A 72,089-nucleotide genomic window follows, 5' to 3' on the forward strand; every position below is an offset into this window, starting at 1 on the left:
GGAGACCAGGTTAAGTACCTGGCTCCTGCCTTTGGATCAGCGCGGTGTGCTGGCTGCAGCGTGCTAGCCGCGGCGGCCATTGGAGGGTGAACCAATGGCAAAAGGAAGACCTTTCTCTCTGTCTCTCTCTCTCACTGTCCACTCTGCCTGTTTAAAAAAAAAAAAAAAAAATTCTATACTTTTTTTTTTTTTATTTGATTGCATTGCATTGTTCTGAGGCTTCATAAGGTTACTGTACAACAGATTTTTTTTTACATCTTATCAGATCTAGGGACCTGCTTGGGGCCTCACAGTTCCCACACACCCCTGCTCTATATTCAGTCACATATTGGAGAGTCACAAGCAGAACATGGTTCCCTCGCATTTTCAAATTTCCCTGTTGGACCTCCATCACTGGAGTTTCAAAGGAAGACAGGGACAAAACAGAAGGAGGGAAGGTCCCTCTCAGACTCAAAAAGCTGACGTGAACAATCTGCCTGCATCCTCCAAGAATGCTCTACTGTCTCTGATGGCACTCGCTGAGGCAAATGAGCTTGTAAAGTGACCCACTGACTGCACGAGCACTGCCCAACACTCATTGAGAAATGTTCTTTGGGACACTCAGAATCTTGAAAAACATCCACTAACATCACTTTCGAAGGTTCAACTGACTCTGCTAATGCAACCCAAGTGCCCTTCAGCATCTTTAGGACTTTTGGGTTTTGCAATGGCATTGTGTTTAATTGACTACCCTGCTTGCCAAGCCAATTTGTCAGAAACTCAACTGAGCTACAGAGAGAGCTAAGCTGCCAGGTTTTGGAGCATCCAATTAAAGCAACAAGCCAACACACAAGTAACAATCACTTACTGCAATGACATAAGCAAGAGGCTACAATCACGAAAGCAAGAACACTAGCAGTTCCGTTTTCCGCCATGGAAGAGTGTACCTGATTTGAGTTAGGTGCACCAGCACAGATCATAAGGTAATTTCTCTGCCAAGAGAGCCCTGAATAAAAGGCTTCAATCATTTGTTGCGTCTGGGGACAAAAGGAGAAGGCTAGAAATGGAAAAATAGTTGGTAGTGAATCAGAACGGGGTAAATGTCTTCAGCTTTCTCCCCTGCCAACCATCATGATGCCTTTGCTAATCTATTTGGAGAAGACTTGGCTGAAAGCCTCAGATGAAGAGTCCTAAGAATGAAGGCACCTGGACTAGGAGTACAAAAATGTGTCCAAGTGGGGTTATCTTGGACTGCAACTACCCTCAAATTCTGTAACACACTGGCTTTACTTTCAAGCGTCATGTGGGACAGGCATCTTCCCTTGTAAGGTCTAATCTTGGAATCGCATCTGGTCATTCCTGAAAAACCCCGTGTCTGTTGTTCTGCCAGGAGGCAGACACTTCTAATGGTGGAGGCAATGTTTGAACACAGGTAACCTGACTTCAGGCTGGGGTGCTAACCATGACATTAGGAAACTCCATGTAACCCTCTGTAACTGACTGAAAAGTACTTTCAGACTTTCTCTTGATTTTGTTATTTAAGCTGTGGATAGGAATGCTTCTCTTCATATTTAAACCCTTTTGGCTTCATTGGGTCATTGGGTTAATAAATAATGTCTTTCAGTATTTGGGGATGATTTTAAAGTATAATTTTTCTTCCTCATATCCTTTTCCTTCTAAGATTTCAGTTACTCCCAAGTTAAATCTTCTATAGTGTTCCCCAGAACTATGACACTCTCTTAATTATTTTTCCACATTTTTTCTGTCTCTTATTTGGGTTGGATAATGTTTATTGATCTATTTTTGAGTTCACTGAAATTTCTCATTAAATTCCTTTTTGTCACTTAATCTATCCAGGATTTTTTTAACTTGAAATGTTGGTTTTGCAGTTCTCTAATTTATATTTGATTTTAATCTATATTTTCTCTTTCCTGTATATGTTCTATCTTTTTATTAGAGTAAATTCTTTTACCTTATTTATCATTATTATAATAGCTGCCATGGAGTCCTTGATTTATAATTCTGATATCATGGTTATCATACGATGTGTGTGTGTGTGTGTGTATGTGTGTATTTTCAGCAGATGTTTGGCTTAGTGGTTAACAGTCCACTTGGAACACCATTTCCCATATGGCGATGCATGGCCTCAACTCAGCTTCTGATTCCTGATTCCAGCTTCGTGATAACTAACTATAGGAAGTATGAGTTGATAGCTCAGTACTCTGTCACCCACAGGCAAGACTTGAATTGAGTTCCTGAGCCCTGGCAGCATTTGGAAAGTGAGCCAGTAGAAAGAAGCTATCTGTTTTTCTATCTGTCCCTCTTTGTCTCTCATATTAAGTAGCTAATTTATGATTAACAATAAAAATGTATAGTCATGCAGATTAAAGATTCTACTCTATTTCTCTGATAACAATACGTATGTTTGTTTTACTAGGCAACTAATTGTATTAGACTCAAACTGAAAACTCTCTCTTACCTCCAGTGACTTGTAATAAAGTCTCAGTTCAGACTGAACTAATTGGATCCATAATTGAGGGCTATCTGTGCATGACACTGAATACATTGTTTAGATGCCAACTTTAGACCTGCTAGGCTTTATACATAGATTTTGTGATTAACTTTCTTGACTATTTGCATCAGTGAATGTCTTATCCAAGAACCCTGATTGATTTCACCCTATGATACTGGAAACCAGAATCCAGAAAGTCTCTGAGTTTAATAGCAGAGGCACAGAAGTCAGAAAAAAACAAAACAATTCAGGTTGTTTTCCCATGCTTCATTTCCTATCTAAAATCTGCTGCATGCTTTTCTCACTTTCCAGAACACTCTGAAAGTTTCTTTTATTTCAGTTGGCTTCTATATTTATATATTCAATAATTAACTTGGTTATCTGTAACAGAGTTAATTTGTTAATAATTTACTCTTCCATAAAGGAAATTATCCTCCAGACTTAAATTTCAGAAAGATTACATTTTCTGGTACATAGAAATGGACTGAAGTAGGGTTATAGTAATTGCTCAGCTAAAGGTGGGATAGCTTACACCTGATTACTGGTTGTGGAAGGGTTAAAGTATGTGGGATTTTGGATTTTTTTTTTTATTATTTTTTAAGGAACACAAATTTCATAAGTACAATTTTAGGGATATAGTTATTCTTCCCAACATACCTGTCCTCTGCCCCCCACACTTCCATCCCTCTCCCTCCTCCCTCTCCCCTTCTCAGTTCTGTTCTCCATTAAGATTCATTTTCAATTAACTTCGTACACAGAAGACCAACAATATACTAACTAAAGATTTTAACAATTTGCGCACGTGCGCGCACACACACACATACACACGAAACTCTTCAAGAACTAGATTTACAGTTAACTCTCATAATACAATTCATCAAGGACAGAGGCCCAGCATGGGAAGTTAAAGCACAGTGACTCCTGTTGTTAATTTAACAATTAACACTCTTACGTACGACGTCAGTGATTACCCAAGGCTCTTGACATGAGCTGCCTAGTTTATGGAAGCCTTTTGAGTCTACGAAATCTGTCAGTATTTAGACAAGACCATAAGCAAAGTGGAAGTTCTCTCCTCCCTTTAGAGAAAAGTATATCCTTCTCTGATGTTCACTTCCTTCTGCTGTGGTCTCACTCACAGAGATCCTTCATGCAGAACATTTTTGCCACAGTGTCTTGGCTTTCCATGCCTGAAATGCTCTCACAGGCTTTTCAGGCAGATCAGGAAGCCTTAAGGGCTGATTCTGAGGTTAGAGTATTACTTAAAAATATTGTTATTCTATGAGTCTGCTGTGTGGACTGCTTGCCATGTTGGATCATTTCTGCTTTTTAATTCTATTATTATTACTAGACACTTGATCCTATCTATATGTTCACTTTAACACTTAATATGATCACTTTAATAATTAAGGTGGCATTTTTACCACCAAGCTTAATGGGATTTGGAGTCCCATGACAAGTTTGTAAGCTATACCCTTAGAAGTAAGTCTGTAGGAATCCATACAGAACTATATGATCTTGATCTTGATCTCTTATATATTCTAGGTATTAATCCTTTATCATTTCAACAGCTTGCAAATAATTTCTCCCATTCTGTCAGTTGCCTCTTCACTTTTCTGAGCGTTTTCTTCTCAAATTGATATAACCTCATGTGTTAATTTTGGCTTTGACTGTCTGTGCTTCTGGGTTTTTTCCCAAGAACTCTTTGCCAGTGCCAATGTCTTGCAGGGATTACCCAATATTCTCTAATAATTTGGTGGTATTGGGTAGTAGATTTTGATATTTAATCCATGTTGAGTGGATTTTTGTGTAAGCTGTAAGGTAAAAGTCTTGCTTCATGCTTCTGCACATGGAAATCCAATTTTCCCAGTACCACTTTGTTGAAGAGACTGTCATTGCAAAAGGGATTGGTTCTTGCTCCTTGGTCAAATATAAGTTGGTTGTAGATGTTTGGATGGATTTCTGGCATTTCTTTTCTGTGCATTGGTCTATCTATCAGTTTTTGAACCAGTATCAGCCTGTTTTGACTATAATTGCCTTGTATTATGTCTTAAAATCTGGTTTAGTGATTCCTCCAGCTTTGTATTTGTTGTATAAGATTGCTTTAGCTATTTGAGGGAGGTCTCCTATGCCTCCATCATATGAACTTCAAGATCATTTTTTTCAGATCTGAGAAGAATGTCTTTGGTATTGTGATTGGTATCTCACTGAATCTATAAACTGCTTTTGGATAATGAACATTTTGATGATAGTGATTCTTCCAATCCATGAAAATGTAAGATTTTTCCATTTTTTTGTGTCTTCTTCTATTCCTTTCTTTAATGTTTTGTAATTCTCATCATGAATATATTTCTAAGATAAAACTGCAAACAACTTGATTTTTTATGTAAAGTAATAGTAATTACGTTTTTTAGAAAAAATAGTACCTATTTTAAAGGCAGAGTAGCTGAGAGGAAGAGACAAAATAAGAAAGAGAGAGAGATTTCCCATCTGCTGGTTCACTAACCAAATGGCCACAATAGCCAGGCTTGGTCCAGGCCAACGATAACAGTCTCCCACAAATGATATTAGGGGCACAAGCACTTCAGCCATCATCTGCTACCTTCTTAGGTCCATTTTCTGGAAGTTGGATTGGAATCAGGGCAGATGGGACTTGAACTGGTGCTCCAACATGGGATGCCAGTGTCACAAGTGGTGGCTTAACCTACTGTACTTCAATGCCAGCTCCAGAATTATTTTTTTTAACTTGAGAAAATTAATGTATGGATTGTTTATTATAAGGAAATCAAGGAGATGTAAATTAGGAGAAGAGACACATTTTGAATATGGAGAGTTAAATTTGTGAATCTATTTAACACTCAAGGGATTATTCAGGTATGTAGTTTATCCAACATGATAGAATTAGACATATAAGTTTTGGAGTGATCATGTATTGATAGCATTTAAAACCATTGATTCCAATGATATCACCTAGTAAAGAGATCACATAAAGACAAGGAAGGCCTTAAGCAAGTTCTAAAATATAACCACATTTATAAATTAGAGGTAAATATAATTCAACTCAGATGGAGCTGCTAGTGAGGTAGAAAGAAATTAGGGATTATGCTATTGCAAAAAGCCAGTGAACATCATGTTTCACATGGAGGAAATAGTTGAGCTGATATTTGCTAATAAGTGTTCAATATGTAGGCATAGAATTTTTTAAAATTTTTTAAAGATTTATTTATTGATTTATTTGAAAGTCAGAGAGAGGCGAGGCAGAGAGAGAGAGAGAGAGGTCTTCCATACGATGCTTCACTCCCCAGTTGGCTGCAATGGCCAGAGCTGTGCTGATACAAAGCCAGGAGCTGGGAGCTTCTTCTGAGTCTCCCACATGGGTGCAGGGGCCCAAGGAGTTGGACCATCTTCTATTGCTTTCCCAGGCCATAGCAGAGAGCTGGATCGGAAGTGGAGTGGCTGGGTCATGAATCGATGCGCATATGGATTGCTGGCGCTTCAGGCCAGGGTAAGACACTGCACCACAGTGCCAGCCCCCAGTAGGCATAGAATTAATCATTGGATTGTATAATGTTAGCTGGTGACTTTGACAAGATGTATGTATTATAGATTCCATTTTTTGAAAGGTAGAGTTTACAGAGAGAGAGACAGACAGACAGAGAAATTGAGATCTTCCATCTGCTGGCTAACTCATCAAATGGACACAATAGCTGGAGCTGGGCCGGTACAAAGCTAGGAGCTAGAAGCTTCCTCCAGGTCCTCCACGTGGGTGGCAAGGTTCCAAGGTTTCATCTATCTTCTGCTGCTTTCCAAGTTACAATAGCAGGGATCCGTATTGGAAGTGAAGCAGCTATGACTTGAACCAGCGCCAAAGTAGGAGCTTCACCCATTAGGCCACTCCTCCATCCCTAACAAAAATATTTTAAAAATAAAATGAATGTGGGACCAGCACTGTGCACAGCAGGCTAAAGCACTGCCTTCAATGCCTGCATCCCATATGAGCACAAGTTTGACTTTTGAGGGCTCCATTTCCAGTCCAGCTCCCTGTTAATGTGCCTGGAAAAGCAGAAGACGGACAAAGTGCTTGAGTCCTTGCCACCCATATTGGACAGCTGAATGAGGGTCCTTGCTTCAGTATGATCTAGCCATAGTGGTTGTAGCCATTTGAGGAGTGAACCAGTGGGTGGAAGATCTTTCTCTCCACCCCCCATAACTCTTTTAAATTAATAAATGCATTGTAAAAATAATAATAATAATAAAGTGGATGAGGAAATCAGATAACAGAATAAAGACATTTCCCCTTTTGAGCACTTTCCTTTAATCAAGCTAACTTTCTCTGTTTTCTAAATATTTTCCCTATTTTTACATCTCTAATTCTCTTTGGCCTACTGTCTCAACACATAGGACTCTCCTTGTATTTTGAAGCTTTTACAAAATAAGGGTTCAATTGAATTTCATTCACATCCTCTGTGAAACTGAACACATTCTTTCCCACTGAATCCCGTTCTGAGATTGTTCCTGCATACTTTGGGTAAACTGTACTTGCATACTGAGAATCATGGCTGTTTCATTTTCCACGTGAATTCCAGCCCCAACTAGTACCAGATATGCTGCAATTTGGTAAATTGAAAAGAAAATACCATTTAATGAAAAGAAAATCCACAGAGGACCTGAGTTGGATTGGGATTTATGTTAATTCTACAGTTTTTGTTAACTTAAGCTTTATGTGTATGTGGAAGATTTTCTTATTATAAGCAAATTTGCTCAGAAATGATAAAACTGAAATCTAATTCCTGAAGATAGCTAAAAGATACTGCCCCCAATTACTACATATGTCTGTAAAGAGGGAAGATATTCAGACTTCTTTCAATTTTTTTAGGTTTTTCCTCCATGGCTTATCTCTTTTGTCATTAGGAAAAGACAAATAAAAAAGCAAAGCAATGGATAACTTTATCAAATTTCTTCAGTTCCTTACAATATGTAAAACAAAACTTCTGTATAATTTCTATTCATATGAATTCTGATACTAAATTTCATTTTCCTTTGAGCCAGACATATACTTTGAGCCAGTTAATTCAAAATTACACAAAGATTATGAAATGCAGAGATCATATTTTTTAATACACAAGTCTTCCCTTACTATTGGTAAAAATAAATAAATGAATAAATAAATAAATGCTGTTGAGAAACACTGCCTTCTATTTATAGACAAATGCACTAAAATTAAGACTGAATACCCATTTAAATTGAATATCTCTTAATTGAAATTAAACATGATGGGCCATGTTAGTCATGGACAAGAACAAATAATATTCTAAACACATTTTACTTCAATATGTAGTTCCACCACAATCCTAGGATTGGGCATAGAGGAATTTAGGATCTCATCTAATTTGCTGCTGTGTATTCTGTATCACCATAGCCAGAATCAACATTGCCTTCACTTACACTGAAGATTTTTGAAACTATATAGGGTGTCCTCCAATATCTGTAAAAATAACTTATACTTACATCTGATAAAAGTAAATCATTAACTAATCACAGAAGAGCTAAACTCAAATGGAAGTAGTAGATCTGATGTTAAGATAGTATATTCTTCCCCACATTTGTTTGTTTTCTCTGCACATTCTTATGCTTCTTAAATGGGATGAGCTACCTGGCAAGTATATCACATGCAAGCACATTTGTCTGTAATTCTTGTCTGACAGAGCTAAGCTACTGAACATGCATATGCTTTAAGGACCCAGGCATCATAGAGCCTAGATTCAAAGCTTTGGCTCTACCACTTATTCAATGGACAATTTGGGGAATATGAATACCTTTTCCTCACCATTAAAAACAGAAATCTAATACTGATGATATCTGCAACATAGGGTTACATTGAGGTTAAAATATTTATAGTTATATTTAAAATGCATTGAAGATTGTTTCAAGGCAGTAAACGACTTGGCCAATTGGTTAAGTCTAGAAAAGGAGAAGAAAGACAAGAAGATGAGTGATAAGGAGATCTGATTTGGGTTGGAGGTATATGACTGAAGTGGGATCACACAGAGTATAGGTTTTTGTATTCAATATTATTGCTCAGTAGAAAGCATCTACCATGAGAAAGTCATGGACTTCCAAATAGAGAAAATCAGTCAGTTTACAAAGCCAAAGTTTGCTATTGACCATCTCCAAACTGGCCAGACAGGATGTGAATATTGTAGCCTCAGTGGCAGAGATGAGGCTCTGGATTGTGCTACAGTGAGATCTACTTTGCAATTCTATAGTATTTATTATTGACTGTGATTGCCTAACTGGCCAGGGCAACAATCAATATTGGGTATCTGACAAAGTTTTATTTTGTGAGAACCCAAAAGGCTATTTAATAATAAGCTGTGCTCAGCTCCTTTCATGTTGAAATGGCAATGATTTGTTCTCATGGATGTTGACGTTCTGGGAGTTGATTTACCTGTTCTCTCAGCAGATCATCATTATAACCACTATCTGGGTAGTTTATGGATTCCCTGATTCACCCAAATGAAATCCTACCCAATAGCTCATTCAATCGGGGAGCCCAATTTACAGCAATAGCTATGCATGAGGGGACTCAAAATTGTGAAATTCACTGGCTATGTTGTATGCAGTGCCATCTTAAAACCGCCAGCCTGATAGAACCCTGCAATGGCCTAATGTAAATGCGACAGTAGTGCCATCAGGAGCAATGCTCTAAAAAAGTGCATTTCCATCTCCATGGTGCATTACATCTGCAGAACCAGAAACCACTGTTTTGTGCAGTGACCTAGCAGGAATAGTACATGGAATGGGGACCACGTAGTGAAAACAATAGCAGTCCCAGTGACCATGATTCTCAGTGAAGTATTAGGGGATCTCCTGCTCCCCTTGACTGAAACTCAAGGGTTAGAAGTCGTACTAAGACACTGTGGCAAAAAAATGATCTACATGAAGGATCTCTGTGAGTGAGATCCCAGTGGAAAGAAGGGACCATCAAAGAAGGATGTTCTTTTCCATGAAGGAAGGAGAGAACTTCCACTTTGTTTATGGTCTTGTCCAAATACTGACAGAGTCTGGGGACTCAAAAGGCTTCCATAGCCTTGGCAGCTCATGACAAGAGCCTCGGATGATCACTGACATGATAAATAAGAATGTCAATTGTTAAATTAACAAGAGGAATCACTGTGCACTTACTCCCCATGTATAACCTCTGTCCTTAATGAGTTGTACTATAAGAATTAACTACAAAACTTCTTCTCAAAAACAGTACTTTATACTTTCTGTGTCTGTGTGGGTGCAAACTGTTGAAATCTTTACTTAGTATAGAGTTGGTCTTCTGTATATAAAGATAATTAAAAATGAATCTTAATGAAGAATAGGATGGGAGGAGCAGGAGGTGGAATGGGAGTGGGAGTGGGAGGGCAGGTATGGGGGGAAGAACTGCTATATTCCTAAAGCTGTACCTATGAAATTTGTATTCATTAAATAAAAGCTTTCTGAAAAAAAGAAGTCCTACTTGCTTAAAGTATATCACTCTTGCCAAAGGATACATTAAGAATTTCATCCAACTACAAGCTATCTTTTTATTTTTAGTACTATTTTATTTTCATGTTAATGTGATTTAATATCAAGAGAACAGATTCAATGTAGTTAACAGATACAATTCTAAGAATATTATGATGTTCTTGGCTGGCGCTGCGGCTCAACAGGCTAATCCTCTGCCTAGCGGCACCAGCACACCGGGTTCTAGCCCCAGTCGGGGTGCCGGATTCTGTCCCGGTTGCCCCTCTTCCAGGCCAGCTCTCTGCTGTGGCCCGGGAGTGCAGTGGAGGGTGGCCCAAGTGCTTGGGCCCTGCACCCCATGGGAGACCAGGATAAGCACCTGGCTCCTGCCATCGGATCAGCACGGTGCGCCGGCCGCAGCGCCCTGGCTGCAGCGGCCATTGGAGGGTGAACCAAGGGCAAAGGAAGACCTTTCTCTCTGTCTCTCTCTCTCACTGTCCACTCTGCCTGTCAAAAAAAAAAAAAAAAGAAGAATATTATGATGTTCTATTCTTCCCTGCATCTCCCTTTCCTTTTTATTTTTGGGGTAACATTTTTTAAAAATTTGCATTATAGTCAAAGGCTTTGTGCTCCATTAAATAAAGTGTTCAGCAAGTAAAAAGTAAAAAGATGATGGTTCAGTGGGGATATAGGTAAAAGCTATAAGCAATAATCAAATGAAAAGATAACCATTTCACCTACATATGGTATATTTTAAATAATCATATATCATTAAAACTATAGTATTATATCATTCTTCACCATGGGTTTGACAAAGATATACAACAACATTTGAAAAAACTACATTTGCAGCAATTCTTATATACATAAGCATTTCTTATTTGTTTTTGTCTTTGAGGTTTTTTTTCCTTTTAAAATTTTACCTCCACATAACAGGGAGAACATGCAGTATCTGCCTTTCCTTTCTGATTCACTTCACTCAATGTGATGTCCTCCAATTACATCCATTTTGCTGCAAATGGCAGAATTTCATTTTTTATAGCTGAATAATGCTCCATTATACATATATACCATATTTTCTTTAGCCATTCATCTTATTATGGGCACCTTGGCTGATTTCAAATTTTATTTATTGTGTCCAGTGCCACTAATCAACAAGGTCGCACAGGAATCTCTTTGATACAATGTGTTCATATCTTTTGGTTATAAACCCAGTAATAAGATTTCTGAGTCATATGGCAGGATTATTTTTATTTTTTAAGACTGCTTTTCCCCACGTAGGATTTCTGTCCTTAATGTGTTCTACTATGAAACTTAAAAATAACTCCTCATGTATGATCTCTGTCCTTAATGTGCTGTACATTGTGATTTAATGCTATAACTAATACTCAAACAGTATTTTTCACTTTGTGTTTCTATGTGGGTGCAAACTGTTGAAATCTTTACTTAATATATACCAAACTGATCTTCTGTATATAAAGAGAATCGAAAATGAATCTTGATGTGAATGGAAGGGGAGAGGGAGTGGGAAAGGGGAGGGTTGTGGGTGGGAGGGACGTTATTGGGGGGGGGGGAAGCCATTGTAATCCATAAGCTGTACTTCGGAAATTTATATTCATTAAATAAAAGTTTAAAAAAAGCAGAGAAAACAAGAAAACTAAAAAAAAAAAAAACTATATAACAAACAAAAAAAAAAAGAAAAAGAAAAAAAGTACTTAATACTTTACCCTTTTAGTATTTTTTATGTTCTACTTAAAACTATTGGTTGAACTCTGTAATTAACACACAATTACTCTTAGGTGCTTAATTAATGTTGTAACTAGTACTCAAATAGTATTTTACACTTTGTGTTTCTGTGTGGGTGCAAACTGTTGAAATCTTTACTTAATATATGCTAAATTTATCTTCTGCATATAAAGATAATTGAAAATTAATCTTGATGTGAATGGAAGGGGAGAGAGAGTGGGAGAGGGGAGTGTTGTGGGTGGGAGAGAAGTTATGGGGGGGAGCTATTGTAATCCATAAGCTGTACTTTGGAAATTTATGTTCATTACATAAAATAAAATATAAAAAGAACACCGTATACTGCTTTTCATAGTGGCTTTATTAATTTACATTCTTACCAAAATTGTATAAAAGTTCCCCTTTCTCCAAATTCTTACCAGCATATATTACACTCTGTCTTTTGAACAATAGCCATTTGAAAAGGTTTGAGGTGATATCTCATTTCAGTTTTGATTTGTTTTTCTCAGTAGCTTATGATGTTGAGCATTTTTTTACATCTATTTGTTGGACATTTGTATTGTTCTTCTTTTTTTTTAAAACTTTTATTTAATGAATATAAATTTCCAAAGTACGACTTATGGATTACAATGGCTTCCCCCACATACCGTCCTTCCCACCCACTACCCTCCCCTTTCCCACTCCCTCTCCCCTTCCATTCACATCAAGATTCATTTTCGATTATCTTAATATACAGAAGATCAGCTTAGTATACATTAAGTATGGATTTCAACAGTTTACTCCCACACAGAAACATAAAGTGAAAAATAACAGATGATTTTTTTTAAATGATGATGAAATCAGAGCAGACCTATTGTCATGTTTAATCCCAGTGAGAGTCAAGTTGGGAATTGATAATTTCTTTCTTTTTTTTTTTTTTTTTTACAGAGGATCAGTTTAGTATGCATTAAGTAAGGATTTCAACAGTTTGCACCCCCATAGAAACACAAAGTGAAATATATTGTTTGAGTACTCGTTATAGCATTAAATTTCAATGCACAGCACATTAAGGATAGAGATCCTACATGAGGAGTAAGTGCACAGTGACTCCTGTTGTTGACTTTACCAATTGACACTCCTGTCTATGGCATCAGTAATCTCCCTATGCTCCAGTCATGAGTTTCCAAGGCTATGGAAGCCCTCTGAGTTCTCCGACTCTTATCTTGTTTAGACAAGGTCATAGTCAAAGTGGAGGTTCTCTCCTCCCTTCAGAGAAAGGTACCTCCTTCTTCGATGACCTGTTCTTTCCACTGGGATCTCACTCACAGAGATCTTTTGCCAGAGTGTCTTGGCTTTCCATGCCTGAAATACTCTCATGGGCTTTTCAGCCAGATCGGAATGCCTTTAGGGCTGATTCTGAGGCCAGAGTGCTATTTAGGACATCTGCCATTCTATGAGTCTGCTGAGTATCTCACTTTCCATGTTGGATCACTCTCCCCTTTATTTACTCCATCGCTGAGCGTTAGCAGGTACTAGACTTGTCTATGTGCTCCCTTTGACTCCCAGTCCCTCCACCATGACCAACTGTGAACTGAAATTGATCACCTGGAACAGTGAGATGGCATTGGTACATGCCACCTCGATGGGATTGAATTGGAATCCCCTGGTATGCTTCCAACTCCACCACTTGGGGCCAGTCAGCCTGAGCATGTCCCAAATTATACATCTCTTCCCTCTCCCATTCCCACTCCCATGTTCAACAGGGATCACATTTCAGTTAATTTTCAACACTTAAGAATAACTGCGCATCAATTACAAAACTAAACCAGTCATATTAATTAGAACAGACAAAAAAAAACTACTAAAAGGGATAATGTATTAAGTTGTTCATTAACAGTCAGGGCTATGCTGATCAAGCCACCGTTTCCCATAGTGTCCACCTCACTCCAACAGGTTTCCCTCTTGGTGTTCAGTCAGTCGTCACCGATCAGGGAGAACATATGGTATTTGTCCCTTTGGGACTGGCTTATTTCACTCAGCATGATGTGTTCCAGATTCCTCCATTTTGTTTCAAATGACTGGATTTCGTTGTTTCTTACTGCAGTATAGTATTCTAAAGAGTACATATCCCATAATTTCTTTATCCAGTCTATCGTTGATGGGCATTTAGGTTGGTTCCAGGTCTTAGCTATTGTGAATTGAGCTGCAATAAACATTAGGGTGCAGACCGCTTTTTTGTTTGCCAATTTAAATTCCTTTGGGTAAATTCCAAGGAGTGGGATGGCTGGGTCGAACGGTAGGGTTATCTTCAATTTTATGAGGAATCTCCAGACTGACTTCCATAGTGGCTTGACCAGTTTGCATTCCCACCAACAGTGGGTTAGTGTCCCTTTTTCCCCACATCCTCGCCAGCATCTGTTGTTGGTAGATTTCTGCATGTGAGCCATTCTAACCGGGGTGAGGTGAAACCTCATTGTGGTTTTGATTTGCATTTCCCTGATTGCTAATGACCTTGAACATTTTTTCATGTGCCTGTTGGCCATTTGGATTTCCTCTTTTGAAAAATGTCTATTGAGGTCCTTGGCCCATCTCTTAAGTGGGTTGTTGGTTTTGTTTTTGTGGAGTTTCTTGATCTCTTTGTAGATTCTGGTTATTAACCCTTTATCTGTTGCATAGTTTGCAAATATTTTTTCCCATTCTATCGGTTGTCTCTTCACTCTCCTGACTGTTTCTTTTGCAGTACAGAAACTTCTCAATTTGATGCAATCCCAATAGTTGATTTTGGCTTTGACTGCCTGTGCCTCCCGGGTCTTTTCCAGAAATTCTTTGCCTGTGCCAATATCTTGAAGGGTTTCTCCCATGTTCTCTAGTAACTTGATGGTGTCAGGTCGTAGATTTAGGTCTTTAATCCATGTTGAGTGGATTTTTGTGTAAGGTGTAAGGTAGGGGTCTTGCTTCATGATTCTGCACGTGGAAATCCAATTTTCCCAGCACCATTTATTGAATAGACTGTCCTTGCTCCAGGAATTAGTTTTAGATCCTTGATCAAATACAAGTTGGCTGTAGATGTTTGGGTTGATTTCTGGTGTTTCAATTCTGTTCCATTGGTCTACCCATCTGTTTCTGTACCAGTACCATGCTGTTTTGATCACAACTGCCCTGTAGTATGTCCTGAAATCTGGTATTGTGATGCCTCCGGCTTTGTTTTTGTTGTACAAGATTGCTTTAGCTATTCGAGGTCTCTTGTGCCTCCATATAACTTTCAGCACTATTTTTTCCAGATCTGAGAAGAAGGTCTTCGGTATCTTGATTGGTATTGCATTGAATCTATAAATTGCTTTTGGGAGAATGGACATTTTGATGATATTGATTCTTCCAATCCATGAGCATGGAAGATTTTTCCATTTCTTGGTATCCTCTTCTATTTCTTTCTTTAAGGTTTTGTAATTTTCATCGTAGAGATCTTTAACGTCCTTGGTTAAGTTTATTCCAAGGTATTTGATTGTTTTTGTAGCTATTGTGAATGGGATTGATCTTAGAAGTTCTTCCTCAGCCATGGCATTGTCTGTGTATACAAAGGCTGTTGATTTTTGTGCATTGATTTTATACCCTGCTACTTTGCCAAAGTCTTCTATGAGTTCCAATAGTCTCTTAGTAGTGTTCTTTGGGTCCCCTAAATACAGAATCATGTCATCTGCAAAGAGGGATAGTTTGAGTTCTTCCTTCCCAATTTGTATCCCTTTAATTTCTTTTTCTTGCCTAATAGCTCTGGCTAGAACCTCCAGAACTATATTGAATCGCAGTGGTGAGAGTGGGCATCCCTGTCTGGTCCCAGATCTCAGTGGAAATGCTTCCAACTTTTCCACCTTCAATAGGATGTTGGCTGTGGGTTTTTCATAGATTGCTTTGATTGTATTGAGGAATGTTCCTTCCAAACCCAGTTTGCTTAGAGTTTTCATCATGAACAGGTGTTGTATTTTATCAAATGCTTTCTCGGCATCTATTGAGATAATCATATGGTTTTTCTTCTGCAGTCTGTTAATGTGGTGTATCACATTGATTGTCTTGTGCACATTAAACCATCCCTGCATACCAGGGATAAATCCCACTTGGTCTGGGTGGATGATCTTTCTGATGTGTTGTTGCATTCTATTGGCGAGAATTTTATTGAGGATTTTTGCATCTATGTTCATCAGGGATATTGGTCTATAATTCTCTTTCAATGCTGCATCTTTCTCTGGCTTAGGAATTAAGGTGATGCTGGCTTCATAGAAAGAATTTGGGAGGATTCCTTCTTCTTCAATTGTTCTGAATAGTTTGAGAAGAATTAGAGTCAGTTCTTCTTTAAATGTCTGTTAGAATTCAGCAGTGAATCCATCTGGTCCTGGGCTTTTCTTTGTTGGGAGGGCCTTTATTACTGTTTCAATTTCTGTCTCAGTTATGGGTCTGTTTAGGTTTTCGATGTCTTCCTGGTTCAATTTAGGAAGGTTGCATGTGTCCAGGAATCTATCCATTTCTGATAGGTTTCCCTGTTTGCTGGCATACAAGTCCTTGTAGTAATTTCTGATGATTCTTTTTATTTCTGTGGTGTCTGTTGTTACATTTCCTTTTTCATCTCTGATTTTATTGATTTGGGTCTTTTCTCTTCTTTTTTTAGTTAGTTGGGCCAATGGGGTGTCAATTTTGTTTATTTTTTCAAAAAACCAGCTCTTCGTTTGGCTGATTTTTTGTCATGTTTTTCTTGATTCAATCCTGTTGATTTCTTCTCTGATTTTAGTTATTTCTCTTCTCCTACTAGATTTGGGTCTGGTTTGCTGTAGGTTTTCTAGATCCTTGAGGTGAATTGAAAGCTCATCTATTTGGTGTCTTTCCAATTTCTTGATGTAGGCACCTATTGATATAAACTTTCCTCTTAACACTGCTTTTGCTGCAACCCATAAGTTTTGGTATGTTGTGCTGTTATCCTCATTTACTTCCAGAAAGTTTTTGATTTCTCTTTTGATTTCTTCTATGACCCATTGTTCATTCAGGAGCATGTTGTTCAATCTCCATGTGTTTGCATATGCTCTAGGGATTCCTGAGTTGCTAATTTCCAACTTCATTCCTTTATGGTCTGAGAAGCTGCATGGTATGATTCTAATTCTTTTGAATTTGCTGAGACTTGCTTTATGGCCTAGTATGTGGTCAATCCTAGAGAAGGTTCCATGTACTGCTGAGAAGAATGTAAAATCTTTAGCTGTAGGATTGAAAATTCTGTATATATCTGTTAGATCCATTTGGGCTATAGTGTCATTTAAATCTACTGTATCCTTGTTGATCTTCTGACCGGATGATCTGTCTATTTCTGAGAGTGGGGTATTGAAGTCCCCCAGTACTACTGTATTGGGGTCTAAGTCTCCCTTTAAGTCCGTTAATAAATCTTTTAGATAAACTGGTGCCCTGTAGTTAGGTGCATATACATTGATAATTGTTATATCTTCCTGTTGAATCGATCCCTTAATCATGATATAGTGTCCCTCTTTGTCTCTCTTAACAGTTTTTGTGGTAAAGTTTATGGTGTCTGATATTAAGATGGCTACGCCCGCTCTTTTTTCATTTCTGTTGGCATGGTATATCTTTTTCCAGCCTTTCACTTTCAGTCTGTATGGATCTTTGTTGGAAAGATGTGTTTCTTGTAAGCAGCAAATAGATGGGTTTTGTTCCTTAACCCAATCAGCCAATCGGTGTCTTTTAACTGGACAGTTCAGGCCATTCACGTTCAATGTGACTAATGATAAGTGGTAACTTTGCCCTGCCATTTGCCAAAGATAAGTTCTAATATATGCTTTGAATTCCCTGTGATCTTTTGCTGTGAGGTTTCCTTCCTTGGTTTCCTTCCTTTACCTTCTTTCATATTGATGACCGTGTTTCTGTGTTTCTGTGTGTAACACATCTTTAAGCATCTTTTGAAGGGCTGGACGAATGGCAACAAATTCTTTTAATTTCTGTTTGCAATGAAAAGTCTTTATTTCACCTTCATTCACAAATGATAGCTTTGCAGGATATAATATTCTGGGCTGGCAGTTTTTCTCTCTTAGTACCTGGGCTATATCTCGCCATTCCCTCCCAGCTTTTAGAGTTTCTGATGAGAAGTCAGCTGTGAGTCTGATTGGAGATCCTCTGAGAGTAATCTGACGTTTCTCTCTTGCACATTTTAGGATCTTTTCTTTATGTTTCACTGTGGAGAGTTTAATTACAACGTGTCGTGGTGAGGATTCCTTTGGTCGTGTTTATTAGGGGTTCTGTGAGCTTCCTGTACTAGGATTTCTCTGTCCTTCTCCAAACCTGGGAAATTTTCTGCTAATATCTCACTAAAAAGGCCTTCTAATCCTTTCTCCCTCTCCATGCCTTCAGGAACTCCTAGAACCCGAATGTTGTGTTTTTTAATAGTATCCTGAAGATTCCCGACAATATGTTTTAGATTTCTAATTTCCTCTTCTTTTCTTTGGTCTGACTGTGTCCTTTCCTGTTCTCTGTCTTCTAAGTCCGATATATTCTCTTCTGCTTCACCCATTCTGTTTGTAAGGCTCTCTATTGTGTTTTTCATTTGATCTATTGAATTCTTCACTTCAGTCACTATCCCAGTTTCCTGTTGTACTAGTTGTTTCGTTTCATTTTGATTCCTCCTTAATATTTCATTTTCACGAGAGAGATTTTCTATCTTGTCCATTAAGGATTTGTGTAGTTCAAGAATTTGTTTTTGAGAACTTCTTAATGTTCTTATCAATTTTTTGAGATCTGCTTCTTGCATTTCTTCTATGTCATCATATTATGAAGATGTATTGTTCTTCTTTTAAGAACTCTCTGCTGAGGTCCTTTCCCCAATTTTTAACTGGAATTGTTGACTTTTGTTTCTGTTGCTGAATTTTTTGAGCTGCTGATATAATCCTTTGACAGATAAGTAGCTTGCAAATTTATGTTTCTGTCTTTGATAGGATCTCATTTGTTTAGTTTTGCTTTTGTTTCCTATGCTTTGGGGGTTTTATATAAGAAACTATCACCTACACCAAAATCTTAAAGTATTTCCTCTTCATTTTCTTTCAGCAAATTCGTAGTCTCAGGTCTTAAATTCTGGTCTTTAAGTGATCTAGAGTTGATTTTTGTATATGGTCATATGTTTGTATCTAATGTCACTCTTTATCATTTTTGCCAGCATCCTTTATGGAAGACAGTATTCTTTCTCCATTGTATGGTGTGGGAATGTTCATCAAAAATCAGTTGGCAGTATGTATGTATATGTATTAATTCCAGGTTCTCTGTTCGATCCATTGATCTGTTAGTTGTTTTTTTCATGCTAATACCATACTGTTTGTTTCTCTCATTTTCACAATTTTCTATATTTATATAAGATGAACAAATTTCATGTATACAGAATTAGGAGCATAGTGATACTTCCCAACTTGCCTTCCCTCCCAGCCCATGCTCCCACACTACCTAATCCTTTCTTATTATTTCTTTAAGTTTTATAATGATGCACATTCCATTTGTTTCAAAACCATTGGTTGATGAATATCTGGGTTAATTCCATACTTTAGCTATTATGAATTGAGCTGCAATAAACATAGGGGTATAGAAAACTCTTTCATAAGCTGATTTCATTTCTTTTGGATAAATCGTCAGTAGTAAGATGGCTGGGTCTTACAATAGATCAATTCTTCAGCTTTCTGAGGAATCTCCATACTGTCTTCCACAATGGCTGTATAATTTGCATTCTCACCAAAAGTGCGATAGGGAACCTATTTCACCACATCCTTGCCAGCATTTATTGTTTTTTTTTTTTTTTTATTACTATAGAGGGCAATTCTAATTGAGGTGAGGTGAAACCTCATTGTGGATTTTATATGCATTAACCTGATCATTAATGATCTTGAATTTTTTTTTTTTTTACTTTTTTAAAAAGATTTATTTATTCATTTGAAAGACAGAGTTACACAGAGAGAGAAAGAGGGGCAAAGAGAGATCTTCCATCTGCTGATTCATTCCCCAACTGGCCACAATGGCTGAAGCTGTGCTGATCCTCTGTTGATCCGAAGCCAGAAGCCAGGAGCCTCTTCTGGGTCTCCCACATGGGTGTAGGGTCCCAAGGATTTGGGCATCTTTAATTGCTTTCCTAGGCCACAGCAAAGAGTTGGATCAGAAGTGGAGCAACCGGGACTCAAACTTGTGTCCATATGGGACGCCAGCACTGCAGGCGGTGGCTTTACCCTATGTGCCACAGCACCGACCCCCAAATCCTCTTTCTTTTTTTTTTTTTTAAACTTAAATACCATGTAAAAAAATACACTATGGGGCCAACACTGTGGCTCAGTGGTTAAAGCCCCAGTCTGCAGTGCAGGCATCCCATATGGAAACCGGTTGAAGTCTCAGCTGCTCCAATTCTTTTTTTTTTTTAACTTTTATTTAATGAATATAAATTTCCAAAGTACGACTTATGGATTACAATGGCTTCCCCCACATACCGTCCTTCCCACCCACTACCCTCCCCTTTCCCACTCCCTCTCCCCTTCCATTCACATCAAGATTCATTTTCGATTATCTTAATATACAGATCAGCTTAGTATACATTAAGTAAGGAGTTCAACAGTTTGCTCCCACACAGAAACATAAAGTGAAAAATAATAGATGATTTTTTTAATTGATGATGAAATCAGAGCAGACCTATTGTCATGTTTAATCCCAGTGAGAGTCAAGTTGGGAGTTGATAATTTCTTTTCTTTTTTTTTTTTTTTTTTTTTTTTTTTTTTTTACAGAGGATCAGTTTAGTATACATTAAGTAAAGATTTCAACAGTTTGCACCCCCATAGAAACACAAAGTGAAATATATTGTTTGAGTACTCGTTATAGCATTAAATCTCAATGCACAGCACATTAAGGACAGAGATCCTACATGAGGAGTAAGTGCACAGTGACTCCTGTTGTTGACTTTACCAATTGACACTCCTGTCTATGGCATCAGTAATCTCCCTATGCTCCAGTCATGAGTTTCCAAGGCTATGGAAGCCCTCTGAGTTCTCCGATTCTTATCTTGTTTAGACAAGGTCATAGTCAAAGTGGAGGTTCTCTCCTCCCTTCAGAGAAAGGTACCTCCTTCTTTGAAGACCTGTTCTTTCCACTGGGATCTCACTCACAGAGATCTTTTGCCAGAGTGTCTTGGCTTTCCATGCCTGAAATACTCTCATGGGCTTTTCAGCCAGATTGGAATGCCTTTAGGGCTGATTCTGAGGCCAGAGTGCTACTTAGGACATCTGCCATTCTATGAGTCTGCTGAGTATCTCACTTCCCATGTTGGATCACTCTCCCCTTTATTTATTCTATCGGTTAGTGTTAGCAGGTACTAGACTTGTTTATGTGCTCCCTTTGACTCTTAGTCCTTGATCTTGAAAATTTTTTCAAGTGTCTGTTGGCCTTTTGAATTTCTTCTTTTGAAAAATGCCTGTTCAAGTCCTTTGCCCATTTCTTAAATGGATTGTTTGTTTTGTTGTTTAATTCTTGAGCTCTTAATAGATTCTGGGCATTAATCCTTATCAAATGCATAGTTTGCAAATATTTTCTCCCATTCTGTCTGTTGTATCTTCATATTGTTAGGTGTTTCCTTTGCATTACAGAAGCTTCTTTGCTTGATATAGTCTCATTTGTCTCTTTTTACTTTGATTGCCTATGCTTCTGGCATCTTTTCCAAGAAGTCTTCCCATGCCAATGTCTTGCAGAGTTTCCCCAATGTTCTCCATTAGCAATTTGACAGTATCAGGTCAGATATTTAGATCCTTGATCATTTTTTTTTTTTTGACAGGTAGAGTTACAGAGAGAGAGAGAGAGAAAGGTCTTCTCTCCATTGATTCACCCCCTAAATGGCTGCTATGGCCCGCGCTGCGCTGATCTGAAGCCAGGAGCCAGGTGTTTCTTCCCAATCTCCCATGCGGGTGCAGGGGTCCAAAAACCTGGGCCATCCTCCACTGCTCTCCCAGGCCACAGCAGAGAGCTGGACTGGAAGTGGAGCAACTGGGACTAGAACCCGGAGCCCATATCGGATGCCGGCACTGCAGGTGGAGGATTATCCTAATGAGCCATGGCACTGCCCCCAATCCTTGATCCATTTTAAGTTGCTTTTTTAATAAGTTGTAAGGTAGGGGCCTTGTTTCATACTTTTGCATGCTGATATCCAATTTTCCCAGCACCATATGTTGAAGACACTGTCCTTTCTCCACGGACTGATTTTAATTCTTTTGCCAAAGATTATTTAGTTGTAGATGCATGGATTGATTTCTGGGGATTCTATTCTTTCCACTGGTGTACATGTCTATTATTGTACCCATTTCTGTTTTTTTTTTGGTTATAACTGCCATGTAGTATGTCTTGAATTCTGGTATTGTGATGCCTCCAGCTTGGTTTTGTTGTCCACAATTGCTTTAGCTAATTTGGATCTCAGGTTTCCATATAACTTTTGACATTTTTTTCTAGATCTGGGAAGAATGCAGTTGGTGTTTTGATTGGGATTGCACTGAATCTGTAAATTACTTTCAGTAGTACAGATATTTTGATTATATGAATTCTTTTCATCCAAGTACTTGAAAGATTTTTTCCTTATGTGTGTGTGTGTGTGTGTGCGTGTGTCTTCCTCTATTTCTTTAATGCTTTGTAATTGTCATCATTGAGATCTTTTACCTCTTTGGTTAAATTTATTGCAAGGTTTTTAATTTTTTTGTAACTATTATAAATGAAATTGATCTTAGAAGTCCTTTCTCAGCCTGTATATACAAAGGCTATTGATTTAGTGTGTTTATTTTTATATACTGCAACCTTACAAAAATCTCTTATGAGTTCAAATAGCCTCCCTGTGGATTCTTTTGGTTCCCATATATAGAATCAGGTCATCTGCATACATGGATAATTTCACTTCCTCCTTTACAATTTGTATCTATTTGATTTTGTTATTCTGCCTAATGGCTCCAGCTAAAACTTTCAGGACTCTATTGAATAGTAATGATGAAACAGTGAATTCTTGTGTGGTTCCAGATCTTAGTGGAAATGCTTTTAAATTTCCCCATTCAATATGATGCAACTGTTTTTATGTCATATATTGCCTGATTGTGTTGAGAAATGTTTCTTCTATACCCAATTAGCTTAAAGTTTCATAATGAAAGGATGTTGTATTTTATCAAATACTTTCTCTGTATCTATTGAGATAATCTATGGTTTTTATTCTTCTGTTTGTGACTGGGATGCATCATACTTGTTGATTTGGAAATGTGAAACCATCCCTGCATAACAGGGATAAATCCAATTTGGTTGGGGTGAAAGATGCTTATGATATGTTGTTGGATTCAATTAGGTAGTATTTTGTTGAGGATTTTTGCATTTATATTCATTAGTTTTATTGATCTATAGTTCTCTTTCTCTGTTTTACCTTTTTCTGGTTTTGGAATTAAGTGATGCTGGTCCCATAGAAGAAGTTTGGGAAGATTCTCTCATTTTCAATTGTTTTGAATAGTTGAGAAAATTTGGAATTTTTATTCTTTAAAAGTCTACCTGAATTCAGCAGTGAGACCATCTAGTCCTAGGCCTTTCTATGTTGGGAAGGTCTTTATTTATGATCCAATCTCTGTCATGATTTTTGGTCTGTTTAAGTTTTCAATGACTTTGTGTCTCAACTTTGGTAGATTGCATGTGTCCAGGAATTTATTTTCCATTTCTCCTAGATTTTCCAAATTGTTGGCATACAACTGTTTATACTTATTCCTGATGATTGTTTTTAGTTCTGTGCTAAATTTCTGTGTTAATTTCCTTTTTCACCTCTGATTTTATTTTTTTAAGATTTATTTATTTGAAAATTAGAGTTACACAAAGAGAGAAGGAAAGGCAGAGAGAGAGAGAGAGAGAGCGGTCTTCCATTCACTGGTTCACTTTCCAATTGGCTACAATGGCCAGAGCCATGCCAATCTGAAGCCAGGATCCTGGAGCTTTTTATGGGTCTACCACGTGGGTGCAGAGGCCCAAGGACTTGGACCATCTTTTACTGCTTTTCCAGAAAACAACAGAGAGCTGAATCAGGATGGAGCAGTCAGGACTTGAACCAGTGCCCATATGTGATGCTGGCACTGCAGGCAGTGGCTTTACCTACTATGCCACAGTGGCAGCACCAGAACACTCCTTTTCTTTTTTTAATTTTTTTTTTTATTTTTTGTGTAAATGAGTTTATTGATGAAGACGCAAGGTCAAGCTCCCCCTACCCTTCCCTAAGAACAGACCCCAACAGGAACAGAAGAATCACAGGCATTCACAGAACTACACTTCCCCGTCCCCACCCCATCGCTCTCCAGAGTCCCATAGTTCACAACACAGGCACATGGATCAGGCTTGGGTGAGGACAGACACTCAGGGAATCTCTGACCAGCAAGAGTTCTGTGTGTGTGTGTGCTTCCCTTGCCCTTTGTATGACACTAGCTGATGTTACAAGGACACACTGAGGCAGAGGGGATGGGCACACAGAGGGCAACCTTGGCCAAACCTGGAGACCAACGGGAAGCTGTGGAGAGCCCCTTTCAAGTGAAGTAGACGCCTTCCCTCCCTCTGCCCAGGGCGTGCTGGGAGGCAGCCTCCTCAGAAGTGAAGAGCTCAAGGACAGGCTCAGGTCAGCGGAGAACAGCGGCTGTTCCTCACCACTGGGGAGCCGGGAGAAGCCGTTTCCGGGGTTGAGGGGCACGTCCTGGTACAGAACTGTATTCAGTCTGCTTACCCTGGCACTCACTCTTCCTGTGGGAGCTATGTTTGCTCTGAGCTGAGAACACTGTATCTGTCGTAGGAATCTTCTTTACTACTTGTGCCCAGCTGACTCCAGGAATGAGTCTCAGTAAGGCGACTTCATCAACCTGCTTTTCCACCCTGTGCATCGCCAGCCCACACCTCCACACACAGCCCTGTGCCACTTCTTACTCCCCATGTGCCTGAGCTGTGGTGAACGAGGGACACGCTTCCTGGGCCCGGGCCCCAGCAAAGTAACTCTTAGAATTCTCAAGGTTAAGAAATAGCTTTGAGGGAGCTGCTCCCCTGTGGGGAGCAATTCGGACTAGACTAAGTTACTGGAATTAAGACTTATTCTATGCATCTGCTCTCCCACAATATGGCGCTGGGAGAGGAGAAAACAGCTTCTACGCAGCTGCCTCCAGTTCAGCCAATAAACTGTAGGACTTGCTCCTGATTGGAGAGCAGCATACTTGGCGTGTGGGTAGCCGAGTTAGGATTGGCGGAGGAGGACTATAAAGGAGGAGAGAGACGGCATGCACCAGGAACATCTAAGGGGAACACCTGTGCAGCCCCCAAGAGAGCCGGCCGGCAGTGTGCCGCTCCCCCGTGGAAGTGGGGAATGTGGCAGGGGGAGCCGCCCTTCCACGGAGGTGGAAGGACCAGCAGCCAACCCGGGAAGGACCAGCAGCAAACCCGGGGAGGGCCGAGCAGACGAAAGAACAGCGCAGGGTCCTGTGTCGTTCCTCCACGAAGAGGGGGAGCGACACTCCCCCAAGCTGCAACTGCCATGAAGTGACCGGATGGGCCAGGCGTGACTCTCTGTTCTTGCTTTCCACAATTCCTCCAAGAACAGCATGAGGCCTCCGGGCCTGGTGGGCCTCTGGTGTGCGCAGGGGCAGCTAAGGGCAGTCTTGGTCACGGGCCCTAATGGCTGGGTACAGGGCAATGCAGCAGGAACCTCACAGGGAGAAGAGTGAGAACGCAGCAGGTTGGTATTTGGGCACGTGCCACTAAGCACAGAACACTCCTTTTCTTAAAACTGGTTTTCAAGAAGTGAATGGTTTTTTTTGGTTAGTTGACTCAATCAATTTTGTTGATTTTTTTTTTTTTAAATCAGCTCTTTATTTCAGTGATCTTTGGATTGTTTTTTTGGTTTCAATCTTTTTTATTTCTTCTCTAATGTTAATTCTTTCTTTCCTCAATAATTTTGGGTTTGGTTTGTGTTTTTCTTGGTCATTGAGATACATTTATATGGCTGCGGCTCACTAGGCTAATCCTCAGCCTGCGGCGCCGGCACTCCTGGTTCTATTCCCAGTTGGGGTGTTGGATTCTGTCCCGGTTGCTCCTCTTCCTGTCCAGCTCTCTGCTATAGCCCGGGAGTGCAGTGGAGGATGGCCCAAGTGCTTGGGCCCTGCACCCCATGGGAGACCAGGAGAAGCACCTGGCTCCTGGCTTCAGATCAGCGCGGTGCGCCGGCCTCAGCGGCCATTGGAGGGTGAACCAACGGTAAAGGAAGACCTTTCTCTCTATCTCTCTCTCTCACTGTCCACTCTGCCTGTCCAAAAAAAAAAAGGAGATACATTTATAGCTGTTTTATTTGATGCCTTTCAAATTTCTTGATGAAGGCACTAATTGTTATAAAACCTTCTTAACACTGCTATTGCTGAATCCATAGGTTTTAATATCCTATATTGTCATCTCATTCTTTTCCAGGAATTTTTTTATATTCTTATTCATTTCTACTAGGAATCACTTTTTATTTGGGAGAGCAATGATCAGTCTTCCTGTGTTTGCATGTTTTCTAGAGATTCTTAGGTTGTTAATTTCCAGCTTCATTCCCTTGTCATCAGAAAAGATGCATGATAGGAGTTCAGTTTTTGGTCTATCCTCGAGAATGTTCCATGCACTGATGAAAAGAAGGTGTATTTTGCAACAGTGAAATGAAATATTCTGTAGGTATCAGTTAGGTCTATTTGGTCCATAGTATAGATTAGCCCTGTTGTTTCTTTGTTGATTTTCTGTCCAGTTGATCTCTCCATTGATAAAAGTAGGTTGTTGAAGTCCCCAGTTGCTATTAAATTGGAGTTTATGTCTCCCTTTAGATCCATTAACATTTGACTTAAATAGCCATGTGCCAAGGCACTGGGTTCATGTACATTTATTGTAGTCACAATTTCCTGTTGAATTGAGCTATTAATCATTACATAATGACCTTCTTTGTCTCTTTTAATTGTCTTTTTCTATAAAGTCAATTATACCTGATATTAGGAGGGCTACATTTGATCTTTTTGTTAATGTTATTATGGAGTATCTTTTTCCTTACTTTAACTTTCAGTCTGCATTTATCTTTGTTGTTGAAGTGTATTTCTTAAAGGCAGCGAACAGTTGGGTCATGTTTTTCAATATATTCAGCCAGTCTGTATTTTTAAATTGGAGAATTTAGGTCATATCCATTTAAAGTTACTATTGATAAGTAGTGACTTGGCCCTGCTATTTTTCCATAAATATTCCTATTGTTTTCTTTGGATTTCCTTTGTACTTTTACTGGGTGATTTTCTGCTTTATTATTCTTTCATAATGATTATGATCTTTCTGTGTTTCTGTGTGTAGCACATCCTTAATCATTATTTGTAAGGCTGAGTGAGTGGTGAAAAATTGTGTTACTTTCTGTTTGTTGTAGAAGGTTTTTATTTCATCTTCATTCATAAATGAGAGCTTTGCAGGGTACAGTATTTTGGCTTAGTTTTTTTTTTTTTTTTCTTTTAAGACTTGGGCTATGTCTTTCCATTCTCTCCTAGCCTGTATGTTTTCTTGTGAGAAATCACTTGTCAGTCTAATTGGAGATCCATTGAAGGTAGTCTGGCATTTCTCTAGTGCACATTTTAGTATCTTTTCTTAATGTTTTACAGTTGAAAGTTTGACTAGAATGTGTCATGGTGAAGATTTTTTTCTAGTGATGTGTGTTAGGATTTATTTGTGCTTCTTGTACTTGGATGTCCCTTTGTTTTTCCAAATTTGGTAAGTTTTCATTATTATTTCACTGTATAGGCCTTCTAATCCATTCTCTCTTTCTAAACCTTCAGGAACTCCTAAGACCTGTATGTTAGGTCATTTGATGGCATCCCATAAATCTCAGACACTGTTTTCAATTTTTTTCTAATTTATTCTCCTTCTTCTCCTCCTTCAGTATGATCCAGCTCTGGTTGTTGCAGACTTTTGGGGGAATAAACCAGTAGATTAAAAATCTTCAATCAAATCTCTCTGTGTCACCATCTATCTCTCTAATGTTCTGCCTTTCAAATAGATACATCTTTAAAAGCAAACCTTTGAGGTACACCCTAGGCTCCTTCACGATCCTCAGAGTTCAGAATTTTGTATTTTGATTCATTTAACTTACAATTTTATTGCATGTGTATGTATCCTAAATAGCATGCTTTTATTCACAAATCAATTTTCTAGACATGAAAGCAAATGTTATATCCTCATCTGAAACAGTGTCTTTGATATGTTAATTAAATTATGTTATGATTTCTCCTCAATAATATTGTTTTTGGTATTTTATTCATATACTTTGTAGTGAGCATTAGATGAAAAAATATATTTCCGTGTTACTCTAACTGTAAATACTGGTTTGTTCAAATGTATTTATTTATTATTTCAATATTGCTGCTATTAACATTATTTGACTATCTCATTGTTATTTACATCATTTGAATATCTCAGTTATTTACATCATTTGAATATCTCATTGTTCTCACTGTGAGTTCCATGTAATCTAATTTTTCACCATGTTGTCATATTTTTTCTTTAAATACATGAAGTAGATATATAAATTATTATTAATATATAGTTTTATATATATAAATAATAATCAATGATGGGTAATTATAAATCTTTTGGTATCTATTTATTATTTCTATTACTGGATGATCTGTTGTTGATTCCTTGATGTGCTACTGTATCCTATTTTAAATTATTTTTTAATTGAAGAATATCCTATATAGAGTAACATGCACACTTTAATTGTAACTTTGATATATATTTACAAACTTAAAGACCTGAGTAGCACCACACATATCTACATATAAAACCTTAATAGATGGGGCTGGCACTGTGGCACAGCGGTTTAAAGCCCCAGCCTGCAATGCCGGCATCCCATAGGGGCGCCAGTTTGAGTCCTGGCTGCTCCACTTCCAATCCAGCTTCTTGTTATGCCTGGGAAAGCAGTAGAAGATGGCCCAAGTCTTTGGGCCCCTACACCCATGTGGCAGACCTGGAAGAAGCTCCTGGCTCATGGCTTCGGATCAGCTCAGCTCTGTCCGTTGCAGTCACTTGGGGAGTGAACCAGCAGAATGGAAGACCTCTCTCACTCTCTGGCTCTACTTCTCTCTGTAACTCTGTCTTTCAAACAAATAAAATAATTTAAAAAAAAAAAAACCTTAATAGAGGGGCTTGCATTGTGGTGTAGCAGGTAAAGCTGCCCGCTGCAATGCCTGCATCCCATATGGGCACTGGTTTGAGTTCCAGCTGCTCCTTTTCCAATCCAGCTCTCTGCTATGGCCCTGAAAGCAGTGGAAGATGGCCCAAGTGCTAGGGCCCCTCACCCATGTAGGAGACCCGAAGAATCTCCTGGCTCCTGGCATTGGTTTGGCCCAGCTTTGGCTGCTGCAGCCATCTGGGGAGAAAACTAGAGGATCGAAGGTATATCTCTTCCTCTCTCTCTTTAACTTCCTTTCAAATAAGTAAGTGAAAATCTTAAAAACAAAAAAATAGCAAAACTGTCTTGGTTCTCCATCAAAGCTTATCAGCATTTTGAGTCCTATCAACATACACCAATTTTACATACAATAGTTTTATTTATTTTTGAATTCTTAAATGGAAAAATGCATAATATACTTAATGGAAAAGTGGAATTAAATGGTAAGTTTATTTTGGTGCAAAATTTTTCAGTCTAGCCATGGCTTTTCCATACACATTTCTGTGAACACTTTAAAGACCTTCTCTGTTAGTATCATCAATATTAAAGCCTCACTACTATAATTAATTGTATTTAATATAAAAAGAATTTTGTAAATATATAAAATTATTCTTTCTGGATGCTTTCTTTAAGAATGGTCATAACAAATATCTTGTCTGTCATATAGATTAAAATCATCTATGGCAATTATTTCTTTTTTTTATGGCAAGTATTTCTTTGAGATGATACCAATAAAAGCAAAAGGAGAATCAATCACAACATATCTGTAAGCTATATTTTAGCCCTATTTTGAAAAGAGAGTGTAATGTTTTGTGGGAGGAACAGCTTATACAAAAGATCTAAATACCTTCACCATCATTTGGCGAACCATCCCGGTAATAAGTGTTATATTTAAACAGAAATACATGAACCTATGATGAGATCAAACTCTCTGCATCCACATGATGACGTAATATGGTTTTGAATCAGAAACTTTGGGAATTTACTTTAATAGCTATGTTTTAAATATTAACTTACATTTCAGATTGATTACAGTAATATAAATCATTGTTAGTATAGAAATTATAAAAAGATGATCTTAAATTTTTTGACAAATTCAAAAGAAAACTTAAGAAACATCAATATAAAACATTTTTTTGTTTTTTTTTTTACTTTAATAACTATTGTTTTTTTTTTACACTTTTATTTAATGAATATAAATTTCCAAAGTACGACTTATGGATTACAATGGCTTCCCCCACATACCGTCCCTCCCACCCACAACCCTCCCCTTTCCCACTCCCTCTCCCCTTCCATTCACATCAAGATTCATTTTCAATTATCTTAATATACAGAAGATCAGCTTAGTATACATTAAGTAAGGATTTCAACAGTTTGCTCCCACACAGAAACATAAAGTGAAAAATAATAGATGACTTTTTTTTTTAATTGATGATGCAATCAGAGCAGACCTATTGTCATGTTTAATCCCAGTGAGAGTCAAGTTGGGAATTGATAATTTCTTTTTTTCTTTTTTTTTTTTTTTACAGAGGATCAGTTTAGTATGCATTAAGTAAGGATTTCAACAGTTTGCACCCCCATAGAAACACAAAGTGAATTATATTGTTTGAGTACTCGTTATAGCATTAAATCTCAATGCACTGCACATTAAGGACAGAGATCCTACATGAGGAGTAAGTGCACAGTGACTCCTGTTGTTGACTTTACCAATTGACACTCCTGTCTACGGCATCAGTAATCTCCCTATGCTCCAGTCATGAGTTTCCAAGGCTATGGAAGCCCTCTGAGTTCTCCGACTCTTATCTTGTTTAGACAAGGTCATAGTCAAAGTGGAGGTTCTCTCCTCCCTTCAGAGAAAGGTACCTCCTTCTTTGAAGGCCTGTTCTTTCCACTGGGATCTCACTCACAGAGATCTTTTGCCAGAGTGTCTTGGCTTTCCATGCCTGAAATACTCTCATGGGCTTATCAGCCACATCCGAATGCCTTTAGGGCTGATTCTGAGGCCAGAGTGCTATTTAGGACATCTGTCATTCTATGAGTCTGCTGTGTATCTCGCTTCCCATGTTGGATCACTCTCCCCTTTATTTATTCCATCGGTTAGTGTTAGCAGATACTAGACTTGTTTATGTGCTCCCTTTGACTCTTAGTCCTTTCATTATGATCAATTGTGAACTGAAATTGATCACTTGGAATAGTGAGATGGCATTGGTACATGCCACCTTGATGGGATTGAATTGGAATCCCCTGGTATGTTTCTAACTCTACCATTTGGGGCAAGTCAGCTTGAGCATGTCCCAAATTGTACATCTCTTCCCACTCTTATTCCCACTCTTATGTTTAACAGGGATCACATTTCAGTTAATTTTCAACACTTAAGAATAACTGTATTAACTACAGAATTCACTTCAGGAGGTTTCCTTTTTTTGGTGTTCAGTCAGTTGTCACCGATCAGGGAGAACATATGGTATTTGTCCCTTTCGGACTGGCTTACTTCACTCAGCATGATGTGTTCCAGATTCCTCCATTTTGTTGCAAATGACTGGATTTCGTTGTTTCTTACTGCGGTATAGTATTCTAAAGAGTACATATCCCATAATTTCTTTATCCAGTCTACCGTTGATGGGCATTTAGGTTGGTTCCAGGTCTTAGCTATTGTGAATTGAGCTGCAATAAACATTAGGGTGCAGACCTCTGTTTTGTTTGCCAATTTAAGTTCCTTTGGGTAAATTCCAAGGAGTGGGATGGCTGGGTCGAACGGTAGGGTTATATTCAGGTTTCTGAGAAATCTCCAGACTGACTTCCATAGTGGCTTGACCAGTTTGCATTCCCACCAACAGTGGGTTAGTGTCCCTTTTTCCCCACATCCTCGCCAGCATCTGTTGTTGGTAGATTTGTGTATGTGAGCCATTCTAACTGGGGTGAGGTGAAACCTCATTGTGGTTTTGATTTGCATTTCCCTGATTGCTAATGACCTTGAACATTTTTTCATGTGCCTGTTGGCCATTTGGGTTTCCTCTTTTGAAAAGTGTCTATTGAGGTCCTTGGCCCATCTCTTAAGTGGGTTGTTTGTTTTGTTTTTGTGGAGTTTCTTGATCTCTTTGTAGATTCTGGTTATTAACCCTTTATCTGTTGCATAGTTTGCAAATATTTTTTCCCACTCTGTCGGTTGTCTCTTCACTCTCCTGACTGTTTCTTTTGCAGTACAGAAACTTCTCAATTTGATGCAATCCCAATAGTTGATTTTGGCTTTGACTGCCTGTGCCTCCCGGGTCTTTTCCAGAAATTCTTTGCCTGTGCCAATATCTTGAAGGGTTTCTCCAATGTTTTCTAGTAACTTGATGGTGTCAGGTCGTAGATTTAGGTCTTTAATCCATGTTGAGTGGATTTTTGTGTAAGGTGTAAGGTAGGGGTCTTGCTTCATGCTTCTGCACATGGAAATCCAATTTTCCCAGCACCATTTATTGAATAGACTGTCCTTGCTCCAGGAATTAATTTTAGATCCTTTATCAAATATAAGTTGGCTATAGATGTTTGGGTTGATTTATGGTGTTTCAATTCTGTTCCATTGGTCTATCCATCTGTTTCTGTACCAGTACCATGCTGTTTTGATTACAACTGCCCTGTAGTATGTCCTGAAATCTGGTATTGTGATGCCTCCGGCTTTGTTTTTGTTGTACAAGATTGCTTTAGCTATTCGAGGTCTCTTGTGCCTCCATATAAATTTCAGCACCGTTTTTTCCAGATCTGCGAAGAATGTCTTTGGTATCTTGATTGGGATTGCATTGAATCTATAAATTGCTTTTGGGAGAATGGACATTTTGATTATATTGATTCTTCCAATCCATGAGCATGGAAGATTTTTCCATTTCTTGGTATCCTCTTCTATTTCTTTCTTTAGGGTTTTGTAATTTTCATCGTAGAGATCTTTAACGTCCTTGGTTAAGTTTATTCCAAGGTATTTGATTGTTTTTGTAGCTATTGTGAATGGGATTGATCTTAGAAGTTCTTCCTCAGCCATGGCATTGTCTGTGTATACAAAGGCTGTTGATTTTTGTGCATTGATTTTATACCCTGCTATTTTGCCAAACTCTTCTATGAGTTCCAATAGTCTCTTAGTAGAGTTCTTTGTGTCCCCTAAATAAAGAATCATGTCATCTGCAAAGAGGGATAGTTTGAGTTCTTCCTTCCCAATTTGTATCCCTTTAATTTCTTTTTCTTGCCTAATAGCTCTGGCTAGAACCTCCAGAACTATATTGAATAGCAGTGGTGAGAGTGGGCATCCCTGTCTGGTACCAGATCTCAGTGGAAATGCTTCCAACTTTTCACCATTCAATAGGATGTTGGCTGTGGGTTTTTCATAGATTGCTTTGATTGTATTGAGGAATGTTCCTTCCAAACCCAGTTTGCTTAGAGTTTTCATCATGAACAGGTGTTGTATTTTATCAAATGCTTTCTCGGCATCTATTGAGATAATCATATGGTTTTTCTTCTGCAGTCTGTTAATGTGGTGTATCCCATTGATTGTTTTGCGCACATTAAACCATCCCTGCATACCAGGGATAAATCCCACTTGGTCTGGGTGGATGATCTTTCTGCTGTGTTGTTGCATTCTATTGGCGAGAATTTTATTGAGGATTTTTGCATCTATGTTCATCAGGGATATTGGTCTGCAATTCTTTTTCAGTACTGCATCTTTTTCCGGCTTAGGAATTAAGGTGATGCTGGCTTCATAGAAAGAATTTGGGAGGATTCCCTCTTCTTCGATTGTTCTGAATAGTTTGAGAAGAATTGGAGTCAGTTCTTCTTTAAATGTCTGGTAGAATTCAGCAGTGAATCCATCTGGTCCTGGGCTTTTCTTTGTTGGGAGGGCCTTTATTACTGTTTCAATTTCTGTCTCAGTTATGGGTCTGTTTAGGTTTTCGATGTCTTCCTGGTTCAATTTAGGTAGGTTGCATGTGTCCAGGAATCTATCCATTTCTGATAGGTTTCCCTGTTTGCTGGCATACAAGTCCTTGTAGTAATTTCTGATGATTCTTTTTATTTCTGTGGTGTCTGTTGTTATGTTTCCTTTTTCATCTCTGATTTTATTGATTTGGGTCTTTTCTTTTTTTAGTTAGTTGGGCCAATGGGGTGTCAATTTTGTTTATTTTTTCAAAAAACCAGCTCCTCGTTTGGCTGATTTTTTGTAATGTTTTTCTTGATTCAATCCTGTTGATTTCTTCTCAGATTTTAATTATTTCTCTTCTCCTACTAGATTTGGGTCTGGTTTGCTGTAGGTTTTCTAGATCCTTGAGGTGAATTGAAAGCTCATCTATTTGGTGCCTTTCCAATTTCTTGATGTAGGCACCTATTGATATAAACTTTCCTCTTAACACTGCTTTTGCTGTGTCCCATAAGTTTTGGTATGTTGTGCTGTTATCCTCATTTACTTCCAGAAAGTTTTTGATTTCTCTTTTGATTTCTTCTATGACCCATTGTTCATTCAGGAGCATGTTGTTCAATCTCCATGTGTTTGCATATGCTCTAGGGATTCCTGAGTTGCTAATTTCCAACTTCATTCCTTTATGGTCTGAGAAGCTGCATGGTATGATTCTAATTCTTTTGAATTTGCTGAGACTTGCTTTATGGCCTAGTATGTGGTCAATCCTAGAGAAGGTTCCATGTACTGCTGAGAAGAATGTAAAATCTTTAGCTGTAGGATTGAAAGTTCTGTATATATCTGTTAGATCCATTTGGGCTATAGTGTCATTTAAATCTACTGTATCCTTATTGATTTTCTGTCCTGTTGATCTGTCTATTTCTGAGAGTGGAGTATTGAAGTCCCCCAATACTATTGTATTGGGGTCTAAGTCTCCCTTTAAGTCCGTTAATAAATCTTTTAGATAAACTGGTGCCCTGTAGTTAGGTGCATATACATTGATAATTGTTATATCTTCCTGTTGAATTGATCCCTTAATCATGATATAGTGTCCCTCTTTGTCTCTCTTAACAGTTTTTGTGGTAAAGTTTATGTTGTCCTGTCGCTCCCCGTCTTCATGGAGGAGCGACACTGGACCCTGCCTAGGCTTCATATCCGAGTCACGGCACCATTATGTCGCTCCCCCTCTTCATGGAGGAACGACACTAAACCCTGCGCTGTTCTTTCATCTGCTCGGCCCTCCCCGGGTTTGTTGCTGGTTCTTCCCGGGTTGGCTACTGTCCCTTCCACCTCCGTGGAAGGGCGGTTCCCCCTGCCACATTCCCCACTTCCACGGGGGAGCGGCACACCGCCGGCCGGCTCTCTCGGGGGCTGCACAGGTGTTCCTTCAGCTAGATGTTCCCCTTAGATGTTCCTGGTGCATGCCGTCTCTTTCCTCCTTTATAGTCCTCCTCCGCCAATCCTAACTCGGCTGCCCACACGCCGAGTACGCTGCTCTCCTCCAATCAGGAGCAGGATCAGCTCCTGGAGGTCATCACTCAAGTTGGCAAGAGGCAGCTGCGTAGAAGCTGTTTTCTCCTCTCCCAGCGCCATATTGTGGGAGAGCAGATGCATAGAATAAGTCTTAATTCCAGTAACTCAGTCCAGTCCGGGTTGCTCCCCACATTGTCCGATATTAAGATGGCTACGCCCGCTCTTTTTTCATTTCTGTTGGCATGGTATATCTTTTTCCAGCCTTTCACTTTCAGTCTGTATGGATCTTTGTTGGAAAGATGTGTTTCTTGTAAGCAGCAAATAGATGGGTTTTAGTTCCTTAACCCAATCAGCCAATCGGTGTCTTTTAACTGGACAGTTCAGGCCATTCACGTTCAATGTGACTAATGATAAGTGGTAACTTTGCCTTGCCATTTGCCAAAGATAAGTTCTAATATATGCTTTGAATTCCCTGTGATCGTTTGCAGTGAGGTTTCCTTCCTTTACCTTCTTTCATATTGATGACCGTGTTTCTGCGTTTCTGTGTGTAACACATCTGTAAGCATCTTTTGCAGGGCTGGACGAATGGCAACAAATTCTTTCAATTTCTGTTTGCTATGGAAAGTTTTTATTTCACCTTCATTCACAAATTAGAGCTTTGCAGGATATAATATTCTGGGCTGGCAGTTTTTCTCTCTTAGTACCTAGGCTATATCTCGCCATTCCCTTCTAGCTTGTAGGGTTTCTGATGAGAAGTCAGCTGTGAGTCTGATTGGAGATCCTCTGAGAGTAATCTGACGTTTCTCTCTTGCACATCTTAGGATCTTTTCTTTGTGTTTCACTGTGGAGAGTTTAATTACAACGTGTCGTGGTGAGGATCTCTTTTGGTCGTGTTTATTGGGGGTTCTGTGAGCTTCCTGTACTAGATTTCTCTGTCCTTCTCCAAACCTGGGAAATTTTCTGCTAATATCTCACTAAAAAGGCCTTCTAATCCTTTCTCCCTCTCCATGCCTTCAGGAACTCCTAGAACCCGAATGTTGGGTTTTTTAATAGTATCCTGAAGATTCCTGACAATATGTTTTAGATTTCTAATTTCCTCTTCTTTTCTTTGGTCTGACTGTATCCTTTCCTTTCTCTGTCTTCTAAGTCCGATATTCTCTCTTCTGCTTCACCCATTCTGTTTGTAAGGCTCTCTATTGTGTTTTTCATTTGATCTATTGAATTCTTCACTTCAGTCACTATCCCAGTTTCCTGTTGTACTAGTTGTTTCGTTTCATTTTGATTCCTCCTTAATATTTCATTTTCACGAGAGAGATTTTCTATCTTGTCCATTAAGGATTTCTGTAGTTCAAGAATTTGTTTTTGAGAACTTCTTAATGTTCTTATCAATTTTTTGAGATCTGCTTCTTGCATTTCTTGTATGTCATCATCTTCATAATCTTGAATTGGGGTGTCTTTTTCATTTGAGGGCGTCATGGTGACTTCCTTGTTTTTATTACCTCGGTTTTTGCGTTTGTTATTTGGCATATTGGAGATATTTGGTTTCTTCACTGTGGTGCTTTTTCTTGTTATACTATGACTCTAGATTAAGTGGACTATCTGTTTTTGATGGAGCCTTAGGGCTTGAGATGGGTGTGGCCTGAGAGCTCTGTTTGGTGTGCCAAATGTGACATTCCCAGGTTAGGCGTGGTAAACCTCTCTCTCTCTCTCTTTCTTTTTTTTTTTTTTTTTTTTTGATTCAAAAGGGAAGTTATTCTGCACAGCTGAATGAAGTTGGAGGTAGTTAGCAGGCAAATGATATACCCACAGGAGCCAGAGATCGGAAGCTCTTTCCCAAGGGCCACACAGGGAATCTGTTCGGCCCTCAGAGTGGGCTCAGATTCTCCTTCAGTCTCCCACTGGGTTGCCAAAGTTACGGAATTGTAGCGTCTCTGGAGAGTGCTCACGTGAATTCCGTGAGTTCTCTCCCCCACCGTCTCTTTTTTCACAGTCTCAGTTCAGTAGCACCACAAATTTACTAGGTCCTAATCTCCTGTTAATTCGCCCCGCCCAGAGTCAGGTTTTTCTGCTAGGCTCAGGGCAGGTGCAGACCTGAGGTCGCTCTGCTTATGACGTATGTCCAAGATGGCGCCTGCTCTTTGTCTTGCTCACCCTTGAGAGGTGAGCGGAGAGAGAGAAACCCGTGTCCGTACCAGTCACCTTTTTTTTTTCTCTCTCTCTCTTCCAGCTAGCCTGGTGAACTCCCCCCCCCACCGGGGGTCGTTCCCTCTAGTCTCCTCTCTCCGCTTGCCTGCCAGTGTCTCGGGCTATTGAGGTTCGGCTCACCTCGCGTTCCAGCGCTGGTGTGTTGAGTCTGCCGCTGGTGTCCCGAACTGTGGGCTCCCATGCTCTCCACGCAGGTCCGCTCCCCTTCCAGCGCCGATGTGTGGACTCGGAGCCCTGGACGTCCCAAGCCTGCCCGCTGTTGTCTGTGTGGCACGCACTCCCCTTCGAGCACTGCCGCGCAGACCCTGCGGCTTCCTGCGGCTCAGTCCCGCGGCTCGGTCCCGCAGCTCGGCTTCCGCGCGGTGGGCGACCTTGTTCTCCCAGTAGGTCCTCCGATTCACGGCCACTCGATCCAGAAGAGTTTCCTCTGCAATATTTTCCTGGTTCTTTTTTCTGAGGCTACCGTAACTCCCTTTTTATTAAACTAAATTTTCCCGGACTATCGGTGCGCGCCCTCACTATTCCGCCATCTTGGCTCCGCCCCTTGAATAACTATTGTATTGTTCTGTTTTGTGCTTCTATAACAGAACATCAGACACAGAATAATTAATAATGAACAGAAATTTATTTTTTCACATTTCTGGGTACTGTGAAGTCCAGGATTGAAGGTTTACAAAGATGAATTTCTTCTTGCTGTGTCATCACATATCAGGAGGTGGAAGGTGAGATGGAAGAGGTCCCAATTTGCCCTTTTATGAAAGCATAGGTGTACATCCCCTATGGCCTAATTACTTCTCAAAAGACCATATCTTATCATTGTCATAATCCAAATTATATTTCAACATGGTTTTTGATTAGACAAACATTGAAAGCATTGCACCATCTTACCCATATTTTTAGTGATACCACAATATGTAATGATTTGTTCAACGATGAGCTCATGAATTGAGAAGGAAAAAAATAGACTAGAAATTTTACCAGCTTTAATTTTCCTAAAATATTTACAGAACATGAAGCAACATTTCTGCAATTCAGTTGGTCAATTTGAAATAAAGGCTACCATAGTGGTACGTGCAAAAGTGCAAAATGAGTTCAAATGATATATGCTGGTGATTTCATTTTCATTGGAAAATGTATACCATTACTTAATATTAAGAAAAGTACAATTAAAATATTCTAAATCAAAATTAATAAATCCTATAGTCATCAACATTTCCTAAACACTTTTAAATTTGCTATTTGTTGCAGATTTGCAAACTTTGCAAATTTACTTCTGCTTTTTGGTTGTGAATTGAATCCCATATAAATATTACCCACTGAAATATCTGTGTATCTTATAATTTCTATCATCTATGACAAGTTTTCAAAAGTGAATTTTTAAAAAAAATTATTAAGTTTCATCTTATTGGAAAGAGAAGTAGATGGAGTAAATCTTCCATTTGATGATTTATTTCTCAAATACCTGCAATAGCAAGGGTCAAGTCAGGCTGGAACCAGGAGCCCAGAACTGAATCCAAGGCTCTTATGTGGGGGGTGGTAGGGACCCAGATACTTATGCTGACATCTGCTGCTTCTATGGGTGTGCATTAGCCAGAAACTGGACCAGAAACAGAGTAGCAGGAACATGAAACAAGCACTTCAGTATGGAATGTAGGCATCCCAAGTGTCAACGTAACCACTATACCAAACCATCACCCCTGGAAAAGTGAATTTGTATTCATATGATTCAGAGCAGTAGTATGAAGAAAAAATCAGTATGTTTTATTCACAGCAAAATTGTCATCTCTGAATCTATATATTTTCATAGCAAATGTGCAAGCAGATTTAATTGAGGATGCTTTTGCTAATAACATGCTTTTCTAGTCTTTACAAAGGTCAATTCAGAGATGTATCAATTTGACATCACATTATTATAAAACTGTAATACTTATTTTTATCCACATCACTAATAAGCCAGATAAGTAAAGTCTATGTGAAAACTCAATCAAGATGGTCAAATAGATTTCTTGTACATTCATGCACATAAATATTTATTTCAATTTTTATTAGGAGAAAAGTAAAATGATTGGAAAGGAGCAATGAATTGAAAAATGATAAAAATTTATGCAATTATGTATCAATTTGAAATTAATTTGATATACATTTGAAATGGAGTCATAATAATATAATTTTCTAATTGCTTATAAAATTTATAATGGAAGAAAAATGTAATTAATGAGCAGGGTATGCTAGTATTCCATCTATGCATTTGACTCTTCCAGTGGTGACAGTTTTTCTGAGCTGTCATCTTGAGATTACACTTGGACTCCTAGAGTTTCATGTGTCCCCTCTCTTACGTGCCTCCCTGATAGAAGGTTATCTCTCCAGATAAAAATAGTCATGGAAGTTGGTAAAGATAGGCTGTTGTCAACAAAGCAATAATGAATTGCTTAAGAAATATGTGCAGCAGTAGTATTTTATCTAGGTTTTAGGAAATGTTTCTATCCTCTGCATTTAGAAATCTGTTTCCATAATATAATTGATATTTTAATATTTTATTTATACTTACATAAATGTATTTCTTCTTTTGGTTTGGAACATTACAGTTATACTGATAATAATTTTTTAAAGATTTATATTATTTATTTGAAAGAGTTACAGAGAGAGAGAGAGTGGGAGAGACAGAGAGAGAGATCTTCCATCTATTGGTTCACTCCAAAACTGGGTCACATCTGCCAGGGAAGTGCCAGGCTGAAACATGAAGGCAGGTGCTTCTTTAGGTTCTCCTAGGTGGGGTAGAGACCCTAGGCATTGGGCTAGCCTCCACTGATGGTGCATTAGCAGGGAGCTGAATGGGAATCAGAGTAGCTGGGACTTCAACCAGTGCCCATTTGGGATTACAGCATTGCGGGTGGCGGCTTAACACATTATGCCACAATGCCATCCCCAAATATTATTATTATACTACTATTGTTTTAGATCAACATATTATAAAATAAAAATTATTTAAAATATAAATAAATCATTTATTATGTGCTCTCAAATATTTATTCCTTTAGAATGCAATTAAATGTATTTAGACAAAATAGTTTGTCAATGGATTTTATGAAAAATCTTTAATGTGTGAAGCAATGTAGACAAGTGTATGTATATGTCAAATACTATGAAATATAGTTTATGATGTAACAAAATAAAGTTTGTTTTTTCATTATAGGAAACATTTAATTTAAATGGTAATTAAGTTTATTTACACTGAACTATATACATTCAGCTTCATTGGTTAAAATTTATTCCCCTTATATCCAAAATCTTGTGCTATACAAAGAGATTAATTTAAGATCAGTAAGGAAAATTCAGATAGAATGTAAGTGCTACTTTTTCAAAGAATTTTCAGATCTGACGTCTATAGCAGCCAAATACAATGTTTAAAAAATAGATAAAAATTAGGAAGTTGCTTCATTCATTGATTGGATTGCCATAAACTCCCTAATTCTACTGATTTTTGTATTCTTCTGAACAGACTACCTATTGGGATTTCCTATTTGCTGTGGGCTAGGCCTGATGAACAGAAGCTTTCAGAGAGATTGCAGCTGACAAGACCTTGGAGGGGTGCACGTCAGGGGTCCAGATTGAACTTGTGTCTCTCCTTTATACCTGGCATAATAGCCTGAAGAAGTCTTTTGATGCCATTCCAGCAGCAATTGCAGCCCAGCATTAGTGGCATTGCCCCAGTGAGTAGTAATGCACCGGCCAGCCATTACCAGAGAAGGAATGAAGGAGCCTAAGATCGCAAGAGCAATGGTGGTCATTCAGTTTCGCTTTGGGGAACAAAATACTGTTGCTTTACAGCTTTCCAGATTGTCAGCTACTTATACATTGGAATTATCATCTGAAAATATTCTAAAATAAATAAAACTCAAAATCGTATTTTCTGAGATGAATAATATGAAATTTGTAGCAATTTTTGTACATATAAACCTTGAGAAAGTGGTTATTTTTATGAAATCAGAAAATGCCTGTTTTTTAAAAAAATTCAAATTTACATTTTGGTGTTTTTGGTTTCCTTAGGCCTTGTCAAAGCAATATCAATAACATATTCATGAATTTGCTTTAAAAATAGGCTGGTTTAGATAAATTGGATGACCTCAGCATTTCAGAATATTCTTTACTAAATAAAATAACCATACCAAACTTACCCATATGCATGAATCTTTAAAAATGTTTGGTATTCATAGCATTCACCAACAATTCACTTTTGTATATAGAATTTCTTTATAAATTACTCATAAAGCCTTCCTTGAACACTTTATAACATCAAAATAAAAACCATATACATTGTTTGGAAGAAAAGATAATGTGTGAATATTACACGTTAAAAGTAAGTGTGGCTTCAAATTAAAGATAAATGTTCTAATTATTCTAAACAGAGTTAGGAAATAGCCTGAAACCTTCTTCATCAGTATGTAATGTCTTATGAAGAATTTTATATCCCATATGTTGTGCTGTCATATCCTTCTGATATCAGTCTGGATGATAAACAGTTCATGAATTTAGTGTGTCACAATATACCACCTGGAAGACATCTTATAAACCGTCTACTACATTAGAAGGGTAAGTAGGTTATGTCTCATTACTCACTTACTACTATCTACTGCATAATTCATATTCTTTGCTCAACAGTTTTTCAAATATCATTACACACAATTTACCAATATAAAATATGCTATTCATGAATTGTTTCAAATTGCTTTAGTAAATGTACAATTGGTATTTGCCCAATTGGTATTTGTAAATGTATCAGAAGTTGTAGAGTTCCAGCAAATTCTCAAATATTCATGTTGCATATAAATAAATTGAAGAATTATTTAAGGTTTGTAATGAAGCCCAGCTTATTAATTAGAGATGAAGAGTATATGCACATAAACATTTGTGTGCATGTGTGTATGTCTGATCAATGTAATCCAATTATATTATAAATCATCAAAAAGTTCTTGGAAAATGCATATTTTAAAAAAACTAGCAGATTTCATATTTTTTTCATCAAGTAAACTCACGCTAGCTTGTTATAACATTTGTGAATGTGGGTCTGGTATTGTAGCATAGTAGGTAAATCCATCAACTGCAATGCTGGTTTTCCATAGAGTGCCAGTTCCAGTTTCAGCTGATGTATTTCTGATCCAGCTCCTGGCTAATGGCCTGTGATAGAAATATGATCCAAGTCTTTGGACCAATGCCACCCACATGAGAGACTTGAATGAAGTTCCTTGCTCCTAGCTTTCGTCTGGGCCAACACTGACTGTTGCTTCCATCTGCAGAGTGGACCAGGGGATGAAAGATCTCTCTGTCTCTCTGTCCCTCTGTCTCTCTCTCTCTCTCTCTCTCTGTAACTCTGACTTTCAAAATAAATAAATCTTAAAAAAGTGTGATTGGGAACACTATGAGAAACGGTGACTTGATCAGCCCTGGCCCTGACTGTTGATGAACAACTTAATATGTTATCCCTCTTAGTATTTTTTTTTTGTTTGTTCTACTTAATACTTTTGGTTGAATACTGTAATCAATACACAATTCTTCTTAAGTGCTGAAACTTAACTGAAAAGTGATTGCTGTTAAATATAAGAGTGGGAATAAGAGAGGGAAGAGATGTGCAATTCGGGACATGCTCAAGCTGACTTACCTCAAACGGTAGAGTTAGAAACATACCAGGGGATTCCAATTCAATCCCATCAGGGTGGCATGTACCAATGCCATCTCACTAGTCCCAGTGATCAATTTCTGTTCACAATTGATCATAATGATAGGACTAAGAACCAAAGGGATCACATAAACAAGAATAGTGTCTGCAAATACTAGCTGATAGAATAAAAAAGGGAGAGAACCATCCAACATGGGAAGTGAGATACACAGCAGACCCATAGAATGGCAGATGTCCTAAACAGCACTCTGGCCTCAGAATCAGCCCTTAAGGCATGCGGATCCAGCTGAAAAGCCCATGAGAGTATTTCAGGCATGGAAAGCCAAGACACTCTGGGGGAAAAAAAAAAAAAAACCTAAATGAAAGATCTCCACGAGTGAGATCCCAGTGGAAAGAACGGGGTCATCAAAGAAGGAGATACCTTTCTCTGAAGGGAGGAGAGAACTACCACTTTGACCATGGCCCTGTCTAAATATGATCAGAGTCAGTGAACTCCGGGGCTTCCATAGCCTTGGCAGCTCATGACAAGAGCCAAGGGTGATTACTGATGCCATAAACAAGAGTGTCAATTTGTTAAGTCAACAACAGGAGTCACTGTGCACTTACTCCTCATGTAGGATCTTTGTCCTTAGTGTGCTGTACATTGAGATTTAATGCTATAACTAGTACTCAAACAGTATTTTTCACTTTATGTTTCTGTGTGGGAGCAAACTGTTGAAATCTTTACTTAATGTATGCTAAACTGATCTTCTGCATATAAAGAGAATCGAAAATGAATCTTGATGTGAATGGAAGGGGAGAGGGAGTGGGAAAGGGGAGGTGGGAAAGGGGAGGGTTGCAGGTGGGAGGGACGTTATGGGGGGGAGGCCATTGTAATCCATGGGCTGTACTTTGGAAATTTATATTCATTAAATAAAATTTAAAAACAAAATAAAAATTAAAAAAAGTGTAATTGGGATCTAGTTTGAGCCATTGAAAGAAAAATACACTTGAATATTTTTCTAGTGTTTCTGGATGGATATTAATATACAAGTGTAAATTGTATTATAATATGCTAACTGTGGTTTGATTGTGGGATTGACAAGAAATGAGCAAACATGTTGCCATCCCCATTCAGAAACAAATGAATAGACTGTGTCCACTCACAGGTTCATTGGTCAGATTGCTTGTGCCCTGGTAAGAAAGTTACATAGTATTTATTATTCCTGCCTCTAAATTACAGATAGGATTTGAAGTGTTCTTTAGAATACTAAATGGCTATCAGATTCTTTCTTTCTTGAAACAACCATTTCTAAGTCACTTCTCTGACAACTTGAAAAAAAGTACTACATTGCATTGAGATTTTCAGTTTTAAGGACAATCTCTAGAGTCAAGTGGCTATTCATTTATGTTCAACAAAATATTGTCTACTGACTCCTGAGTGTCAAGTAGCAGATTAGGATGAATATGTTACTGTTTCTCAAACATTTATTACAGTTAACCCCTAAACTTGTGATGTTGGATCTGTATTGCAACAATGGCAAAAAGCACAAAGATATCAATTACTTGGTACTCCAATGTAATGCTCCTTGTAAACTGAACAATGCAAAACTTGACAAAGAAATCCTTCTACTATTGTGAAAGTCAGCAGGATCAACAACTATACCTGCGGCTAGGCCTGCACAAGTCCATTGTGGTTTAAGGACAGACCTCTGCTCTTAATTATTTCAAGTATGTGTAGTGCTGGAATCAACTGTTAAATAAACATGCTTATATGAATATGAAATATAATATAAATTTAAGGTGAGCTATTCACATATTATAATGTCCCATTTCTATTGAAATTTTGTGTGTTTTCATTTCATCTGCAATGCAGAGAGACAGATGAAAATAGATTCACCATTCACTAGTTCACTCCCCAAATGCCTGAATAGCCAAGATTGAGCCAGCTCAAATCCTGAAGCCTGTAACTGAATCCAGGTCTTACATATGGGTGTCAAGGAACTCAGTACTTACTAATCATCTGATACCTCCCAGTGTGTGCATTATCAGGAAGCTGAGTCCAAAGCAATATAGGCTGGATTTGAACACAGCACTCTGAAATGGAATGACTAAGCACTGTGAAAATTGTACTCCACTCTACTGAAATTTTAAATAGAATTTCTCTGATCTAGTTCATCAGATCATTAATAGATATTAAGCACCTCCAAATAATTGATTTCTTTTTTTTTTTTTTTTTGACAGGCAGAGTGGACAGTGAGAGAGACAGACAGAGAGAAAGGTCTTCCTTTTGCTGTTGGTTCACCCTTCAATGGCTGCCGCGGCCGGCGCACCACGCTGACCCGATGGCAGGAGCCAGGTGCTTCTCCTGGTCTCCCATGGGGTGCAGGGCCCAAGCACTTGGGCCATCCTCCACTGCACTCCCGGGCCACAGCAGAGAGCTGGCTGGAAGAGGGGCAACCGGGACAGAATCCGGCGCCCCAACCGGGACTAGAACCTGGTGTGCCGGCGCTGCAAGGCGGAGGATTAGCCTAGTGAGCAGTGGTGCCGGCCAATTGATTTCTTCATATGTCTAAAATAACATGTTGGAGAGTTAGGACGGAGTCTTCAAAAAGTTCATGGAAATGAATATTATAAGAATACTCCGCATGTATTTCACAATATCTTGTAACAAAATAATTCTATTTTAATTTTATTTGTTTACTGATTTTAAAAAGATTTATTTATTTTGAAAGTTACAAAGAAAGAGAGAGAAACACGTACACACATACACATGCCGAAGATCTTGCATCTGCTACTTTACACCCTATAAGGCCACAATGGCTAAGGCAGGGTCAGGCCAAAGTGATAAACCAGGAGGTGCATGTGGGTGTCGCATGTGGGTGGCATGGGCCCAAGCACTGTGGGCCATATTCGCCTACTTTCCTAGGCCATTAGCAGGGAACTGAATTGAGTGAACAACCAGGACAGGAACCAGCACCCATATGGGATGCCAGAATTATAGGCGGCGGCCTGACCTGCTACAAACAATACTGCTGATGTTTAATTTATTTTTACAATCTTTTGGAAGTCCCTTCATATTTCCTTTCTAAACTTAAAACATAGTACTAGCTTAGTGAAGTGAAAGAATTAATGTAAAATAATCAATGGCTTAATAATCAGTGAGTAAAAGAATAAACTATAGGGGGCTGGTGCCATGGCACACTAGGTTAACCCTCTGCCTGCAGCACTGGCATCCCGTATGGGCCTCGTTTCTAGTCTTGGTTGCTCCTCTTCCAGTCCAGCTCTCTTCCGTGGCCTGCCAAAGCAGTGAAGGATGGCCCAAGTTCTTGGGCCCCTGCACCTGCATGGGAGACCAGGAGGAAGCACCTGGCTCCTGGCTTCAGATCAGTGTAGCTCCAGCCGTTGTAGCCATTTGGGGAGTGAACCAAGGGAAGGAAGAACTTTCTCTCTGTCTCTCTCTCTCTCTCACTGTCTATAACTCTACTTGTCAAATAAATAAATAAAAATCTAAAAAAAAATAAAATAAAAAAGAATAAACTTTAGTATATTATTGATGAATATTAGGCAGTCTTCAAAAAGTCTATTTCTACCTAGCTCTAATTATAAACACTATGGATAGTGACCTGAAATAATGCTTGCCTGAAGTGATTAAATAACGATTTTTATATGCATATATATCAAGCTTACTACTTTAAATGAATCTGGTAATTGTTGTATAATCCTTGATTGATAACCAGAAATAAATTCAAGGATCATTTAATATGGTATGCTTTTTTCTTTTTCAAAATGTCTACAAGGATAAATTTGATATCATAAAAATTCTACATGATGGTAACAATTATATATGACAAATTTCAAAGACACATGTTTTCAAATCCCATTTTCCCACCAAGAAATATTTTTTAAACTCAGATGAGTTTAAGGAATACATGAAAAAGAAAACCATAAAAATCTCATTTTGTTGAGGAAACATCAGATTGTGATAATAATTTGATAATAAATATTTAAAGAATAATTATGAGTTAAAACAGTTTAGGTACTGTAGCATAAATATACTTTTGGATTTTTAATATATCATTATATAGTGGATTCTAATGGGGTTATTTTCTCTACATCTGCTTAAGTTCCAGTCTCAGAGAAAAATTAAAAATACTGCTTATTCCAACTGTGTATACATGACAGCCTCTAATTTTTACCAGGCATATGACCTTGGGCAGTTTACTTAAATTTTCTACTCTCTAAATCCTTTTTTATATATAATCGGGCATAATACTCCCCTTCAAAAACAAGGATTAAATTTAATAATGTGTGTAAAATATCAAGCATGAAACCTGGTACACTGTAGACTTTCATTAAGTGTTAATAACTATAGAAATAGACTAAAATGGTTGCCTGACTAATTGGGGTCATAGGCAAGGCCTTCATCATCAAAAAACAATTTAAGCTGATTTTCCACAGTATACCAACAGATTCATGTTGACTGATAACAAATTTGATTTATATACAAGTTATCAACTGATATAAATGGTGATTTAACTACAAGAGAATCATTAAAACTATATTTTTAAAAATCATATTTTGTTTATATTTGTGGGCAAAAACTACAGATGACTCACAGGAAACATAAACTAAAGTTGAGAGAGTTTTAATTTGGCCACAAAGGCTGAACTAAACTCATCAGGTACTTCTTATCCTATAATAGAACAACCATTATGACATAATTTAGTATTAGCATAAGGTAAGATCATATGCTTTTGTGGCTGCTCATTTAACATATTCTCATTGTGGCCTTCCCTGTCATGTGGGTGAGTTTTCTCCTAGAGTTTGAATTACAAGTCATCTAGAAAAGATATTTGCCCACATATGGAAAATTTGATTAGTCAAGTAGGGCTTAGAGCAAGGTCTTAGATTCCTGGGTCATATACAAAGGAGAAAGTAGTTATCTACTGTAAATAGAACAAGAAAGAGCTTGTAGAACAAAAAAAGTATTACTATCTTTGTTGATTTATATATTTCTTAATTTTACTTTTTAATACTGCTTTTTCAAATTTTATTTAATAAATATAAATTTCCAAAGTACAACTTTTGGATTATAGTGGCTTTTCCCCCCATAACCTCCCTCCCACCCACAACCATCCCATCTCCCACTCCCTCTCCCATCCCATTTTTCATCATGATTCATTTTCAATTATCTTTGTATGCAGAAGATCAACTTAGTATATACTGAGTAAAGATTTCAGCAAATTTTCAAGAATCCCAGCCTTCCTTCCAATAGTTACACTACAAAGCAAATAGAGAAAAGACATTCAGCTTTGGGGAAATATTTTACAGAAGGGATTAGACCTTTGACCAGATGGGATTGGCCACAGTAGATAATTCAAAACTCTTCATAGTTGAGGAGATAAACTTAATACCATTGGTTGAACTCTTTAATTATCACAGAATTATTCTTAGGTATTTAAATTCAATTGAAAATTGACCCCTGTAAAAAATAAGAGTGGAGATAAGAGAGGGAGGATATGTACAGTTTGGCACATGCTCCCTCCGACTTAACCCTAAGGTTAAAGCTAAAAACTTGCCATGGCACTCCAAATACCATTAAGTTAGCAGGTACCAATGTCATCTTACTAGTTAAAGTGATCAGTTTAAGTTCATAACTGATCATAAAGTTAGGATTAAGTGTCAAAGGGATCACATAAATAAGACCAGTATCTGCTAATAATAATTGATAGAATTAAAAAGTAGAGAATGATCCAACATGGGAAGTGGGATACACAGCAGACTCATAGAATAAAAAAATGTCTGAAGTAGCACTCTGGTCTCAGAATCAGCCCTTAAGGCAGTCGGACCTAGCTAAAAAGCCCATGAGAGTATTTCAAGCATGGAAAGCCAAGACACTGTGGCAAAAAATGACCTACATGAAAGAGATATGTGAGTAAGATCCCAGTGAAAAGAAGAGGTCATCAAAGAAGGAGGTACCTTTCTCTGAAGGGAGGAGAGAACTTCCACTTTAATTATGGCATTGTCTAAACAAGGTCAGTGTTTGTGAACTCAAGAGGCTTCCATAGCCTTGGCAGCTCATGAAAAGAGCCTTGGGTGATTACTAACATCAGAAATAAGAGTTTCAATTGTTATATCAACAAGAGAATTCACTGTGTACTTGCTCCGCATGTAGGACCTCTGTCCTTAATGTGTTGTACTATGAAAATTAACGGTAAAACTAGTATTCAAACAGTACTTTATCCTTTGTGTATCTGTGTGGGTGCTGCAAACTGTTGAATCTTTACTTTGTATAGAATTGATCTTCTGTATATAAAGATAATTAAAAATTAATCTTAACAAAGAATGGGATGGGAGAGGGAGAAGAAGGGATGGTTTGCAAATGAGAGGGTGGTTATGGGGGAAGAACTGCTGTAATCCAAAAATTGCATTTTAAAATTTATATTTATTAAATAAAAGTCAAGATATCAAAATTTGAAGAGATGGAGCTAGTACCAGAATCAGAGTAAAACAAAAGGAATGTTATAATTATCAGGCTAGCAATTTGAAATAATTTTTAATATGTTAAGGGCTATAGTGGAAAAGGTAGCCAGCATGCAAGTATAGACAGGAAATACAGGCAACTTTAAAAAGTTCATGGAACATGGAATGAAAAGATAAGCTTGTTTTGGCTCAAAATTTTGAAAAAACATGCATAGCTTTTTTATATAATATGCATTTTCTGTAAACTTTTGAAGAAATCTTATACACATGGATTTCAAAAACATTGCACCAAAGTGAATTTATTTTTTAATTCCACTTTTCCACAAACTTTTTGAAGTACTCTTGTGTAAGTAGAGATGGAATTTGAGAACAAACTTCTCAAATGTCTGTAAAGCTTTCAAGAAAAATGCCTACTTGTTTGGGGAGTGGATGACCAGAATTATTAATTTTATCCATTAGGTCAATTTGACTTAAGTGGTATACTTATAAGGTCCATTTTATCTTGTCTATGTGCAGCCACCCTATGCAATCCTTTGTACATTATCCACACATTCTCCATCTATTCCCAGAAGTGTTCTTCCAAAAAATTTATCAGAAAGCTTTTTTTTTTTTTTTTTTTTTTTTTTTTTGACAGGCAGAGTGGATAGTGAGAGAGAGAGACAGAGAGAAAGGTCTTCCTTTTGCCGTTGGTTCACCCTCCAATGGCCGCCACGGCTGGTGCGCTGTGACTGGAGCACTGCGCTGACCCGATGGCAGGAGCCAGGTACTTATCCTGGTCTCCCATGGGGTGCAGGGCCCAAGCACTTGGGGCATCCTCCACTGCCTTCCCCGGCCACAGCAGAGAGCTGGCCTGGAAGAGGGGCAACCGGGAAAGAATCTGGCGCCCTGACCGGGACTAGAACCCGGTGTGCTGGCACTGCTAGGTGGAGGGTTAGCCTATTGAGCCACGGCGCTGCCAGAAAGCTTCTTTTCAATAGCCTCCTTTTAGAGATGATGGGCTCCCTGTCTCTGAAGTTGTTTTTTAACCAATCATTGTCCAAAGAAAGCAATCTTCAACCTGTGAGAAAATTGCTCATACTAACTTAGTGTTGGCTTTTTTAGGTCAAGACGATCTATTTTCCCTGTGTAACAATAAATGCAAATTTACTATCACAAAATACACAGGCTCTGACTAGAATTTGACTACGTTGGAATATTTCACAAGTTTCATTAAAAGTTACTGGGTTTGTTTTTCTTGGAACTGTTACTCATGTTCTGCCCTGAATAAAGTTCATATTAACATTTTTGCAAAAGCTGTTTATCAAGAAATTATAAGAAATAAAAATAAAGAAATGATAAAACAAGAGAATGGAATACTAGCTGGGGGAAAAAAAAAACAAACCTGTAACAGAAATCAAGAATGGCTTTGATGGACTCTTTGGAAGAGTAGATGCAATTAGGAAAAAAAAAAAATCTCTGAACTTAAGATTATGACACTAGAAACGACCCAAACTAGACTGAAAAAAAGTGTAATGGAGCATCTAAGAACTCAAACAATTGTGAAAGTTCTGAGAAATCTGTAATGAGAAAAGCAGAATAAAGAAGTGAGAAAGAAACAGGAGAAATATTTGAAGAAATCGTGATTGAGAACTTCCCCAAATCTAGAGCAGACAACACCCACAGATCCAGAAACCTCAGGAAACAGAAAGCAGGAGAATGCCAGAAACAAACAAACAGAATACACTTGCACTTACCATATAAACTGAAGAAAATTAAATTAATGGTAGTGATGTGGGGCTGAATACCCCTGACTGGTCTCGGGCCTAACCCTAGCTAGACTTAGTCCAGATTGTTGTCTTTCCTTTGCATAGGAATAGCATCATGAGGCATAAATTGAAGTAAACAGGAAAGCAGGATTAACTAAAAGGCAAATCGATAGTACACACATAGATGTCAGCACAGGCAACTTCATGAAGCAGAATGGGCCCCACACAACTAGGGGTGTCTTCTTGTGAGATATAGGATAATGTTCAGGGCAGGCCTTGATTGACTATCCAAAGGAGGCAGGATTTGGGTTAGGGCTGCAGCACATGTGATATCTCCCCAAAGATATCAAGACATCTGGTGTGTAAGCTGCATGATAGGGAGTGGGTGCTCCAAGTGGTGGGATTTGGGTGGTGCATGAGGCTTGTGGTTGGCAGTCCTCAGCTCCTCTCCAGCTACCTGATTACACATATCAATAGGAACTTAACCGTATTTAGTTTTTCAGGCTAGATATCCTTGTGGAGCAAAGTCTAATTGAATTTTAAAGGATAATAAAAATCAGTGTGAAAGATGAGCCATGCAGTGAAGGCAGTGGGAACAGCAAAAGGACGTCTGGGTGGACCTGAGGACTTAGCAAACCTGGTGAGCTTGTGCTTGTTTATTGAGTAATGAAGGTGAAGATGGAGGGGAAAGGTTGAGGATAAAGGAAGTTACTACTGATGTTGCAAACACTTTAACTTTGTTATGCAAAAAATGCAAGTTTGGCATAAAAGGTGAGACAGTTTGAAGTGTCACTGTAGGGGATGAGCCAGAAGAATATATTTGAATTTACATTTTTAAAAGAACCTTCTGATAGTAAGGAAGAGGATGCTATGAATAAGGATGACAGTGGAGGCAGATCTCTGAAGAGCTTGTGTCTGGTTTTTGATCAAGTTGCGTAGGTAAGTATATGACATAGGAAGCCATGGGATATGATACTAACACATTGTGAGAAGAAATACATTGCAATAGTGAAAAATGAGTCTGAAAGCAAGTACTTAGCTCTCTGTCTTTCAAGAGAGAGAATTTTCAGTTGTAAATTGGGTACCAATAAATTTCCTGGACTTGAGGCTTCCAAGAGATAATTAATCCAAACATAGTTCATTGATCCTTGACACATAATAGTTTAATACATCTTAGCTCTTTATATTTAAATTTATTTAAACATTTTCAAAAATTTAAAGCTTCCAGATGTTTTATCTTAACAGGAAATCTGTTCATTACTTACATGCTGTTATCTTCTGATTTGTTTCAAATGACTGAATTTTTTTTTTTAAAAAAAGTATGAACTGAATAAAAGAGTCAAATTTCTCATTCATTACTAATAAAGACTTTATCATTTTTATGGAAAATGTTATGGCTTAAATTGTGTTTCAATTAAAAATTAAAACCCTATAATAAATGAAATTATAAAAATAAAAATAGATTCATGCAAAATAGATTTACAAAGAATGAATTTTGAATATTTTGACATTTTAGAAAATACTTAGTGATAGATCACTTTTGCTCACTCTAATGACTATAAACTATAGTCATATATTCTAGATGTTTTTATCACTTAAGATCATTTTCCATAAGCATTTTAAATTGTTAAGTCAATGGGAATAAACAAACTATGTGAAAAAGTTTAATGCAAGGCTTTCTCAGGGAAGAATAGGAATGGCCTAGGCCTAGAAGATGTAAGTCCAACTTTTAATAGTTTTGGGAAGTGTTCCAAAGTGGTCAAACTACAATTAGAATTTATGTCTTCCTTAGAAATAAATTTCCATTTATCACTACACAGGGAACATACATTGCATTGGCCAGAATGAGTGCCATACTTGGAAGATGGTATCAAGATGTCTTAGAAATCTGAATTTAGACCTATCATATGATCCAGCCATCTCACTACTAGAAATTTACCCAAACCAGAAGAAATCAGCATATGAAAGAGTGATCTGTACCCCCATGTTCATTGCAGCTCAATTCTCAATAGCTAAGATATGAAATCAACCCAGATGTCCATCAACTGTTTACTGGATAATGAAATTGTGGTATTTATACACCATGGAGTACAACTCAGCCATAAAAAGATAGAAAGAAATCTTGTATTTAGCAAGAAATGGACACAACTGGAAATCATTATACTTAGCAAAATAAGCGAGTACCAAAAAGACAGATGCTATATGTTCTCCCTGATCTAGGGTAACTAACAGAGTACCTGGCATGGAAAGTATTGGAGTGAAATGGACATTTGGACACTCAATGATTGCTTATGGCCCTTGTTTCTTACATTGAGGAGCAGTGTTTTTTTTCTTCACACTATTTGATGAACTCTTATACTTAGTGTAAGGTAAACTTAATGACCATTACGTTAACTGAAAGTAGATCTTTGTAAAAATTAAGAGTGAGCATGCAAGAGGGAGGAAGAAGAAGGGTTGGAAAGTGGGCAGGAAGGATGGTAGGGTGGGAAGTATCACTATGTTCCCAGATCTGTGCATCTGAAATAGAGGAAACTTGTATAACTTAAATAAAATACAGAGTGCGACTTCTGTAAACAGAGGCTTTTGTAAACAGTTTGGAGATTACTTACTTTAGAGCATGATCGCTTACAAGCATCCTCTCTGGAAAGAGGTTACTGAAAAAAGGGCTACTGATTAAATTTATGGAGGCCATTTCTGAAAATGGATAAGAAGTGTATAGCCATAGAATAAAATATTGTTCAAGGTTGTTCCAGGTGGCTAAGGCAAAACTAATTTTACGTGCATATCAGCCAAACAAGATTGACCTGATGCTTAAAATGAAGAAACAGCTCTGAAGGACACCACTGAGAGAAGTCTCAGCAGGTGTTTCTGTTGAAGGCTTTGAAGATTTTTAGGGGGAGTTTGGTTTCAGTTATTTGTGAATTATTACAAACGAAAGTCATTTTACTTCATGACTTCCATATCATTGTATGTAGGTCCTTTTTCTTATTTTTAGCAAGTACTTTACAGTTTACATTAAATGATTCTATTTAACAAATCATTCACATGAATAATTAACCAAATATAACCTTTTTGTAGTAAATTAAAAATTGAAATATGAAATATTGCTTAATGAGGTTTTAAGTATAATTATTTATATATTTCAAAACGTTGTATAAATATTCATGTATGTACACACTTTTTTATTATTTTTAGCATTATAATCAGAATTTGAACTTAAGGCTTCAAAATTGGGTAAAAGAATTGATATTTCCATATTTTTTCAAAATTCAGGAAAACATTTTTTCACACAGTTCCAGTTACTACTTTTTATAAGATATTAAGACGTTGACATTTGATAAAAATATGATAAGGACTTTTTAATAAACAAAAAAATACACTTAGTGTTTTCTATAGGCAGTTTCTCACATATTTAAAGAAGTGCAGCCAGTTCTTTTTCTTTTTTTAAAAGATTTATTTATTTATTTGAGAGGTAGAGTTACAGAGAGAGGGAGAGACAAAGAGAAATGTCTTCTACCCATAAGTTCCTTCCCCAAATGGCTGCAACTGTTGGAGCTGCGCTGGTCTGAAGCCAGGAGCCTGGAGCCAAGAGCTTCTTCCAGATCTCTCATAAGGCGCCAGGCACCCAAGCACTCAGGCCATCTTCTGCTTTCCCAGGCCATAGCAGAGAGCTACATCAGAAGTGGAGCAAGGCCGGCGCCACGGCTCACTAGGCTAATCCTCCGCCTAGCGGCGCCGGCACACTGGGTTCTAGTCCCGGTCGGGGCGCCGGATTCTGTCCCGGTTGCCCCTCTTCCAGGCCAGCTCTCTGCTGTGGCCAGGGAGTGCAGTGGAGGATGGCCCAAGTGCTTGGGCCCTGCACCCCATGGGAGACCAGGAAAAGCACCTGGCTCCTGGCTCCTGCCATCGGATCAGTGCAGTGCGCCGGCCGAAGCGTGCCGGCCGCGGCGGCCATTGGAGGGTGAACCAAGGGCAAAAGGAAGACCTTTCTCTCTCTCTCTCTCTCTCTCTCTCTCTCACTGTCCACTCTGCCTGTCAAAAAAAAAAAAAAAAAAAAAAAAAAAAAAAAAAAAAGTGGAGCAGTGGAAACTTCCACCGGCACATATATGGGATGTCAGCAATGTAGGCAGCAGCTTTATCTGTTAATGCCACAGCACCAGGCCCTTTATTTTTAGGTACTCTAAAAAGCAGCATTAGATAGAGTTATTGCATATCTAATATACTCATCTGAAGATAGAGACTTAGGGGCTGGCATTGTGGTGTACTGGGTAAAGCCGCCGCCTGCAGTGCAGGCATCCCATATATGCCATATGGGTGCTGGTTTGAGTCCCGGCTGCTCCACTTCTGATCCAGCTCGCTGCTATGGCCTGGGCTGGCAGTGGAATATGGCCCGAATCCTTGGGCCCTGCACCTGTGTGGGAGAACCTCCGGAAGAAGCTCTTGGTTCCTGGCTGTGAATCGACACAGCTTCAGCCATTGGGGCCAATTGGGGTGTGAACCAGCGAATGGAAGACTTTTTTTTCCTCTCTCTCCCTCTGCCTCTCCATCTCTCTCTGTGTAATTCTTTTAAATAAATAAATAAATCTTTTAAACAAATTATAAAAAAGATAGAGACCCTATATTTTTAGATGTTTAGAAAGATTAAGTAGAAGGACCATATAAGACAAATATCTCTTTTTTCTTTATGTGTATTTGGCTCTATTTTTGTTTTTATATATTATGCATCAGAGTAAAATTTGAAGAAGTATTTTTATAATCTCTGTCAGAATGTCTTGTACAACATATTTGTAATGCATGATTCTCATCTAAAATTCAAGAAGTGATTTCATAAAGTAGGTATATTATATCCAGAAGTCAAACCATACTTTAATGATGACTTAGTACCCTGGTACTTATAAAAAAGTAAACACTATTACACTTCAATATGTAAGTAATCACTGAATATACTGCAAACAAATTAATTATAAAACTGCTTTTTCTTCTTTTGCTTTTCAATAAGTCCTCATTTAATTCCTGAGGGCAGCTGTTACCTGTTCTCTAAAAATAAAGTTCCAAAAGGATCTCTGAAATATTCCTAGTACATCTATATATCACATGAAAAGGTTCAGATCTTCTTGTCTTCTGTTATTTACCGTTTTGGGGTGCTTTTATCAAACTTGAAAAGGATCATTAAAGCATCTGTACTGATTTCAAAACAAAGGCATTTATCCTTATACATGCTCTTGCATTGGATAGCAGCATACTTTTTTTTCTAACATTATTTACATTTCTAAAGAAAAAAAGGCAATAAAATGTAATTCTCAATATTTTGACAAGTGTTTAGAGCTGGCAGTGTTGAGAAAAATACTAAGTAATCAAAAATGTGTTGGCAATATAGGAAGTTCAGTAAACAAATCTGTCTTATATACTAAAGTTTTGCATTAGATTTCGATACGGAACTTAACCGTAAAATGTCATAGAAGTTTAGGCAATGCTGGAGAAAATTAGATGCATAAGTGATCAATACTTTTAGAAACTCAGATACATTTTGCTTTGTTTCTAAACATGAGTTACAGGGGTTGGCGCTGTAGCGCAGTGGGTTTACACCCTGGCCTGAAACACAGGCATCCCATATGGGTGCCTGTTCAAGTCCTGGCTGCTCCACTTCCAGTCCAGCTCTCTGCCGTGGCCCGGGAAAGCAGTAGAAGATGGCCCAACTTCCTGGGCCCCTGCACCTGCGAGAGAGACCTAGAAGAAGCTCCTGGCTCCTGGCTTCAGATCGGTGCAGCTCTGGCCTTGCAGCCAATTGAGGAGTGGACCATCAGATGGAAGAATGTTTCGCGTTCTGCCTTTCCTCTCTCTGTGTAACTCTGACTTTCAAATAAAAATCAATAAATCTTAAAAAGAAACATGAGTTACAGAATCAGATTAAACTATATTCTAATATATTGAGGTTACATGGATCTTGTGTATATTTAAATAATATCAGAGGGAATGGAAAGTCACTGTTCAATTTTATCTTTTACAATTCAGCCCAAAATTGCATTTTTATAATGTTAGTCTATCCTTTCCATTCTTGATAAAATGTAGAAAGAAAGAAAAAAATCTACTTGCTACATTTTCTTCTTGACCTAATATAGAATACCATGATGTCATGAGAAGGAGTCTTTTAAAACTACTTAATAGTTTGTTTTTTTTTTTATTCCAATAATTGTTATGACTTTACAATATCAAAGTAAGATTTGATGCATATAATAGAACTTCTTATCTTGGACCCAGAGAAAATCCTTAAACAGTTTTGAAACTCAACTACAGCCTGTACAACCTGCAGTTGGAGAATAGTCCTGGCCACACAGGGACCCAAGGAAACAATACTATCAATGATCTCACAGACAGTCCTGCAGAAACCAATTCTCATTCTGGATTTTAAATGGGCACTAGAGTTGGGTGTAGCCCCCATTCAACTATAATCTGAGAACCATCATGCCTTACCAAGAACTTCTTGGGAAACACCCTCATTTGTCACTCCAAAGGCGGGTCAGCATATCTCATTCATATCTGTAGAACATTAAGGCAGTTTTGTGATTTGTTTCCTGCCCCTTTAAGCCATAGTACAAGGCCAATGCCCAGGTACCCACCCAGTAACCCAAAAAGACCCGGATCCTGAGTAAATCACACTTGTCCACACACCTGTTCAGAGTCGCACAATTTGTGGGCTCTGAAGCAAATCCTCATCTCAGAAACAACACTAATGACCAGAATCTGAAAGACAGTCCAGACCATCCAGGGCCCAGATAGGATCAATATTCTCTAGAGTCTGTTACTCACAGGCCCACCAACTGTAATGTAGATGCAGTGGCAGCTGTGTAATTCAACGCTAATCCCGTTCATCCACCACCTGGAAGCAATCCCATCAGACCAGAGACCCAGTAGAAAAAGAGATATTCCATGCACATGGCAAGCAAATGTAGGCCGTAAATACCATGTGAATCAGACAAAATAGATTCTCAGCCAAAATTTGTCACAGGAGACAAAGAAGATGAAAATATGGTGTTAAGGGGGTCAATTCATCAAGAGGATATGCAAATTGTACAAATTGTAAATGAATGGACGCCCAACATTGGAGCATCTAAATATATAAACATTAATAACTAAAGGGAGAAGTAGTTAGTGTTGAACTTCAACCCTACTTTGAACAATTGGTAAATCAGACATAAAGTTATAAAGGAGGAGCTGGCATGGTGGCATAGCACATAAAACTGCCACCTGTGATGCCAGCACGGTCTAAGAGTGCTGGATCAAGTCCAGCTTTGTGCTAATGACCTGGGAAAAGCAGCAGAAGATGAGTCAAGTGCCTGGGTTCCTGCTGTCCACTTGGAGACTTAGATGAAGCTCTTGGATCCTGGATTTGGCTTTGTCTCAGCCCTGGCCATTTTGCGCACTTGGGGAGTAAACCAGCAGATGGAAGACCTCTCTGTGTCTCTGTCTATAACTCTGTCTTTCAAATAAATAAATAAATCTTTAAAAAAGGAGAAAGCCAGAAAGGAAATAATAGGCTTGAATAATATGATACACTCAACAGATATATCCAGAGCAGTCCATGCAACAGCAGTGGAAGATGTATTTTTCAAGCATGTATTTTTATTCTCTGACACAGATCATGTGTTAGGCTACAGAACGTGTATTAACAAATTTAACAAGAAGACTAAGATTATTTGAAGCATCTCTCTTGACAACAATAGTATAAAATTCAAAATCAAAAGCAGAAGGAATTTCAGAAAATTCAGAAGTATGGAGAAATTAAACAACACATAAGGTCAAGAAAGAAGTCAAAAACTATCTCGAGAAAAACAAAAACGGAAACACAAAATATCAAAACTTGAGATGAATCAAAGTGTAGCTAAGAAGGGAATCTGTGGAATTTAATTAAAAATTTATATTAATTATTAATTATTAGGAAAAAAGATCTGAATTATGTTAAGTAACCAAAAGATAGAGCTATTTTCTTAAGGTCAAAATCAACAGTAAGAGGGAAATAAAAAAATATTACAGCTTTAATAAATAAATTGAAGCTAGAAAGATAATAGAAAATACAAACAGAATCTGGTGTTTTGAAAAGGTAAACAAAACTAACAAACTCTAGACTAACCAAGCAACAGAGAGTACGCAAACAAGTCAAGCTACGAACGGGAAAAAAGACATTATAACTGAAAGCACTGCAAAACAAAGGATCAGAAAATAGTGCTAAAAGCAATTATATGTGAACAAATTGGATAACAGAAATGGATAATTCCTAGAAATATATAAACTATCAGGATTGAATCATGAAGAAATTTAAAAAGCTGGACAGAGAGATCGAATCAGTAATCAAAACCCTCCTAAGAAAGAAAAACCTAGGACAAGAAGCTTTTGTAGATGAATTCTGCCAAACCTTTAAAGAATAATTAACATCAGTACATCTCAAATCCTACAAAACTGAAGAGGAAGAAACAGTTCCAGACTAATTTTGCAGTCCCAGTGTTAATCTCATAACAGAGCCAATGTCACAAGAAAATTAAAAACAAATATCCTGATGAATATAGGTATTGAAATCCTCAACAAAATATTACTTAACCAAATTTTATAGCAAAATAAAATAGTAACACATCATAATCAAATGCTATTTATCCATGGAATGCAAGGATATCCCAATATTCATTGATCAGTAGATATCACAGTAACAGAATAAAGTATAAAAATTACATTAGGTCATCAATAGATACAGAAAAAAATAGATTAATTTCAACATCCTTTCATGAGAGAAACTCTTAACAGTTTAGATATGGATGAAATATACCTCAACATAATAAAGGCAACATATGACAAATTCACATTAAACATCATATTCCAAGGTGGAAAACTGAATTTCTTTTCTCTAAGATCAGAAATAAATGATTACATGACTTCATTTTTTCTATTGTACATGTTACTGGAAGTCTTGGATAGAGCAATCAGGTAAGGAAAATTAGAAAGGAAGTGTGGGGAGCAGCCCGGACTGGACTAAGTTACTGGAATTAAGACTTATTCTATGCATCTGCTCTCCCACAATATGGCGCTGGGAGAGAAGTAAACAGCTTCCGCACAGCTGCCTCCAGTTCAGCCAATAAACTGTAGGACTTGCTCCTGATTGGAGGAGAGCAGCGTACTCGGCGTGTGGGCAGCCGAGTTGGGATTGGCGGAGGAGGACTATAAAGGAGGAGAGAGACGGCATGCACCAGGAACATCTAAGGGGAACATCTAAGGGGAACACCTGTGCAGCCCCCAAGAGAGCCGGCCGGCAGTGTGCCGCTCCCCTGCGGAAGTGGGGAATGTGGCAGGGGGAACTGCCCTTCCACAGAGGTGGAAGGGATAGTAGCCAACCCGGGAAGAACCAGCAGCAAACCCGGGGAGGGCCGAGCAGAAGAGAGAACAGCGCAGGGTCCTGTGTCGTTCCTCCACGAAGAGGGGGAGCGACAGGAAGAATTAAAATTGCTTCTGTTTGTAGATGACACAACCTTATATATGGAAAACTCTAAATACCCCATGGAAAGACTTGTAAAATGTATAAACAAATGAAGTAAAATTTCAGGTTACAAAATCAACACATGAAACTCAGTCATACTTTTATATGCTAAAAATGAACTATTTACAATAGAAAAATTTCCATTCACATAATGTCAAACTGAGTAAAATATTTGAGAATAAATTTAACCAAAAAGGTGAAAGATATATAAACTGTACTGATAAAAATTTGAACACATAAATAAATGGAAAAGTACCCTATGTTTATGTATTAGAAGAATCATTGTAGTTAAAATGTCTCTATTACATTAAGTGATCTGCAGATTAAATGCAATATCAATGCAAAGTCCAGTGTTTTGTTTCACAGAAATAGAATACACAATTCTAAAATTCCTGTGGAAACACGAAAGACTCCAAAGAGCCAAAGAAAGTTTGAGAAATAAGAAAAAAATTGTAAGGATGACATTCCCTGATTACAACTCACATTAAAAAACCAGGGTAATCAAATTAATTTGGCACCAGAATAAAAACAGGTACATGGATCAATGGAACAGAATTAATTATGCAGAAATAAACCTATGTTTAAATTCTATATGAAAATATCTACTGCAGGATATATTTGTAACACGAAAATAGCTGGTAACACTATCATTATGTAGGGAAATCATATTTATTATCCAAATGAGTGAAAGTAAGTCCTATTAATAACTACAGGAGTAGGCATTTGGCATAGCAATGCAGATGTCAGTGTGGGGTCTGGCGCTGTTGCGTGAAAGGTTAATCCTCCACCTGAGCACCAGCATCCCATATGGACGATGGTTCTATCTAGTCCTGGCTGCTCCACTTCTGATCCAGCTCCCTGCCAATGCACCTGGGAAAGCAGTGGAAGGTGTTTCAAATATTTGGGCCCCTGTACCCATGTGAGAGATCTAGAAGAAGCTCCCGGCTCCTGGCTTCAGCCTGGCCCTGTCCTGTCCATTGTGGCCATTTGGGGAATAACCAGCAGATAGAAGATATCTTCCTTTCTGTCTCTCCTTCTATCTCTGTATTTCTGCTTTTCAATTAAATAAATAAATCTTAAAAAAAAAACCTTATGTTTATATGACCAACTAATCTGTAAATAGGGTGTCAAGAATACATAATGTGGAAAAAAATCCTCTCAATACATACTATTGGGAAAGCAGATGTACTTATGCCAAAGAATGAAATCATATCCTTATATTAAACTATCTACAAAAGCTAAGTAAAAACATATTAAAGCCTTGAAGATAATACCTGACACCACAAAATTCCTAGAAAAAAATAGAAAAAAATACTTATTTCATCTTGAAAATTTTGTTTTGACATTGACATCAAAAATGCATAAACAAATAGAACAAAAATTATAAAGCTTCTGCACAATAAATTAAACAACCAATCAAATCATAAGGTAATTTGCCAAATTAGAAAAAATATTTATAAACCATGCTATGAAGAGAGGGTTAATATACAAAGTATGTAAGAACCTCACATAATTTTAATACCAAAAATAATAATAAACTGGATGAAAAATGAGCATCAGGCCTGTATAGCCATTTATGCAAAAATTGATAAAAATGACAAATAAGTACTGCTGTTCATTGATATCTGGTGATAATTGTTTACAAGATCTCCCTTGAACACCAAAACCTGCAGATGTTCAGATCATTTATATAAATTGATGTAGTATTTCTGTGCATATCCTCATATAAGTTAAATCACCTCTGGATACTTGCCTTACGTAATTCAATTTAAACAATATGTGAATAGTTCTAATACTATACAGGTTAGGAAATAAAAACAACTAAAATGAGTCTTAACATGCTCAATACAGATACAAATTTTGTTCAAATATTTTTGATGTACAATTGCTTGACACTGTGGATGCAGAACCCATGTATACAGAGGGCTGGCTTTGTGTGTAAAGAGACTCAATATCACAAATCATCAGGGAAATGCAAATCAAAGCCAAAATGAAATTTCACCTCACATATATTATCATGACTATTACCACAAAGCAAAAGATAAGTGGTGCCAAGAATGTGAAAAAAAGGGACCTCTGGCATAGTGGTAGTGGGAATGTAAATTCGTACATCATTATGGAAAACAACATAAAGGTTTCATGAAATATTAAAAATAAAATTAACATAAGATTTATGCATTTCACTACTGAATATGTATCCAATAGAAATGAAGTATCTTGACTCTCCTTGCTCACTGTAGCATTATTCACAATTAACAAGCTAGGAGGGGGAAGAAGACTGAATGTTTAGTAAAGGAAATGTGTGTTATCCATCCATACAGTGTAAGGAAATCCGGTCCTTGGCAACAGCATGGATGATCCTACAGATTAATATGTACGTGAAATAAGCCCAACACAGAAAGGTAAGTATTGTATGATTCCACTTAGATTAGGAATTATAAAATTAGAATTCATAGAAATAGAGAACTATCCCTGTCAAAGACTAGTTTGCAGGGGAAAAGGGGCAGATGTTGACTGAAGACTAGAAAACATTCGTCACAAGATGCAAAATTCTGTGGAACTAATCTACAGCAGGGTGGTGAGGAATGTGTTATTCAGAATGTGATAATCATTACTTAATGAAATGAATAGCAATTAAATACAAAGTAATACTTGATGACAAAATAATCATTATTTTATAATTGTAGATAATTTGGAGATGAGGTAGAATGTTTAGGGAAGTCCATATATTCAATATAAGCCAGTTAAAATTAAAATTGAATGGCTCAGGGGATTATGACTCTGCTTGGAACATCTGCATCCAATATCAGAGTGTGTGGTTCAAGTACTGGCTACTCCATGCTTCTGATTCAGCTGTCTGTGAATATAGTGGGGGAGGGAGGGCACTGGGTAATAGATTAAGTACACGGGTTCCTGCCACCCACATGAGAGACGTGGATGGAGTTCAGGACTCCTGGCTTCAGCCTGGGCTAATCCTGGCCTGATTCTCTTTCTCTCACTGTTTCTTTCTCTCTCACTTTTTCTCTGCCTCTCAAATAAATGAATCTTTTAAAAATGGTTGTACATTTTGTAAAGTATTGATTGAGCAAGGATGTTTGCATTTGGAGCAACAGTTAAGACACAACTTGAAATGAGAGTGTCATACTGGAGTGCCTGGGAGAGACCAAAGCCAAGAGCCAGGAACTGCACATTGCTTATTCTAACGTTCTTTGCGATAGCCAAAAGACTAGAATCAACCCGTTTTCCTTCAATAGGTGAACATTTAATCACCCAAGTCACATCCATACCCTGGGATATTAATCAGCACTAAAAGGAAACACACTATTGATACATGCAGCAATTGTTCACTAGAAATAAAAAGTTAATCCCCAAAGCAAAGATACTGTATGGTTCTGTTGACACAGTATTTTTGAAGTGAGAAAATTTTGGAAGTGAATAGCAGGTGATAGGGCCAAGAGCTAAGAGAGGCTGGAATGGTTGTAAGGGTAACAAAAGTGATTCTTGTAATGTCGCAACTATTCAATATTTGACTGTGGTATTTTATCATACAAAATTGCAGAGGTGACAAATTGTATAGACATCACACACACATAGAAATCAATATAAGGAAAACTTGGTAAAGTTTTGAATTAAGCTTGTGCTAATATCCTTGTTATGGCTTTATGACATAGTTTTGTAAAATGTTACCATGGGGGAAAACAGAAAGAAGAATGCAAGGGGACTCTGTGCATTTACTTTCCTTGCATGTGTCGCTGTGCTATTTCTTACAACTAATCTACAATATTCTAAAAAAATAAAGCTAATTCAATGTATTGCCTTATCTGGAGTTCTGGGAAAACAGTGCTGTCATGGGACATGGATGCTCTTAAATGATTGTTACATAGGAAAATAAGCTTATGAAAAAGTGGAAGTCACATGGTTCTTTCACAATCTTCCCTAAACAAAAATATCTGAAGAAACAGATGTAGAGCTAAAATGCCCAACAGGAAAAGACACGTATGCTTTTCTGCGGCCAAATCTCTTTGGGCTGTATTTCAACAAAGTTAGAAATGAGGACCTGTCCTCTGGGGTTTCTTCTACAGGGAGTCAGACTTTCAGCCTTGAGCTGCTCTGGGCTACTGACAGGTTTCACAACCTGCCATGCCGACGTTAATGACCGCTACAGTTACACAGGACTTAGTTCTAGTTCATCCTCACGGCCGCTAAGTAGCCTTTGCTCTAAGCAGACCTCTGTCAGGATTTCCTTTGTGTTGTTCTCATTCCTGTTTGATATCTCATGGTAGCCTCTCACCATATCAAATTACCCTGAGTGGTCTTAATTATCTCCCCAAGGGACCACCTGCTCTTTACTTCTTTAGAACAATCTTGCATGCAGCTTACCTCCAACTACTTTCCTATAAACAAGAGGAACATAACCCTGGAGAGTGAAGAGGGTGAGAATACACCATGCCAGAACAAAACGCCATGAAGTGCACTCTGCTCTGCCTTCTCTTCTTAAAAGCAACGCTCGATGTAAAATACGCCCTCCTTGGGGCTGGTGCTAAAACTTTGATAATGAAAGCAAAAAAAAAAATCTGTATCCCTCTTCTGTACATCATTCCGGTAATCACATTTAGGAATCAGCAAACTATGACCCAGTAGCTGGATGCCTGCTTTATAAATAATTTCATGGGAACATAGCCACTCTCAATTTAAAGATATTGTCGATGACTTTTTTCTCACTAAGGAAAAGTGGTTGCGACAGAGACCATATGCAGCCCACAAAGCCTAAAATATGTATCGGTCACTTGGACAGATTGCTGACTCTTGGCTTCAGCTATGCTAAAAAGAACAAAAAAAATCTACATACAAGTGTAAGATTATGATCTATCACTTTATTTTCTCAAGGCTATGACGGAGAGATGTTAGAAGCATGGGTTTCGCTGCTGCTGTGTAGGTTAAGCCTCCGCCTGAGGTGCCGCCATTCCATATGGGCACAGGTTCCTCTCCTGGCTGCTCCTCTTCTGATTCAGCTCCTTGCTTATGGCCTGGGAGGGCAGTGGAAGATGGCCCAGGTGGTTGGGCCCCTACAGTCACATGGGAAACCTGGAAGAAACTCAGGGCTTAGGATTGGCCCATCTCAGGCCAGTGCCAGCCATTTGGGGTGTGAACCAGTGGATGCAAGACCTTTCTGTCTGCCTCTTTCTCTTCATCTGTAACTCTGCCTCTCAAAGAAATAAATAAAATCACCTAAAATATTCCTTAAAAAAAGCAAGAAGCATGGTTCCTTGATATATATTCACAAGAAGTTGTATTTGGGTTCTCTACACATGGTCTTCCACTGTTTTAGAGACATTGCCCATGTTTGAAAAGAACACTCAACTTGTATTGAAGATATCAAAAAAAAAAAAAAAAAAAAAAAAAAAAACAAACCCTCCAAATGTCACAATGTGACAATATGCAATCTTCTGTCTGGAAAAAAGTTGTTTGCTGCTTTTTTGGCTTCAGGAAAGATCAGCGTCAGTTTGGTTGCATGAGCGTGGTAAGAGGTTCTGTGCAAAATAGGATAGATGGAGTCTGTTGAAAATGATGTTTAAAAATTAAGAAAAGGTAAGTTAACTCTACAACAGTTTATTCTAAATATTATATTTATATACTATATAAGTATAATGTATATGATATGTATATGTATATGTGTCCATATGTATTCTAGGTACTGCAGAACACAGGATTTTTAAAATTTTCCTGTTACTACAATTAGTTTCATTATTATACAGGGGTATTTTGAAAAGTTCACAAAAAAGTTGAATAAAAGATAAGCTCACTTTGTCTCAAACATTTTTGAAATTCATGCATAATTTTTAATAATATGAATTTTCCATGAACCATTCAAAAGCATTTCATGTATAGTTAAAGAACTATGTAGAAATTACTCATTATAATCATGTTAAGTAAAAACATGATTTATGTTTTCTAAATATATGAGTAATAGGTCAGTTAAGTAAAACTTTTAAGATAAAAAATTACAGAAAAAATTCAGTGCCTTTGTTTATTTTCATATTCTTATGCATTTTAGACTGAAATCTTTTCTATCCTGATTCTTTGGTACTTCACAATGTAACTAGCAATTTTAACTTTTAAAATAAACTTTTCATAAGAAATTTTAGTGACAATATAATTCAAAATAATGTTGCAATAAAGAAGACAATATGTTTTCTATTATTAGATATTTGGTAATTACCAGCTTTTCATTATCTCTATTAATACTGTTCACTGCATTCTTGAAACAGTCATTCAAAAGTTTAGGAAACAATAATTCCTAGTTATAATGTGGAACTTGAACAAATTCTTTTCCCTTCGCAAATATGTCATTAAAATAACAATGAAAGTAAACTTTTTCTTCAAAACAGAATGTAATGAACTAAAGATTTTCATTGTATAATTTTACAGGTTTAGAAAGATTTAAAATAACGCCACTAAGCATAATGACATATGTAAAAACTATTAGAGGCTATGGTTAGGTTGACTTTTGAATCAGAGAAAGCTCAAACAGAAAAGAAATGAGATTACATCCAGGTCAATGAAGAGGCTGACAACCTCCACCCAACAACAATCATGGCAAAAACCAGTGCTACTACAATAGCCTTTCCAACACTGTATTTGTTTAACTCAGGACATTCCTTTCTCTGCCCTTCCCACTACATAACATGAGTGCTTGAAAGGAAAGGACAATAAGGATGTATTTTTAATTTCATCTACTATCCTAGAAAAAAATCTAAAATTGGCTTCAGTGTACTAAATGGGAGAAATCAGTTGAAATCCTACATGACTCAAGTAGAATGATATTCTTTTAGAGGCAAAGAAAATGTTTCTCAGGCAATATCTGCAAATGTCCTACGGATTTTGACCAGCCAGAAAGACTATCCCCTCTAAACTGGATTAGGGATGTGACAAATATGACCTGGATAAATGTACAAATGAATTTACTTTTCTTACTGGAAAGCTTAGGGGTCTTTATTGGAAAGCAATTTACCAATGATAATACATCCAACAAAATGACTGTAAAATTAACATGAAAGTCAATATATGCACATATATAAGGATAAGTAGATTGGTAATATAATGAATGAAAATAATAGTGACAAATAATATTACCTAATAAAGAAAATTGTAAGAGGTTAAAGTTACAAGACTTAAATAAAACTTACAATCATTGAGAACACTCAATATCAAATGAATAAAATTTTTTTTGCACTAATATACATATCATTATTATGTTAAATAAGTAGGAGTCAAAAGGGAGCTTGTTAATTCTCCTATTTCCCATTTAAGCAAATCTGAAGACTCATCTTTTTTGACCATCAAAAAAAATCAATACCAGTCTTTTTCACTTGAAATAATTATTTGTTTTCAGTTTATTTAAAAGGCATAAAGACCAAGAGAGACAGAAAGAGATCTTCCATCTGCTGGTTCATTCCTCAAATGCTCACAACAGCCTGAACTGTGCCTGACCAAAGCCAGGAGCTTGGGATTCAATTTGGGTCTACCACTTGGGTATCAGGGATGCAAGTACCTGAACCATCATCTTCTCCTGCCTCCTAGTTTGCATCAGCAAACTGAATCAGAAGTGGAGAACCTGGAACTCAAACAAGGTACTCCTACATAAGATGCAGCTCCCCCAAGCAGCAACTTACATGCTGTACCAGATGTGCACCCCAGTCCACCAATTTCTTTTTCATCCTCAGATAATAATTCTCTGGTCAGTTCTACTTCCACACAATGCTATGTATTTGCAAATCAATTACCCATCTCACTGACATAATCACATGCCTCCATCTCCTTACCAGGGGTCTTGTATTGTCTCTTCTCTAGTCTGGGAAGCAAGCAGTGAATTGGGTGTGATGAGCTTCATTTCTGCTTCTGTACTTGTGCGTTTTCTTCTCCACCTCTTTTCATAGTTGCTTCCAGATTCTCAGATTTGAGTAAATGTGGCAGAAACTTATGTGTTCTCAAGACATGCTTTATTCCTTTTATTCATAGTGACATGATTTTGAGCTGAGCTCATATCCATGTTAAGTAGACAAATTCTTAGGCAATTATCTGGTCAATCAGTTCAAATCTGGCCAGTTTCCAGCCTATGTTCATAAAAGGAAGAAGGTATATATTGTAGCCTTATTTTACTCTTTCTGCTGTGGATGTGGTAATGTCATCTTGTATTATGCAGTCGACAGAAACTTCACAGTATGATAAAATAAGCAACAAGATCAAAAGACATTGAGTCTCTGAAAAACAGGGTCAGGGTCATAATATAAATCCTCCGGATAACTTGTACGTCATTTGCAGAAACAGCCATGCTTCTATCTTATATAATTCCTGTGTGTTCAGCAGGTAAAAGGAAACCTTGCCTGGTACGGTAGAGGGACTAACGCAGTGCAGCAGTCAGGAAGAGCTGACCTGAAGGACACATTATATCTTGCTGTCAATACGCTTTAGATGCAGAAAATCCCTAATATTGATTCTTTCTTCTGTAAGGTTTTTCCACAGTCCTGAGAAGATTTAGTGAGTTTTAATTTCCACTCCATTGAGACAGGCAAATACCACTGTTTTTTGGCTGAAAGTTTATGAAATCCCCCTTAGAAACTGCAAATAAGTGAACACATAGAACCCCTTCCTGCTGTGGTAATGCTATCCTTTCAAAAGTTCCTCTGGAGTGGATATTCATCCGTAGAAAACTTCCTCTAGGTCCTGTTGCTGCGGAATGACATGCTTTCTTCTGATATGGACAGCTCTCTTGTGTTCCACCTACCGCCAGAGAAGTCACTCCCACCACAGCCTTTCAGCCTTTCATTCTATTATACTTGTAAATGAGGCACTGTAATGTGAAAGACATGTGACAGGATCCTTGGATGATTCCCTTATAGTCACTGATATTGACTTGATGTGACAAACAAGTACAACTTTCTCACTCATGAAAAGGGCAAAATATATGGAGGGTCACCAAAAAATACATAGAAATATTTATTATAGAAAATGATCCATGGATTTCATTTTTTGCACCAAAATAAATTTACATTTTAATTGCATTTTCCAAAGACTTTTTGAAGTATTCTCACACATGCACATTTCTTTCTAAGGAAAATTTACTTCACAATAAATTCCTTCTCCCATATATTTAAACAGACTTTTTATAAATCATTATGGTAGGAGATAGATTAAGAATCACACTGGATTTTAGATCTAAACATTGACTTATGACTATAAACTATGTAAAATTTGGTAACAGATCAGGGAAACTGTCTTTAGCCTTTTGCTTGATTGAAGATAGTTTCTGTAATCGTCACCAACTTTATTTTATTAATAAAATATGCATGCATTACTTCTGTTGGCTTTTTAATCTAGCTTTATCTTAGAAATTTGTGCCTTCAACTTTTTTCCATAGCTCTCTTCAGTTTAGGAACCTTGGTAAAAACTCTCCACCTTTGGTCCTCTTTAAAAAAGTGCTTATCTTGCTTGTTGTAGTTGAGTACTGCCCGCCTAACCTCAATTATTGTGAGATTCTACTTTCTTTTTTGTAGACTTATTTATTTATTTATTTATTTTGAGTTGTAGAACTACAGAGAGAGGAAGAGATAGAAAGAGAGGTCTTCCATATGTTGGTTTGTTCACTCCCCAAATGTCTGCAATGGCTGGAGCCAGAGCCAGACCAAAGCCAACAGCCAGGAGCTACTTCCAGGTCTCCATGCAGGTGCAGGAGCCCAAGGTCTTGGGCCATCCTCCACTGTTTCCCAGGCCATAAGCAAAGAACTGGATCAGAAAAGGAGCAGCAGTACCGCCATTCAATGTGGACACTGATTCCAGTCCAAGTAGGTTCCACTTCCAATCAAGTTCCATGCTAAAGCACCTGGTAAAGTAGAAAATGGCCCAGATTTTTGGGACCCTGTACCCATGTGGGAGACACAGAAGAAGCTCGTGACTTCTGGCTTTGGCCTGGCCTACCCCTGGCTATTGCAGCCCTTTGAGGGAAAGAAAAAAAAAAAAAGAATGGAAAGAAAGAATGATAAGAAAAGTCTGGGGGTAGGAGTTGAGAGCTAGATTAGCCAGTGGGCTGAGAGCACACAACAAAGTGTCAGTCTGGACGGTATGGGTATACCAGGGCATGCATTAGCAAGGTGATTGTTTATGGAAAGAGAGAACCTCATAATCTTAGAATCATTCAAAATGTTCAATTAAACCCATAAAAGACATAAAAATAAAAAAGAATAAGCAAAGAACATATACAACCAAGAGAAAATAGTAGCAATCATAAAATATAATAAAATAAATCAATACTCACTATCAGTGTAAATGGTCTAAATTTGCCATCAAAGACAAAGACTGTCAAAGGAGATAAGAAATCAATCACTGTATGCTGTCCACAAGGGATTCACTTTAGATAAAAAGTTTCAGGCAAGTTAAAAGTAAAGACAGGTATACTATGAAAACACTAATCAAATATAAAGTAGAATAGCTATAGCTATATTATTTTTAAGCAAAGCAAATTTTATAGCAAGGAAAATTATCAGGGATAATGAGGAGCACTTTGTAGTATGAGGTAATCAATTCTCCAGAAGGATCTATTAATATTTGACACATATGCACCTAAAAGGAGTATCAGGTTGAATAAAATAAAAGCTGAGAAATACAAGAAAAATAGGCAAATCAATTAGTAGAGTCAAACACTTCCACAGCAATCCTTCAGTGACTGATTGATTACATAGGAAGACAATCACTATGGATATAGTTGATTAAACTTTCAATCATCTGGAGCTAATTTTCATCATATGTAGAATATTCTTTCCAACAAGTGCATAGTACAGTTTTTCTCAAAATTATGTGGAATAATCACCAAAATCAGCCACACTGTGTCCCATGAATCACCTCATAAGAATACTTAAAATATAGAAATCATACAGTTTGTTTCAAAGTCATTAATTTATTGGAGAAATATTTCTGGACTATACCTAAAAATTTGGAGATTAAAGAGACATATGTCTAAATAACACATAATTAAAAAAACACTATGTTCCAAAACATTAAGAAAACAAAAATAAAGCTAGGTAAAAATTGGTATACAACATACTGAAATATGTAGGATGAAGCAACAGCAATG

The sequence above is a fragment of the Oryctolagus cuniculus genome, chromosome 8, assembly GCF_051225735.1.
Source record: "Oryctolagus cuniculus isolate XC-2025 breed Fujian yellow rabbit chromosome 8, ASM5122573v1, whole genome shotgun sequence".
Classification (NCBI taxonomy): Eukaryota; Metazoa; Chordata; class Mammalia; order Lagomorpha; family Leporidae; genus Oryctolagus; species Oryctolagus cuniculus.